The sequence below is a fragment of the Diceros bicornis genome, chromosome 17 (assembly GCF_020826845.1).
Source record: "Diceros bicornis minor isolate mBicDic1 chromosome 17, mDicBic1.mat.cur, whole genome shotgun sequence".
Classification (NCBI taxonomy): Eukaryota; Metazoa; Chordata; class Mammalia; order Perissodactyla; family Rhinocerotidae; genus Diceros; species Diceros bicornis.
In genome coordinates this window covers 53805283-53877371 of record NC_080756.1, presented here as the reverse complement: position 1 = coordinate 53877371, position 72089 = coordinate 53805283, and the positions used below count along the sequence as shown (strand labels likewise).

The 72089-nt window shown below is 39.4% G+C and overlaps 3 protein-coding genes across 3 annotated transcripts; 1 reads left to right on the top strand and 2 right to left on the bottom strand.

Annotated features, from left to right (window-relative positions):
- Positions 1 to 14461: 14461 nt before the first annotated feature.
- NECAP1 (NECAP endocytosis associated 1) lies at positions 14462 to 25823 on the bottom strand. The gene is made up of 8 exons (XM_058558866.1): positions 25714 to 25823; positions 20764 to 20864; positions 20499 to 20603; positions 19721 to 19802; positions 18780 to 18888; positions 18494 to 18677; positions 16831 to 16933; positions 14462 to 16179 (listed from the first exon to the last, which is right to left on the bottom strand). Exons 1-8 carry the CDS (start codon positions 25806 to 25808, stop codon positions 16131 to 16133), a joined length of 828 nt encoding a protein of 275 aa, XP_058414849.1. The 5' UTR covers positions 25809 to 25823; the 3' UTR covers positions 14462 to 16130.
- Positions 25824 to 44372: 18549 nt separating this feature from the next.
- On the top strand, positions 44373 to 51251 carry C3AR1 (complement C3a receptor 1). The gene is made up of 2 exons (XM_058558853.1): positions 44373 to 44503; positions 48804 to 51251. Exon 2 carries the CDS (start codon positions 48814 to 48816, stop codon positions 50266 to 50268), a length of 1455 nt encoding a protein of 484 aa, XP_058414836.1. The 5' UTR covers positions 44373 to 44503; positions 48804 to 48813; the 3' UTR covers positions 50269 to 51251.
- A 3215-nt stretch (positions 51252 to 54466) lies between these two features.
- On the bottom strand, positions 54467 to 71340 carry FOXJ2 (forkhead box J2). Its single transcript, XM_058558850.1, has 11 exons — positions 70224 to 71340; positions 63991 to 64337; positions 62665 to 62739; positions 61868 to 61936; positions 61548 to 61688; positions 60898 to 61096; positions 58856 to 59257; positions 58345 to 58446; positions 57569 to 57778; positions 56843 to 56941; positions 54467 to 55919 (listed from the first exon to the last, which is right to left on the bottom strand). Exons 2-11 carry the CDS (start codon positions 64321 to 64323, stop codon positions 55831 to 55833), a joined length of 1719 nt encoding a protein of 572 aa, XP_058414833.1. The 5' UTR covers positions 64324 to 64337; positions 70224 to 71340; the 3' UTR covers positions 54467 to 55830.
- Between the last annotated feature and the right edge of the window lie 749 nt (positions 71341 to 72089).

Below are 72089 nucleotides of genomic sequence, written 5' to 3'. Positions count from 1 at the left end.
AAAGGAAGGCAACAAGAGAAGAAGAAAGGAACAAGAGAACTACAAAACAGAAAGAAAATAATTAAAAAGATGGCATTAGGAAATCCTTACCTACCAATAATTACTCTAAATGTAAATGGATTAAATTCTCCAGTGAAAAGACATAGAGGATGGATTGGCTGGATGGATTAAAAAACAAGGCCCAACTATATACAGTCTACAAGAAACTCACTTCAGCTTTAAGGACACACATAGGCTAAAAGTGAAGGGATAGAAAAAGATATTCCACACAAATGGAAACCAAAAAAGAGTGAGAGTAGCTATACATATATTAGACAAAATAGACTTTAAGCCAAAAATGGTAACAAGTAACAAAGATATAATTATATATGAAGATCATTATATAATGATCAAGAAGATATAAGAATCATAAATATATATGTGCCCAACATCAAAGCACCTAAGAAAATAAGCAAATACTAACAGTTCTGAAGGGAGAAATAGACAACAATACAATAATACTAGACTTTAATATCCCACTTTCAACAATGGATAGATCAACCAGACAGAAAATCAACAAGGATATGTTGGAATTCAACCATAATTTAGACCAAGTGGAACTAACAGTCATATACAGAACATTCATGAAACAAAAGAGAATATACATTCTTCTCAAGCACAGACAGAATATTCTGCAGAATAGATCATATGTTAGATCAAAAACAGTTCTTAGCAAATTTAAGAAGAGTGAAATCATACCAAGTATCTTCTCCAACCAGAATAGTATGAAACTAGAAATAAATAACAGGAGGAAAGCTGGAAAATTCACAAATATATGAAAATTAAACAACACACTCCTGAACAACCAATAGATCAAAGAAGAAGTCAAGAGAAATCAAAAAGTATCTTGAAACAGACAAAAATGGAAACATAGCATACCAAAATGTATGTGAGGTTGTAAAATAAGTTCTAAAAGAAAAGTTTACAGTGATAAGTGCCTAGATTAAGAAAAAATAAAGATCTCAAATAAACAACCTCAGTTTACACCTCAAGGAACTGGAAAAAGAAAAATAAACTAAGCCCAAAGTTAGTAGAAGGAATGAAATAACAAAGGGCAGAGTGGAAACAAATAAAATAGACACCAGAAAAACAACAAAAAGGATCAATGAACCTAAGAGCTGGTGTTTTGAAAAGATAAACAAAATTGACAAACCTTTAGCAAGACTAAGAAAAAAAACGAGCAGACTCCAATAAATAAAATCAGAAATGAAAGAGAGGATATTACAACTAGTACTACAGAAATACAAAGAATTATAAGAGACTACTATGGACAATTATATGCACGGAATTGGATAATCTAGAAAAATGGAAAAATTCCTAGAAACATACAGTCTACCAAGACTGAATATGGAAGGAATAGAAAATCTGAACAGACCAATAACAAGTAAGGATATTGAATCAGTAATCAAAAACCTCCCAACAAAGAAAAGCCCAGGACCAGATGGTTTCACTGGAGAATTCTACCAAACATTTTTAAAAAATTAACACCAATCCTTCTCAAGCTCTTCCAAAACATTTAAGAGGAGATAACACTCCCAAACCCACTTTATGAGACTAGCATTACTTTGACATCAAACCCAGATAAGAATACTACAAGAAAAGAAAACTACAAGCCAATATCCCTGATGAACATAGATACAAAAATTCTCCACAAAATATTAGCAAACCAAATTCAACAGCACATTAAAAAGATTATACACTGTGATCAAGTGGACTCACCCCTGGGATGCAAGGATGACTCAACATATGCAAATCATTAACTGTGTTACGCCACATTAATAAAATGAAAGACAAAAATCAAATGATCATCTCAATGGTTGCAGAAAAAGCATTTGACAAAATACAACATCCTTTCATGATAAAAACTCTCAACAAATTGGGTATAAAAGAACATACCTCACATGATAAAGGCCATGTATGACAAGTCCACAGCTAACATCATACTCAATGGTGAAAAGTTGAAAGTTTTTCCTCTAAGATCAGGAACAAGACAAAGGGGCCCACTCTCACCACTTTTATTCAACATAGTACTGGAAGTCCTAGCTAGAGCAATCAAGCAAGAAAAAGAGATAAAAGTCATCCAAATCAGAAAGGAAGAAGTAAAATTGTCTCTGTTTGCAGACGATATAATCTTATATATAGAAAATTCTAAAGACTCCACCAAAAAAACTGTTAGAACTAATAAACCAATTCAGTAAAGTTGCAGGTTACAAAATAAACACACAAAAGTCAGTTGCATTTCTATATACTAACAATAAAACAACTGAAAAAGAAATAAAGAAAAAAATCCCACATACAATAGACTCAAAAATAATAAAAATACTTAGCAATAAATTCAACCAAAAATTTGTACACTAAACACTACAACTTTATGAAAGAAACTAAAGACAAAAAAATGGAAAGATATCTTGTGTTCATGGATTGGAAGAATTAATATTGTTAAAATGTCTATACTGCCCAAGCTATCTATTGATTCAATGCAATCTATATGAAAATTCCAATGGTATTTTTCACAGAAATTGAAAAAACAATCCTAAAATTTGTATGGAACCACAAAAGACTCCTCCAAATCAATAGCCAAAGTGATCATCAGAAAAAAAGAATGCAGCCAGAGGCATCACACTTCCTCCTTTCAAATTATACTACAAAGACATACTAATTAAAACGGTATAGTACTGGCAGAAAAATAGACACATAGACCAATGGAACAGATTAGACAGCCTAGAAATAAGCCCCCACATTTACAGTCAACTAATATTTGACAAGGGAGCCAAGACAATGAGGAAAGGATAGTCTCTTCAGCAAATAGTATTGAGAAAACTGGATAACTACATGCAGAAAAATGAAATTGGAGCCTTATCTTACCCCACTCCCAAAAATTAAGTCAAAATAGATTACTAACTTAAACATAAGACCTAATACAGTAAAACTCCTAAAAGAAAACACAGAGGAAGCTCATTAACATTGGTCTTGGCAACAATTGTTTACATATGACACTAAAAGCCCAAGCAACAAAAGTAAAAATCAGTAAGTGGGACTACATCAAACTAAAAAGCTCCTACACAGCAAAAGAAACCATCAAAAAAATGAAAGGACAGCCTACAGAATGGGAGAAAATATTTGCAAATGATACATTTGATAAGGAGTTAATATCCAAAATAGATAAAGAACTCATACAACTCAACAACAAAAAAACAAACAATCCAATTAAAAAATCGGCAGAGGAGCTAAACAGACATTTTTCCAAAGAAGACATGGCCACTAGGTCATTTTTTTTCATTTACCAAAAGTAGGCTATGTTTTTTTGCGTGTGAGGAAGATCAGCCCAGAGCTATGCTAATCCTCCTCTTTTTGCTGAGGAAGACCGGCTCTGAGCTAACATCTATTGCCAATCCTCCTCGTTTTTTTTCCCCCAAAGCCCCAGTAGATAGTTGTATGTCATAGCTGCACATCCTTCTAGTTGCTGTCTGTGGGATGCAGCCTCAGCATGGCCAGAGAAGCGGTGCGTCGGTGAGCGCCCGGGATCCAAACCTGGGCCGCCAGTAGCGGAGCGCGCGCACTCAACCGCCAAGCCACGGGGCAGGTTCTTTAGAGTCGCAAGCAGTTGACTGACTCACTGTGACTCAAGACCACAAAGAAACCACTTCTACTTCACTCCATTCTGAGTCCTAGGATTCGGGCCCAGACTGGCAGAAGTGATACTTGGGGCCCATTCACATGAAAAGATGCTCAACATCAGTACTCATTAGGGAAATGCAAATCAAAAGCACAATGAGCTATCACTTCACACCTCTTAGAATGGCTATAATCAAGAAGACAGCTACAATCAATAAGTGTTGGTGAGGATATGGAGAAAAAGGAACCCTTGTACACTGTTGGTGGGAAATGCAAATTGGTGCAGCTACTATGAAAAATTGTATGGAGGCTCCCCCAAATATTAAAAATAGAACTACCATATGATCCATCAATTCCACACTTTGTATATATACAAAGGAAATGAAAACAGGATGTCAAAGAGATATATGCACTCCTATGTTTATTGCAGCATTATTCACAATAGCCAAGATACAGAAACAACGTAAGTGTCCATTTACAATAAATGGATAAAGAAGATGTGGTATATACATACAACAGAATATTATTCAGCCATGAGAAAGAAGGAAATCCTGCCATTTACGACAATATGGATGGACCATGAGGGCATTATGCTAAGTGAGATAAATCAGACAGAGAAAGACAAATACTATATGATATCACTGATATGTCAAATCTAAAAAAGCCAAACTCATAGAAACAGAAAGTAGATTGGTGGTTACCAGGGGCTGGGAGGTGGAAGAATTAGAGAAATTTGGTTTAAGGGTACAAACTTGCAACCAGTAGATAAATAAGTTCTGGAGATCTAGTGAACAGCATAGTCATTACAGACAACAATACTGTATTATAAACTTCAACGTTGCCAAGAAACTAGATCTTAATTGTTTCCACCACAAAAAAGAAATGATAATTATGTGACATGATAGAAGTGTTAGCTAACACTACAGTGGTAATCATATTGCAATATATAAATATACCAAATCAACATGTACATCTAAACGTATACAATGTTACATGTCAATTATATCTCAACAAAAATTCATTTAAAAAAAAAAAAAGGAAAGGAACTCCCATAATTTTGCCCTTAAAATTATGACCTTATTGCACATCCCGACAGCCAGAATTAGAATAGCCAGTTCAGCAGCAGCAGTAGTAGTAGTAGCACTAATATAGAGCTTACCAGACGCCAGGCCCTGTTCTAAGCACTTGAAATTTTTTTTTTTTTTTTTTAAGATTCTATTCCAAGAGGAAGCTATGGGAAGATTTTGTATTATTTTCATGTTGGAATTGGAAGAATGAAAGCTTTTAGGGGAAAAGAGAATCTTTTTTTTTTCCCTCCCCAAAACCCCAGAGCCTAGTTGTATGTATGTCCTAGTTTTAAGCCCTTCTAGTTCTTCTATATGAGCTGCCACCACAGCATGGCAACTGACAGACGGGCGGTGTGGTTCCATGACCGGGAAACAAACCCGGGCCACGAAAGCAGTGAGAACGCCGAACTTTAACCACTAGGCCATCAGAGCTGGCATGAAATTTTTAATGCTATAATAACCCTATAAAGTAGGAACTTTTATACTCATTTTTCATGTAAGGAAACTGAGGCAAAGGTTAAGTAACTTGTCCAAGGTCAAAAGACCAATAGGGAGTAGAGCAAAATTTTGTACCAAGACAACCTGTCTCCTCCCAAATCCATGCTTATAACCATTACTGTTTACTACCCATTAATCATCTATTTTGGTGTGGCTGGGTGTAGGGGGTCATTAAAATTAATAAGCGTATTCACCATTCAAATATTTACTTAAGTTTTAAAGCCTGAAAAAAGCATTATTTTGTACTTCATTTTCTGCCTACCTAAAGAGCTATTTTCCTACATTCCCAACAACCTTTGAATTGGGCACACTTTTGAACTCCATAGAAGAAATGTCCTTGACAGTCTTCATTTTTGTCTTTTTAAATGCTTCTCCCGTCACCAGGAAGTCTGAGCAGTATTTCCTACAGTTGGGCTCGAGTTGCTAGAGGAAGCACACCCTCTAGTGACCCCATGCTGATATGCAGCCAGATAAAGCATTCACAGAAAGTGTTTCGATGACATTTCTTTCCTATTATAGGTTCAGCAGCAGAGCACACACAACAAGAAAAAAAATATGAAAAAACAAACAAAAATCCATAATGGGTCTTAAGGCATTATTGTGCTTAATTGAGGGGATGACCGAATCCTTAGATTTGATAGGGCAGAACATGAGGTCACAATAGACAATTATTTTATTCCTGGCTCAGATGTAGGCAACTCAACTATATCAGAGCTTTGTTAAAAACATACTATCCTTATCTATTGATATCTTTCAAAAGGGAACTGAAAATGACAATTCTTGCAAAATTTGAAATAAATGCCAGACCATAAAATTGCTATAAAAGTAATCATAAGCATATACAACCCCCAGGCTTATGAGCTCTGCAAGTAAAGATAACTCTCTTCCTTTCTCCTTTCTTTCTCAAGAGAATATGTGATTGATTAAGAGTTCTTGAATATGAGTTCTATAGTCACAAACCAAATGTATTTTCTTCATGCATGGTTAAGAGGCAATAACAGAAATGGCTAAAAAAAAAAATCTAGAAAATAACTAAAACATAACCAAAGGGCAATGTAATCTTAGCCAGTTATGATAAATAAAATGAGACACTAAGCTACTGAATTTAACAGCAACTGTGCTACACAGTACCCAGTTTTCCTTTGTCCAGGCCATAGGACCTATATGTAAAACTGTCTTTACTACTGCTTTCTTGATCACTAATATTGACTGACTTGAGCACATAAATGAGATCCTCTGCAACTATGACAAAACATATAAGGAATACTTATGTCATGTAGGTAGGAACAACCCAAATAAGAATGAGTAGATTCAAGAGTTTGAAAGATGGCAGTGTAGAAGGATCTTGAACTCGCCCCCTCCAACAGACACAATAAACCTACAATTACCTGTGGAACAATTTCCTCTGAGAGCGATCTGGAAAATGGATAAAAAGAACCTCCACAAAAGGGACAACACTGACAGGGGTGGAAGCAGCAGAAATGCAGCCCTGCTGAGGAAAAGACCACACCCTAGCCACGGTGCTTCAGGGCCAGGAGCCACTTCAAAGGTACAGAGCTTTTCCTGAAGGAGCGGGGGTTTTGAGCTCCACATTAGGCACCCAAGCCCTTAGATCCAGCACAAGAGAGAAGAGATCCCATAATATCTGGCTTTGCTGGCTTTGAAAACCAATGGAGAATATGCCCAGGAAAACTACAGAACTTCAGAGAAAGAAAAATCTTCCCTTAAGGAGCGCATGCACAGACTCATCCGACCTAGAAACCAACGCAAAAACACCAGAAAAAGTGCACAGCCCATTGGTAAAAGAGATTCACTTACTGGGCTCGAAGTGCATCTTGAAGAGGCAGGAGGCAGCTGGGCCCACACACCCAGGGACCAAGACACTGGTGGCAGTGATTATCGTGACCTAGTTCAGTCGTTCTGACACAGACAGTGGCAGGCACTATATATATATTCCTCCCTCTAGCCTGTTAGCGCAGGGTTCTGCCCAGCCCACTAGAACACCTGAGGTAATGGAACACAGCCAGACGGCAGGCAGACCACCCCAGGGACTGGCCCTGCCCACCAGCAAGCCTACAGCAAACTTGTGGGCCCGCATTGTAGGGCATGTGAGCCTGTGACGGCAGAGTACATGTGGGCCTGTGGGCAACAGGGTGTCTGGACCTGCAGCAAACTTGTGCTGCTGGCCATCACAAACAACCACACAGGGGATCTGCCCTGCCTTCCAATGCCTGAAGTGCCTGGAGCCAGCTCCACCCACCTGTGTTTCTGAGGCAGCTGTGTACCACAGGAGAGCATAGCCAGATCTGGCCAGAGGCTTACCCTGCCCAAAAGAGAGCTGACAACAGCCATACACCACAAGAAGCTGCAGCAATTGTGAGCCCCTCAGCCTAGCAACCAGCCACACAGGAGGCCTCACTCACTTAACAGCAAAACAGCAGTAGTTGTGTGCTGTTAGATCTCACAGCTAGCCATGCCAGGGCTTCCCTGCCCAATAAAGTAACCATAGCAGCCACATGCAGCCAAGCTTTACAACCAGCCAGCCCAGGGGCCAGCCTAGCCTACCCATGCACCCACAGCAATAGTAACCCTGCCACAGAAGAAGGGCACACACAGCCCACACAAGGGACACTCCTGAAGCATTTAGCATGGGTGATGAGAGGGGAGGATGTTGCTGGCCTCATAAGGCATCTCTTACATAAGACCACATTTCCAAGATCAGGAGACACAGCTGATCTACCTAATAGACAGATATAAGCAAAGAGAAGTAGGCAAAATGAGGAGGAAAAAGGGTATGTTCCAAATAAGAGAACAGGACAAGTCTTCAGAAAAAGAAATAAACAAAACAGAAATAAACAATCTACCTGATAAAGAGTACAAACTAAAAGTCATAAGGACGCTCACTGATCTTAGGAGAAGAAGAAATGAACACAGTGAGCACTGCAACAAACAATAGGAATATATAAAAAAGAACCAATCAGAGCTGAAGAATACAACAATGAAAATGAAAAATTCACTGGAGGGAATCAGCAGAACAGGTGACACAGAAGAATGGATCAGTGATCTGGATGAAACAGTAGAGGAAGCTGAAGCTGAACAGAAAAAAGAAAAAAAAATTAAAAAGAATGAGGACAGTCTAAGGGACCTCTGGGAGAACATCAAGCGTACTAACATCTGTATTATAGGTGTCCCAGAAGGAGAAGAGAGAGAAAGGGGCAGAGAACTTATTTAAAGAAATAATAGCTGAACTTATTTGAAGAAATAATAGCTAAAAAATCCCCTAACCTGGGGAAGGAGACAGACATCCAGGTACAGGAAACACAGGGAGCACAAAACGAGATGAACCCAAAGAGGCCCATACCAAAACACATTATAATTAAAATGTCAAAAGTTAAAAATAGTGAGCCCTAAAAGTTGCAAGAGAAAAGCAACAAGTTACATACAAAGGAAACCTCATAAGGCTATTAGCTGACTTTTCAGCAGAAACCTTACAGGCTAAAAGGGAGTGGCATGATATACTCAAAGTGCTGAAAGGAAAAACCTACAACCAAGAATACTCCACCTGGCAAGGTTATCATTAGATGATATAAGGGATACAAGAGATAAAGAGCTTTCTGAATAGGCAAAAACTAAAGGAGTTCATCACCACTGAACCAGCCTTACAACAAATGTTAAAGGGACTTTCTTAAGTGGAAAAGAAAAGGCCACAAATAGGAATAAGAAAATTATCAAAGAAAAAATATCACTAGTAAAGTCAAATATACAGGTAAGGTGGTGGATCAACCACCTATAAAGCTAGTATAAAGGTCAAAAGACAAAAGTACTAAAATCATCTATATCTATGACAAGAGGTTAAGGGATATGCAAAAATGTTTAGGCAACATATGATATAAAAACATAAAATGTGGGAGGAGGAGAGTAAAAGTTTAAGGCTTTTAGTAAGAAGTCAAACCTAACAGACCATCAACTTAATATATATTACTATTTACATAGATTATTATATATGAACCTCATGATAACCACAATCTAAAAACCTATAATCAAAACACAAAAAAATAAAGAGAAAGGAACTCAAACATAAAACTAAAGATAGTCGTCAAATCACAAGGAAAGAAAGCAAGAGAAGAAAGGAACAGAGAAGAACTACAAAAATATCCATTAAAAAAATAACAAAATGGCAAAAAGTGCATACTAATCAGTAGTCACCATAAATGTAAACAGAATAAATGCTCCGATCAAAAGATATAGAGTGGCTGAAAGGATAGGAAAAACAAGGCCCATATATATGCTGCCTAAAAGAGACGCACTTCAGACCTAAAGACACTCAGAAACTGAAAGTGAAGGGATGGAAAAAGATACTTCATGCAAATGGAAATGAAAAGACAGCTGAGGTAGCAATACTTATGTCAGACAAAATAGACTTTAAAAACAAAAACTATAACAAGAGACAAAAGCATTACATAATAGCAAAAGGGACAATCCAACAAGAGAATATAACACTTATAAATATCTATGTGCCCAAGATAGGAGCACCTGAATACATAAAGCAAATATTAACAAACATAAAAGGAGAAATTGACAGTAACACAATAATAGGGGACTTTAACACTCCATTTACATCAACGGATAGATCATCTAGACAGAAAGTCAATAAAGAAACAGTGGCATTAAATGAAACACTAGACCAGATGGACTGAATAGATTTATAGACAACATTCCATCCAAAAGCAGCAGAATACACATTCTTCTCAAATGCACATGGAACATTCTCAAAGATAGACCATATGTTGGGAAACAAAACAGGCCTCAAGAAATTTAAGAAGATTGAAGTCATATCAAGCATCTGTTCCAACCACAATGGTATGAAACTAGAAATCAATCACAAGAAGGAAACTGGAAAAGTCACAAATATGTTCAGACTAAACAACACGCTACTAAACTATTGGATCAATGAAGAAATCAAAGGAGAAATCAAACACCTGGAAACAAATGAAAATGAAAAGACAACATACCAAAAAGAAAAATCTCAAATAATCTAACAATACACCTAAAGGAACTAGAAAAAGAAGAACAAACGAAGGCCAAAATCAGTAGAAAGAAAAAAATAATAAAAATCAGAATGGAAATAAATGGAGACTAGAAAGACAATAAAAAAGATCAATGAAACTAAGAACTAGTTCTTTGAAAAGATAAATAAAATTGACAAACCTTTAGCTAGATTAACCAAGAAAAAAAGAGATAAGGCTCAAATAAACAAAATCAGAAATGAAGGAGAAATTATAACAGATACCACAGAAATACAAATGATTATAAAAGAATACTACGAAAAGCTATATGCTAACAAATTGAATAATCTAGAAGAAATGGGTAAATTCTAAGAATGAAACAATCCTCCAAAACTGAATCAAGAAGAAATAGAGAATCTGAAAAGATCAATCACTAGTAAGAAGATCAAAACAGTAATCAAAAACCTCCCAAAAAACAAAAGTCCAAGACCAGATGGCTTCCTCAGTGAATTCTACCAAACATTCAAAGAAAATTTAATACCTATCCTTCTCAAACTCCTCCAAAAAAACGAAGAGGAAAGGACACTTCCTAACTTATTTTACAGGGCCAACAATACCTTGATACCAAAACCAGACAAGGACGACACAAAAAAAGAAAATTACAGGCCAATATTGCTAATGAACATCGATGCAAAAATCCTCAACAAAATATCAGCAAGTCAAATACAATAATACAGTGAAAGGATCATATACCATGATCAAGTGGAGTTTATACCAGGGATGCAAAGATGTTTCAACATCCACATATCAATCAATGTGATACACCACATTAACAAAATGAAGAAGAAAAATCACATGATCATCTCAATAGATGCAAAGAAAGCATTTGACAAGATACAGCATCCATTTATGACAAAAACTTCGAATAAAATGGGTATAGATGGAAAATTCCTCAACATAGGAAAGGCCATATATGACAAACCCACAGATAAAATCATACTCAGTGGTGAAAAACTGAAAGCTATCCCTCTAAGAGCAGGAACCAGGCAAGGATGCCCACTTTCACCACTTTTATTTAACATCGTATTAGAAGTCCTAGCCAGAGCAATCAGGCAAGAAAAAGAAAGGGATACAAATTGGAAAAGAAGAAGTAAAGCTGTCACTATTTGCAGATGACATGATTTTATATAGAAAACCCTAAAGAATCCAATAAAAAACTATTAGAAATAACAAATGAATACAGTAAAGTTGCAGGGTACAAAACAACATAGAAAAATCAGTTGCATTTCTATACACTAACAACAAAACAGAAAGAGAAATCAAGAATACAATCCTATTTACAATTGCAGCAAAAAGAATAAAATATCTAGGAATAAATTTAACCAAAGAGGTGAAAGACCTGTACACTGAAAACTATAAAACATTGTTGAAAAAATCGAAGAAGGCACAAAGAAATGGAAAGATAGTCCGAACTCATGGATTGGAAGAATTAACATAGTTAAAACATCCATACTTCTAAAGCAATCTATACATTTCAATGCAATCCCTATCAAAGTTCCAACTACATTTTTCATGGAAACAGAACACAGAATCCTAAAATATATATGGAACAACAAAAGACCCCAAACAGCCAAAGCAATCCTGAGTTAAAAAAACAAAGCTGGAAGTATCACACTCCCGGATTTCAAAATATACTACAAAGCTATAATAATCAAAACAGCACAGTACTGGCACAAAAACACACAGAGCTATGGAACAGAATTCAGAGCCCAGAAATAAACCCACACATCTATGGATAGCTAATGTTTGACAAAAGAGCTGAGAACATACAATGGAGAAAGGAAAGTCTCTTCAATAAATGGTGCTGGGAAAACTGGAGAGCGACATGCAAAAGAATGAAAGTAGACCATCATCTTACACCATACACAAAAATTAACTCAAAATGGATTCAAGACTTGAATGTAAGACCTGAAACCATAAAACTCCTAGAAGAAAACATAGGTGGTATGCTCTTAGACATGGTCTTAGCAGTATCTTCTCGAATATCATGTTTCCCCAGGCAAGGGAAATATCCAAAATATACAAAGAACTCATAAAACTCAACAACAAAAAACAAACAACCCAATTAAAAAATGGACAAAGGATCCAAACACACATTTTTCCAAAGAAGATATACAGATGGCCAAGAGGCCATGAAAAGATGAAACATGAAAAGATGTTCAACATCACTAATAATTAGGGAAATGCAATTCAAAACTAAAACGAGATGTCACCTCATGCCCATCAGAATGGTTATTATTAAAAAGATAAGAAATAATAAGTGTTGGAGAGGACGTGGAGAAAAGAGAACACTCATACACTGCTGGTGGGAACATAAACTGGTGCAGCCACTAAGGAAAGCAGTATGGAGATTCCTCAAAAAATTGAAAATAGAACTACTGTGTGATTCAGCTATTCTACTTCTGGGTATTTATCCAAAGAACACAAAAACACTAATTCAAAGATATTTGCACCCCTATGTTCATTGCAGCATTATTCACAACAGCCAAGACTTGTGAACAACCTAAGTGCCCATCAACAGATGGATGGATAAATAAGATGTGTATATACATGCAATGGAACACTACTCAGCCACAAAAAAAGATGAAATCTTGGCATTTGTGACAACATGGATGGACCCTGAGGGTAAAATGCTAAGCGAAATAAGTCAGATGGAGAAAGCCAAATACCACGATTTCACTCATATGTAGAATATAAAACAAAACAACAAACAAATACATAGATACAGAGATTAGAATGGTGGTTACCAGGAGGGAGAGGGGAGGCAGGAGGGTGAAAGGAGTAAGAGGGCACATGTGTACAGTGATGGATAATTAGACTTTGGGTGGTGAACACGATGTAGTCTACACAGAAATCAAAATATAATGATGTACACCTGAAATTATATAATATTATAAACCAATTTTACCTCAATAAATGAATAGAACAAGTATTTAATGAGCCTCTACTACCTATAAAGGTATACGGGAAGTAGTGAGTAGATAAAAATGAAGACATGGTCCTCATATTCAAAGAGCTTAAAAACTAATAAGAAAGAGAGTTTCAACAGCAACCCAAACAAAACAAGGGAGATCATCCTTCAGACTGAGTGAATAGGTAACATTTCATGAAGTAGTATTTGAGCTAGCTTTATAGGATGGGAAGGATTTCAATAGAAGGGAAGGTATTCTAGGCAGAAGGAATTTTAGCAAGCATTCAATGCTCATGGTGCTGATGGCATTTGAAGAATAACTAGTACCCTGGTTTGCTGGAGCACATCATGAGTGAAAGGGAAAACTGAGTGTTGAGGATTAAACGTTTACTTTGGACTTTATTCTGTAAGCAAAGGAAAATCATTAAAGGTAATGAATAGGGGAGGAAAGGGCATGAGCAGGGCTTGGTTTTAGAAATATTATTCTGGTGGCAACACATAAACTGAATTGGAGCTACGAAAGCTAGATGCAAGCCGACCACCTAGAAGGTTATCAGAATGGAAAAAGTGAGGAGTAATAAAGCTTCCCATTCAACTGTGAATGCTGATCAATGTATAACTGAGGGGCTGAGCTAAAAAATGATTGTCCACATTCTTCCTCAAACAAAACTTAATGGTTTAAGATACATTTCGATAGCGCCTCACCACCTCAGTAATGTTAAGAAAGGCCACAGCTGGGGAAGAAATCTACACCCTGCCTAGGAGGGCAAACAGGGGAGGCACATCAGAATCTCTGCAGAGAGCAATACGTGTTACTTTAAAAAAAAAAAACAAAAAAGCAAGCTCCCACATCATTCTGATTTATCTCCTGATGACGATCACTGAAAGAGAACTCCAAGATCTTTCTGGTTTCCAAAGTCTGTGACTCTGACTTCAGTTCTCTCTCTCATACTGATTCCCTTCATTTATACTGATTATAGATCTGGGATGTGCGAGGTGGCCTAGATCATGAAGATAATTTGAAGCAAATGAAATTAACTGCATCAGCAAATAAATAATGAATATCAATGATCTCTATAAGGAGTGCTCTGTGGGTTTAGAACCATGAGCACAGAGGTCTAGCTTCAAATTCTTAAAAGCTCTATTTCTTGAAAAAGAGTGATAGATATAAAATGTCCTTTTATTACCTACTGGCCCATTTATATTAGGTCAATTAAATTTAAAAAGTAATGAAATAGGCAAATTAAAAGATAAAAGAGACACTACCTTTTTCCATATTTTTAATTACCATTATTGCACCAATACACCATACGCTTTATATACATATATCTTAAACTTCCATTTTCAATTTTTCAGCAATTCAAATACATAATATATTATCATCTTGAGAATACAAAGAACACAACATGGAGGAAGATTGAGAAAATAGGTTCCCAGTAATTAGTCACTAGTGATTCCATAGACTTTCCTTTTAGTGTTTTCTATTGGAATTTTAAAATGTCCTGCCATGGCTCTGTAAGAATAGAGCTGCACAGAACAAGAGGCAATGAAAAAAAATGGACCCAAAGTTAAAAAGAGTCAAGAAGGAAATCCAGGAGAGAGAACATATTCTGAAACGAAATACAAGGATTTCCTTCAGCCAGAGTGTACACAACCAAATAGGTGCTAAGGGAAGAAACGATATCCACCCATTTCACCCTCAAAATTGCCCATTTAACAAACAAAATAGATAGTGCCCATTCATCTAAGAAAGGGAGCTCTTCACAGTATTGTAAAAGGAATGGTGGGGCAAAAGGAAACGTGGTGGGAGAACAAGTTGCTTTTGAGATACCCTGGGTGATGGGTATCAAAGCCGTCACTTGGGCAAAACCTATCACAGCTAAAGCTGTGACTCTCTAGCTTCCTTCATAAATGACAACACATGTAATAGCAGCTTTCTACTGAAGAGCTAGATGGATTGAAAAATATGTTTACAGAAAGGGGCCAGATACCCAGGCAGCAAGGCAATATGGGTACTGAACAAGAGTTAAATGCTTTCAACCTCTCTGCTCTACAAATCAGGTTAAAAACTCTAAATCCTTCAACTTTAGGTCAAATAATGGGGCAAATACAAAGTAATGCCATGCTTCAAACACAGCAACTAGATGAAGCTGCAAGAAAGTAAACGCTTCTCTAGAATATAACTTGGAAAACACAGCCCCTTGAACCTTCTTCATCCAAGAGACACTCATTGATCAAAGATGTTGTACTATTCAACAAACAAAAGAATAGTGGAGGTGCCACCAACACAACTCTCTTATCATAGGAAGAGACATGTAAACACGAGGCTGCTGGAGCTACACCCAGCACTGGATGTTCACACAAAAGGATAAGACTGAAGGAAGATATGTAGCAGAGACCCAGGAAACAGGTCTTTCTTCATACCTATCCCTATCAAAATTCTGAATTTGTAAACGCTAAGGTCACTCTGTCCATTTTTAGAGTCTTGGGTTAATGGAAAAAGAAGTTCCAAGGTTTTTATCTCCCCTGAAATTGCTAAATAGGGCTTCACAAAGAGGCACACAAGGGTCATGAGATGATTCTGAAATAAGTTAAAGAATTTAAAAGCTTGAAAAAAATTTTAGAGATCATTTCCTCCTCAAAGAGACCCTGGCCTTTTGAGCCCTGCACAGTCAGCCACAAGTATGATAAGACCCACTATTCCTCTGCCTTGACAGTGAACAGGAGATAAGAAATTCTTTCTTGGCTGTACAGCATGTAACAACATAGGGGAGTGACATAAACCAGCTTGAACGCAATGGAGAAACTATGAAAAAGATTGTCCAGTAATTGTGGTTCTGGGGAGGGAAGGGGTTCCCAACTTCCCTCACAGATTGGTGCCCTCAAGGTCATTTTTATTCTTCAAGTCTGTCCTTAATGTCCTGTCAATGCTATTCAGAACTGGACCCAGTTGGATGGCTGTGGTGCCTGGTTTGGAACAGAGCTGCAAGACAGGAGAACGGAGAGAAAGTCAACAGCATAATATTAGGATAGCTACTCCCTTCTTTACTGAATAGTTTCCAAGAAATCACTGCCCAGAATTTCTGAAACTACACTTCACAGCAATTCTACTTAGCAAGGCCTGAAATATTGCACTCAAACTTCATCCTATGGCTTTCTTATCCCACCATCCCCAGCACTCCTATACTTCCTTACCTAGAATTCCTGCCAAAGACTATGTGACCTGCAAATGCCCTGTTTTCCCAGATCAAAGATCTCCTTTGACTGTACATATCATCTATACAGGCATACCTTGGAGATATTGCAGGTTCAGTTCCAGACCACTGCAATAAAGCAAATATCGCAATAAAGCAAGTCACAGGAATTGTTTCGTTTCCCAAATAAAAATTATGTGTTTATTAAGTATGCAATAGCATTATGTCTAAAAAAAACAATGTACATATCTTAATCTAAAAATACTTTATTGTTAAAAAATGTTAACCATCATCTGAGCCTTCATCAAGTCATAATCTTTTTGCTGGTGGAGGGTCTTGTAAAAAATGCAGTATCTGTGAAGCGCAATAAAGTGAAGCACAATAACAGGAGGTGTGCCTGTAGTCTGAGTGAGAATATGCTGGTTTCACTATGCTCATACCTAGATGCAGTGCTAAAGTCTCCCCACAAGTCACTGCTTGCAGAAACTGGAGCTGGTGCTGGCGTCGTGACAGGAGCAGGAGAATCCAAATCTAAAAGGATATCTGAATATAAGGTATGAGAAGAAAAAAGAAAAGGGGAAACATAAGCAAAATCTTAGAAATGAAAACTTATGTTCACACAAAAATCTATACACAAATGTTCACAGCAGCTTTATTTGTAATAGCCAAAAACTGGAAACAACTCAGAAGTCTTTCCATGGGTACATCCATACCATGGAATACTACTCAACAATAAATAGAAACAAACTACTGATATACACAACAACTTAAATGAATCTCAGGGAATTATGCTGAGTAAAAAAAGTCAATCCCAAAAGGTTATATACTATATGATTCCATTTATATAACATTCCTGAAGTGACAAAATAAAAGAGATGGAGAACAGATTAGTGATTGCCAAGAGTTAGGGACCCAGAGGGGTGAAGTAGTGGGGGGGACGGGAAGAGGCTGGGGTGGGGAGGGAGCTGTGATTATAAAAGGGTGGCACGAGAGATCCTTGTAGTGATGGAACTGTTCTGTATCCTGATCATGGTGGCAGATCCAGGAATCTACACACAAGAAACTGCACTGAACTAAATACACATATACACACAAATGAGAATATGTAAACCTGGTAAGATCGGTAGATGGTATCCATGTCCATTTGCTGGTTGTGATATTTGACTATAGTTTTGCAAAATGTTACCATTGAGGGAAACTGGACAAAGGGTACATGGGATTTCTTTGTATTATTTTTTACAACTGCATGTGAATCTATAACTATCTCAAAATAAAAAATAAATGTTAGATATTATCTCCAGTGGCTTCTGGCGACATTTACCAAAAGAAGCAGGCTTTAACCATTTTTACCTCAAAAATTCCAGAAAGTTTACTCTTAGCAATCAATTATACGAATGATCTACATCATCCAATGCACTAAGTTAAAACTCCCAGATTCCAATATCTGGTACTCTGATCTTAGGAAAGTTCCTTTCCAAGTTCTAATGTTCTCATTATTTCCATTAAATGGAAATAACTATTATCTATTCTTTTTCCCACCAGATAGTACGGAAGAACAAAAATACATTCACAAATGAGATGTTGTCTCATTTTCTCCCAATCACCCTTGTGAAGAAATGGAAAGGATTAGGAAATAACATTTACTGAATGGCTACTATTTTCCAAGTACTGTCCTTCGTGGCATAGCATCATTTAACCTTCACAATCCTGGGGTATTTTTACATCTCTATTTTGCAGATAAGGATATTGAAACTCAAAGAACTTACATAATGTTACCAAGCACATTCAGATACAATGTAACAGAGCCATGACTGAAATCTTGGTCCATCTGACTCTCAGGCATTCTAGCATCTAACCAAGGTACAATGAAGGAAATAGTCTTTTTTAACATCCACCCATCTTCTGCCAAAGAACCTACCAGATACCATGACTCTTGGTTCACTAGAAGAGCTTTGATCCTTGCTAGAGGCTGCCAGAATCACCTTGTCAGTACCAAGTCCCATTTAATAGCAAAAATATCAGGAGTCTCCTTGGCAAATAGGTGTTACCCAATTAAAACCTAAGATATGATTTCTCAAAGTTAAAAGTACTAGAGAGATTTACCTGCATCACTACCTCCATGGTTAGATTTTGGAATGGGTGGTGGAGTGACATGATTGCTGATGGCAACTGAGGAGGACGGTGGGGGAATAGTGATTTTGCCTCCAGGTGGAGGTGGGAGTAAGCTTAGGCCCCCAGCCCCTGCAGTCTTGGGCTTAGAAGCAGCTCCCTTCTTGGTTGTAATGTTCTACAAAAGAAAAAAGAGAGAGTGAGAGAAAAAGAGAAGTCACAGGCTTATGGAAATACAGGGTGGGTGGAGGATGGGGCGGGGGAAGAAAACCATACTCACCCCAATACTCAACGTGATGGTCTGTCCTTCCTTGAAGCCGAGATCCAACTTGGGACGAGTATCCATTTCCTGAGATTCTTTGGAAATCTCAGATTCCTGCTTTACCCACCTTCAGTAAAAAAGTAAGTTATCTTAATTTGAGATTCCCTGAAAGCAGAATCTGACACACATATTTGAGTATAGCTAATTTATGTGAAACAGAATTCCAGAAAGCAGAGTGAGGGAACATGAAGAGTGAGAAAGAAAAGGAAGAAAAGCCAAGAAAGAGGGCAACTGGGGTTCAATACCACTGAGGAACCACACAGAATGTGTTTTAAACTTGTCCCTCCAAAAAGGGCATTTAGCTACCAACTTTCATCCCCCATGGTTGAGGGCTGCCCCTGAGGGGGGTGTTAGCTCCTCAGTCCTTTAAGGCTGCACCCCTGTGCTGAGTGGCCTTCCATAATTTTTACAGTCCTGAGGCAAAAAAGCAGAGGTATGTCTGCCCTTGAGGTAGGAAGCTGACAGTGTGCATGATCCTGTCCACCACAGCTGCGCCAAAATCAGATGGGCTGAAGAAATGTGGCAGTAAGCACAAAATATGTCAGCTACATGAAGTAACAAAATTGGCACAAAACTCCCCACATACTTCACATACCATCCTGCTGTTACTATATGCCTCCCTCAGCCACCTAAAAGGACGAATTCCCCAGAGGCATAAACAAAAGCATCATCTCAAACCACTGCACAAGGGATCTAAAACATATGCCAGGGTACAAGGAAAGGACAGAATAGATACAAAGATAATGTAAGGCAACAGAATGAATGGGAAGATTTATATTGATAGTAAACTAGTTTACCAAATAAAGAAAACAGGAGGTAAAAGAGAGAGTGCCCACTCAACTGAGAAGCAGCACTCCCAAAACCATGTAACCTGGTAACTAAGAACAAGCTTCACTCACTTGAAGTGATCTTGCAAGGAGACATTGAAGTCAAAGGCATCACCCCGATCTGTGAAGCCAATGCCAATGAAAGCACTACGCCCTGCGAAAAAGATAAGAATACTCAGAATAGGAAGTATCCTTTAGGAAAAATTCTACCCAATGAAAACCCAACAGGTACCCTAACTAGGTAGTGAACCATTTTCTCACAGACAAGGGGTCCGCAAACTACATACAGTTGGCCCATACGTGGGCCTAATGCTGCCATAGCTTGTTTTTGTAAATACAATTTTACTAGAACACAACCACACCAATTTGTTTACATATTATCTATGGCTGCTTTCACACTACAATAGCAGAAGTGAGTAGTTGCAATAGAGACCACTTGGCCTGCAAAACCTGAAATATTTACTATCTGTGTCTCTACAGAAAAAGTTTGCCAACCTCCGATACAGACTATGGAGAAAAGCTAGAGAATGACTGCCCTAGACATAGATGATTTAAGACAGTCCCACCAAAACCACCACAAACAATGAATAGGCAATATGTGTTAATTCTTTTGTTAGATATGCATTTTGATTTATTTATGTCTACCTATTAATCACCATGTCTTGAACTTGTGTTCGTATCTATTATAACTAACATGTTAATCCTTCTCCTTTAGCAACTATATTAACTTTTGTAAAAGGGGAGGAAAAATTTAGTAAACTAAAGTAAGATAAAGGCAACTGGGACACACTTTCATTGAAGTGCATTACCTATTTCCCTATTCTCATCCTCAAAATCCCAGATCCCTTACCAGTACCATCCTGAATCCGGATTACAAAGTAGCGGCTGGAATCTGTCACTGTCTCCACAGCAATACCAGGATATTGTTCTACTGGTGCCTGAGCAAAGAGCTCCCCTGACAAGTAAAAAAAGACTTTTTGAGCAAAGGAAGCAAAAATCTAAAACTCTAATTAACAAATATTTCCATTCCAGTCACTTTAAGTACTTGAAGGTACTTAAAAAAGCACATCAAACCAATATACTTAATATGTTAGAGCGTCATGAGCACAGATTACCTGAAACTTTATCCTCGAGTTTGATATAAGCAATTTTCCCTTTTGAAGTGATTCGGAGACGACCAGTCCAATCAGGCTGATCTAATTTCCAGTCAGATGCCCTAGGATAGGAAAACGGGAAGCCTCAGGCCTCGAGTCCATGTCTTTAATATACTAAAAACCTACGCAAAATCATTTGCCATATTTCTATTTCCCTGTCCTGGATTGCTTATTCTTTCTACCTGTTAAATAATCAACAAGAATAACTCATGATCCCTTCAATATGGATGCCTCATGCTACACACAGTCCAAAGCAAACAGAAGACAATGTTACTACTTCAGGATTTTAGAGTCTAATAAGCATCAATAAAGACATGTAAAAGTACAAACAAAAGCAGTAAAAAAAATTTCTCATAATGATACTATTTCCATACTATAGATAATATTTTATATAATAGTGTTTCACTGATCAGGTAACAATAAATCTATTAAATGAAATATACTGGGTAAATGAAATATACTGGGTAACAGAAGCCTTTCCAAATCCCTAAACATATTATTATCTTTCATTGAATTCAACCAATATTTACAGAGTGTGTATGAAGTCACAGGCACTACTCTAGGTGCTTGGGATACAACAGCGAACAAAATAAAGACTCCTGCCTTCATGAGGCTTACATTCTAAAAGAAGATAGACAATAAAAAAGAAACAATAAATAACTAAAATAACTACTATCTCAGAAGGTGATTAAGTGCTAAGGTTAAAAGAAAAGGCAGAAGCAGAAAAGGGAGACTGGGGAGGCAGCAGGACAGTGAACAGGCTGCAGCATTCAAGAGGGTGGTCCCCTTATTAAGGAGGTAAAATAACAGCAAAAATGTCAAGGAAGTGAGAGAGTTATCCATGCAGATGTCTGAGGGAAAAGCATTCCAGGCCTAGGGAACAGCCAGCAAAAAGGTGCTAAGGTAGGCAAATGCCTGGCATGTTTGCCCTCAAGAAAGGAAGCCACTAGGAAGAATAACGGAAGAGATAAGGTGGGAGAGGTAACAGAAGGTCAGATCACGTAGGGCCTTGTAGGCCATTGTAAGAATTTTGGCTTTTACTCTGAGTGAAAGAGAAGCCATTACAGGTTTTAAGCAGAGATGTGACATGATCTCCCTTTCATTTTAAAAGGATTATTTTGTCTGCTGTGTGTAGAAGAGATGTAGGGATATGAGCGCTGAAGCAGGGGGATTAGCTAAGAGACTACGGCAGTAATCTAGAAGAGTCATGATGACGACTAGGAAGAGATAGTAGCAGAAGTGGCTAGATTCTGATATTTAAAGTGAAGGCAGCAGGATTATCTAATGGACTGGATGTGAGGTGGAAGAGAAAGAAAGAAGTCAAGGATGACTTCAAGGTTTCTAGCCTGAGCAAAGGAGTCGCCAATAATTGAGATGAGGAAGGCTACAAGTAGAGAATGTCTGGGAAGAAAGATCATGAGTTCAGTTTTGGATATGCTGAGTTTGAGATGTCTAGCAGATTTTCAAGAGAAGATATAGAGTAGATAGTTGAATATATGAGTCTAGGGGTCAGGAAAGACATGTGGGCTTGAGATACAAATGTCCATGGAAGCATTAAAATACACTGAGTATTTATAATCTGTATTATAAATGAATTTGAATGAAATCTAAGACATTATTTAAATATGACCAATTTTACAAAACATCACATTTGTGATTTTGTCTTGCCAGGAGTGTGGAAAACGGAGTGCAAAGTAAAAGTTATTAACAACTTATCCTTTAGGAACCTCACAACTAATTTTGCAGATTAGAAAGGTAGCAATAAAGTTTATCTGAACAAGAATGAATTTAACAAGAGGGTAAGCAAAAGGTGGAAAGGAAGAAAGTGAAAATTAAAATCAGCACAGATTTTGAACAGCATTTGTAAGATAAATCCTTGTCATGCCCTTTCTTGATGCCATGCCCTTAAAGACTCTCAAATACCTGAATGTGATCCAGATTAAAGCGTCTAGAGGTCCCCTGCCTATTAAATTTTTTAAAATGAGTCATTACTTATTCTACCATACCATCAAGAGCTAGACATAGCATAAACGGTCATTGAAAATATTAACAACAAGCCTAAGAGGTGTGTTTCTTTGGACAGGTTCCTTATCTTATTATCATGTGTGTCTAGTGGCCAATATTGAACAAATTCACAGTAAGTGAATGGATATTCATGGGCCATCAGCCTTAGTTCCTCTCCCACTCCCAAAACTTAGCCTAAAGAACTCGTGGTTTTGCTGATCTTCTGACAATAGTCTAAACTGACCTCATAAATTTTCATTTACCTTAGCAATAAATCCTTACAGCAGCTATATGGAATAGACATGAAAAGCCTATCACCTCTCTCTCTCTAAATGAAGGAAAGGACAATGATATGGTAACTAATAACGCCTAACTTCAATGTCCAGCATTCTTTTCATCACATTAAAACACACTATACAGTTTAATATTAATTTAGCTGGGGAGGAGGGTAGTGATGAATAAAAAAAACAGTTTTATAGGTCGGGAAACCATTTTCTCATCATATTTAATTTTCTCATCAACCTAAATTTTCCTTCCATAAGTCTGGTCAGTGAAAGTCTACGAAGAAACAGCTTGCACTAGGTGAATCACAGTCATTTATTCCCTCTGATCTTACTAGCCACTCAAAGAAAGGATTTCTCCTGCTTCCTAAAAAGCCCAGTTTTTCCTTAAATGGCAGCCTAGAGAATAAATCATGCTCATAATGTAAAATGGGTTCTGGTAAATAACAAGAAAGATTATTCAGACAAAAAGACAGAAAAGGAATATTTATCAAGCATCTATTATGTGCCAGGCATTATGCCCATTCTTGTGAAAATTAAGTGAAGGGATCTTGCAAGGTAAGTAGTAGTATACCCATTTTTATAGATGAGGAAACCTAAAGTTCAAAAGAGTTAAGTGACTTGCTAAAGGTAACCCAGCAAATAAATGAAAAGCACAATTCAAACTTAGTTCTGTTCTCTTCACTCATACCAAGAGAAGAGTGGTTGATGATAAAATGCCTCTTGGAGAATAAGAAATGTCAATAATAAGCATAGAAAACAGAAGGATAATGAGAAAAAGAATAAAAGAGGAAAATTAAGAAATTGCTTTGATGGCTCAGTGCAGTTAACTGACATAAGAATAAAAGCTGTGGATAAACTAGGAAGCGAAGGGAGAGAATGCAGATGGGTGAGAGAAGGAAGGTCTTTAAAAAAGTTTAAAGTAGAAGAAAAAGAATAGAATCCCACTTCAATGTATATCATATCCTTTAGGAAGTCTTAACTCCTAAAGTTGAAAGTCATGAGCTATTTTACCTTATTTAACAGTTTAATCAATGCTGATTTATGCGGTTAAGTGTAATCTACTTATTTCTTCTTTGAGTCAACATTTACAGAGTGCCCACTATGTGCCAGTCACTGTGCTAGACTCTGGGAATATAAAGTTAAAAAAGAGCTCAAGTTGTTCATAGTCCAGTCTGGAGAAACAGGAGACCAAACAATCAATTACAACACAGAAGGAGAGCACTGTGATAGAGACAAGCATAGGTGCTACGAAAGCACACAGAGAGCACACCTAAGCCAGACTGGAAGGGTCAAGGAGGGCTTCCCAAAAAAGGTGATGTCTCAGATGAGTCACACACATTACTACCTGTCACTACCATCAAAAACCGTGCAGATTCCCATTCATGGTCAATTTGGGGTCTGACTGAAAGCTTGAAATTAGGACTATCTCTTTGCCAAAAGGCACAACCCACAGGGTCTAGTGCACAGGTCAGCAAGCACCAAGATACTGATTCATGATGAATGAAACTGCAGTAAGGAGGCAAAATCACCGGCATAGGGAGAGGATAACTTTTCAGCCAAGGTAATAACAAATGCCAAGAGGAAAATTATGATGGTGATGTGGGTCAGAGAGAGGAATAAGCACAGTATCATATATTTATATATTGCTTTACTGTTTCCTAAATTCTTTCACATTTATTATATGATTTCATTTAACCCTCCAAAAATAGAGCAGATTTTATTATCACTAACTTTTTTTTTCTATTTTACAGATGAGAACACTGAGGCTTGGAGAGGTTAAGAGATGTGTCCCAAATCATACAGCTGTTAAGTTGCCAGGGCACATACTCATATTTTTCAACATGTAACCCAGTGAGTTACATGTTAACTCTTTCGACTACATGACTTCATCACCTCCTACAGCATTCTCAGATTCTCACAGTCATTACATTACAACCTGGTTTGGTAGCCCTACAGAGAAAATGCTGCATTAACTCTGTAGGGAAAAGCTATAGGGGAGGTCAAGAGAGGAGAAGGACAGAAGGAAGATAGAAAATACTATATAATCAACAAGAAAATATATAACAGACACAGACTGGACAACCATTGGAAAACTTATGATCACAATCTTTGCCCACTGGCAAAAGAGCTGAAGAGAAAACCAAATGGATGATATTTGGTGGCAAGGCTGAAAACAGCACAAAAGATAAATTAGCTCATCCATAGAGTGGCCAACAACACAAGGATTACCCACAAATGTGCACGGAGTATTAGAAATGTGGAGGGGGGGGATGAGGGTGACAATCTGAAGGACGCAAGGAAGAGCAAAAGAAAGGTGACTGGCGATGGAGCAGGCACGACAGGATGTGTACAATGGGGAGCAGATGGATAACGCAGAGGGGTCCGGGGGAGGAAGTGGGGGAGGATGCAGGATGGTAATTTTTTTAAAGCAGCGGAAACAAGGCTAATGGCAGTTCAGAGTGGAGGAAGAGCAGGAGAGCAGGGCGATAACAAGCCAGGTGGGGAGGCTAGCAAGGTGACAACCCAGAAGTGACAGCGGCAGGGACGGGCAGCGTGCTACCTGAGGAAGAAACTGTCATCCCCCACCAGGTACGCGTGCGCTGCAGTGCCTCGGGCTCAGTACCTGTAACCGCGGTTGGAGGCCCGGGGCGGAATCCGGTAGACGCTGACGTCGGGCTTCACACACAGGACCGACTCGTACTCCAACTCGGCCGCCATCTTGGCTCTGCTCTCCGCGCCACCGGGGGCGGGACGTAGGAACGGCGCCGGACACAGGAGTGGGGAGTTGCGATGCGCGGCAACTTCCGCTTACGCTACTTCCGTGTGAGTTTAGCTTGATTCCAGAGGTTAACCTCGGATGGCGCGGATTGCGGAAGCCATGTTGAAACCTGGAAACATGAGGCTGCTCGGGTCGCCATCTTGGGTAATGGCAAAGATGCCCTCCAAGTGCTTGCTTCACGTTATGGAAATCTACATCCCCAGTGGTGATGAGGGTGTGCGCCATCTTGCTCCCGGCAGGTGCCCGTCGTTCTCTCGGAGGACCAGGACAAGGATCATTTGGTGCATTTGTTTCTTCTAGGAGTCACTTCTTAACCGTACTTTCCACGCAGAAAAGGGGTATCTGCCCGTCGGTAATCTCAAACTTGGTACCTACAGGAAATGTATGATCCAGTAGTAGACATGGTGGATTTTAACCCTCCAGAGTCTAAATCTTAATAATACCCAGCCTGAGTTAATTGCCTAACAGCACCCTTTTATCTCGGATTTTTGACAGTGGCACCTGTTGAAGTAGTCTGTCGCACTTTCAGCGTTTATTCTAGTTATGTTTTTGGAAACTTTGACCCTGTTAAACTGTTAAGTGGGATCGACTCAATTCCTGACAAATTCCGGAAACATAATGAACTATTTAATGACTGCTGTTTGTTCCCAGTCCCATTATTATGATAAATCTTACTGAACTCTCTCCATAAATATGTTCCTTGTACACTCAAGTATAAACTTGTCACACTTAAACTATCATTTAAAAATGATTTAATTAGTACAGTTAGCAAAGGCAAAACTGAGATACGAACTCAAGTCTGTCTGACTACAATAGCAGTGGTTTTCATAACTTCATTATATTGACTGGTTGAAAACCTGTCTCTCATTTTCTTTACATTTGTGTAGCAAAGTCATGTCTTAAAATTCAAGAAGAAGTATAATATCCATCCTTGGCAAGGAGGAGCTACTCTCATACACTGTTGGCAGGAATGTAAATTAGCATTTTCTTTTTTGTGTGTGAGGAAGATTAGCCCTGAGCTAACATCTGTTGCCAATCTTCCTCTCTTTGCTGAGGAAGATTGGCCCTGGGCTAACATCCCTGCCCATCTTTCTCTGCTTTATATGTGGGATGCCTGCCACAGCATGGCTTGATAAGCAGTGTGTGGGTCTGTGCCCAGGATCTGAACCTGTGAAACCCCTGCCCCGGAGGCAGAGGGCATGAACTTAACTACTATGCCTCTGGGCTGGCCCGTAAATTAGCATTTTTGAAGGAAAATTTAGTAGAACTGATCAAATATTGTACATGACCTTCAATTTAGCAAATACACTAGTATTTTAGAGAAATTCTTACATGCACAAAAGAAGTGTGTACAAAGATGTTTATCACAGCATTGTTTGTAATAGTGAAAAAATGGAAACAACATGAATGTCTACCAATAGAAAATGATTAATGGCATCTCCATTACTACCAGATGGCTTAATATATATAAATATATATATTAAGGCCATAGAAAGAGATCCAAGATTAAAAAAAAAACAGCAAATTTTCACTTAAAATTTCAGTAATCTTCAACTACTTATGGTTCCCTGAATTGTCTGTGTCCTTCATATCCTTCATACCTTTACATTCATTAAACATTGTTTGTGTTATACCTTTTCATTGTACCTAATGTGTTAACTATACTTCCACTATCTCCTGCTAAACCATAAGCTCCGTAAAGGCAAGAACTTTGCTTTTTCAGCAGTCAGCACAATACCCTTCACATAGTAGGCAATAACACTTGTTGAATAATACAAGATTTCTATTTAAGTCTAATCATTTAACTTAATTTGGCCATTTCCCAAAATTCCCCAATGTCAGGACTCTATATATACTTTGCAAAAAATTCAAAGAGTCTAAAATGAAAAGTAAAAGTCCACATCTCTACATTATTAACAAATTTATACCAACAAATTCAATAACTTAAATGGTCACTGATGTATACAATTTACCAAAATAATTCAAGAAGAGATAGAAAATTTGAATAGCCCTATATCTATTAAAGAAATTGAATTCATAACTGAAAATCTTCCCACAAAGGAAGCTCCAGGCCCAGATGGCTTCATTGTTGATAAAACATTTTAGGAAGAAATAATGTAAGTCCTATACAAACTCTCTTAAAAAACAGAAGAGAAAAAAAACACATCCCAACTAGTTTTTATGAGACAATCATTACCTTGATACCAAAACCAAAGATATTATAAGAAAACTATAGAAAAACATTTCCTCATGAGCAAAAGTTCTTAATAAAATAACAATAAGTTAAATCCAATAATGTGTAAAAAGGGTAATACACCATGACCAATTGAGATTTACCCCAGGAATTTAAGGTTAGTTTAACATTCAAAAATCAATAAATATAATACACCATATTAACAGTATAAAGAAAAAGCAATAATTATCCCAATAGAAGGAGAAAAAAGAATATGAAAAAAATCGGTACTCACTCATGATAAAAACTCTCAGCAAACTAGGAATAAAAGGGGAATTCCTCAATTTGATAAAGGACATCTATGAAGAACCTACAGCTAGCATCACGTTTAATGGTTAAAGATTGGATGCTTTTCTGCTAAGATCAAGAACAAGTAAAGAACAAGGGAAGTGTTACACTCTCACCACTTCTGTTAATTATCATCCTAGAAGTCCTGGCCAATACAATAGGGCAGGAAAAAGAAATAAAAAATATACAGATTGGAAAGGAAGAAAAATAACTGCCTTGATTTCTTTAAGTATGTAGAAAATCCTAAGGGATCTACAAAAAAACCCCACAGATCTGAGTTTACCAAAGTTGCAAGATACAAAGTCAGTATACTAAAATCAATTTCATTTCCATATGCTAGCAATAATCAGAAATTGAAATAAAAAACCATTTAAAACATTTACAATAGCATCAAAAACCATGACACACTTTGAGATAAATTTAACAGTGCTGAGAGAAATTAAAGTAGACCTTAATAAAAAGAGAGATATGCCATGTTTATATGTTGAAAATTTAATATTGTTAAAATGTCAGTTCTGTGAAATTGATCCATACATCCATGCAATCTCAATCAAAATCTGAGCAGCCTTTTTTGTAGAAATCAACAGCCTGATTTATAACTGCATATGGAAATACAAAGGCCCTAGAAGAACCAAAACAACTCTGAAAGTTAAGAACTTAGGTGGAGAATTTATACTAACATTTCAAGAATCAAGATACAAGAATCAAGACAGTGTCGTATTGGCATAAGGGTAAACATGTAGATCACGTAGATCAGTGTAACAGGATAGAGAATCCAGAATAGGCCTACATCTATATGGTCAAATGATTTTTGACAAAGATGCCAAAGTAATTCTATGGAGAAAAATAAACTTTTCAACAAATGGTGCTGGAACAACTGGAAAAAAAATGAATGTCAACCCACACCTCACACCATAAACAAAAATTAATTCAAATGAATCATAGACGTAAAAGCTAAAACTTCTAGGAAAAAAAGAAATCTGTACAAACTTAGGGTTGGCAACGATTTTTTAGATAAAACACAAAAACAACAAACTATAAAATATTTGATAAATTGAGCTTCATCAAAATTAAAAATCCCTAATCTTCAAAAGATACCATTACCACTAAGAAAATGAAAAGGCAAGTGACAGACTGAGAGAAAATATTCACGATACGTGTATATCTGACAAAGGACTTGTATTCAGAATATATCCACAATGAGATAACACTACACACCTAATAGAAGGGCTTAGAAAGAAAACTTCACAACAGCAAAGTGCTGGCAAGAATATGGAGCAACTTTCATATAGTGCAAGTGGGGAGTTAAAATGGTGCAACCATTTTGGAAAACAAAGTGTAGTATTTTCTTAAAAGTTAAACATACATTTATCATATGACCCAGCATTCCACTCCAAGGTATTTACCCAAGAGAAATTAAAACGCATGTTCACAAAAAGACGTATATGCTAATGTTCATAACAGCTTTGTTTACAATAGTCAAAAACCGAAAACATAGGGGCTGGCCCAGTGGTGTAGTGGTTAAGCTCACATGCGCCACTTTGGTGGCCTGGGGTTCATGGGTTCAGATCCCAGACACGAACCTATGCACTGCTTATCAAGCTATGCTGTGGCAAGCGTCCCACACATAAAGTAGAGAAAGATGGGCACAGATGTTAGCCAGGGCCAATCTTCCACAGCTAAAGAGGAGGATTGGCTCAGGGCTAATCTTCCTCACCAAAAAAAAAAAAACAAAAAACATGAAAACAACACAAACATCTATCAGTGGGTGGATGGATAAACAAATTGTGGTATATCCATATAATAGAATACTATCAAATTGATATTCAATAATAATAAAATAAATAGGATAGCAATATAGAGGACCAAACTACTAATACTCAGTGGTAGCAATAAAAAGATTTGAATTACTAATACCCACAATGACATGGGTAGATCTCAAAAACATTATACTGAATGGAAGAAGCCAGGCCCAAAAGAGTACAAACTGTACAACTCCACTTATACGAAATTCTGAAAAAAGACTAGTCTATCGTAACAGAAATTAGACAACTGGTTGCCTGGTACCAAGGGTGATGAAGGATTAAATAGGAAAAGGAACAAGGCTATTTGGGGTGGCGGGGTGTGATGTAAATGTCCTATATCTTGACTGTGGTGTTGGTTACACACAGTGTATATACTAGTCAACACTCAAGAAACTGTATACTTAAAATGCATGCATTTTTATTGTATATAAATTATAACTAAAAATATATTTAAAAAATTTTAAAGTCCACTTCCCTGCTCCTCAGGATCCATTCTCCTTTCATTCTCCATTGAATTAACTATTGTAAACAATTTTTTGTATATTCTTTCCTGGTATTTTCTATGCATTATGCATTTACAAGTATGTGTGTGAGTATATGAATTTACACAAATGGAATCATACTATACATACTGTCCACATTTTGCTTTTTACTTAATACATCAAGACACCTTTTTATGTCAGTACATATAGGCAGACCTCAAACTTGAATGTTTCATACATTTCATTGAAAGACTATCTATAGAATCTTTTCAAACTACCTATAAATTAAATTAATAAAATTTACTTTCAAAGAATCAGCCAATCTTTAGAAGGTAGTAGAAGTATAGGAACTTTGAATTAGGAGAGATCTTTAAACATTATTTAATAGTCTTTTCCAAGTCTTTTTTTTTTCACTGTGACCCACCATAAGAATACATTTTATATTAGAACCCAATGCACCCATATATAGTAGCATATATATAACTGAAACAAAGGTTTCCCAAAATGTTACCCTTGCTAAGCATGATGGCAGTTTATAGTTTTTATTGTGTTTTATTCTATTCTGTTCTTTTTTATGTTTCTCTCCACCCACAAAATAGATTTCAATACCCACTAGTACATCTTGACCCACAGTGAAAAACTAAAGAGGGATCTAACACTGCCCACCATTTCACAGGTTAAAAAAAAATAATGAAGGAGGACCAAGAGTATTTCTAATGATTAGATCATGTACTAAGATCGTTATGCACATTGTACTCTGTTTTCGGAGTCATCTTATAGACTCTCCACTTGCTGTACAATAAAGTCTAATCTCCTTAGCTAGATGATTCTTCATAATCTTGCCCCAACTTTTCCTTCCAGCCTGACCTACAGATATTTTTCTCACACCGTCTTCCTCGCTCTGCAACTTATGGAGCAACTTTCATATAGTGCAAGTGGGGAGTTAAAATGGTGCAACCATTTTGGAAAACAAAGTGTAGTATTTTCTTAAAAGTTAAACATACATTTATCATATGACCCAGCATTCCACTCCAAGGTATTTACCCAAGAGAAATTAAAACGCATGTTCACAAAAAGACGTATATGCTAATGTTCATAACAGCTTTGTTTGATATGGGAGTCCATAGAGAGGACTCCCAATGTCCTTTGTATGATATGGGAGCTTTGTATGATATGGGAGTCCATAGAGAGGACTCCCAATGTCCTCTCTAGCTTAACTGATCACATTACTGTAATTTTCCAAACACACCATCTTCATTCATACTGAGCATATTTGCTCAGGCTGAAATGCCCTTCCCATTCGTTCCTTGGTAAAATGCCTTCAGATATGATTTAAATATCAATTTCCCTGAGAATATTTCCTCAACTTCCCTAAATAGAACTAATAACTCTCTCCTCTATGCTCCCACAACATTTTTTATACTTCAGTTTTAGTTCTTATCACGTTGCATTCAACTGCTTACAGGTATGTCTATTTTCCAAGAGCAAGAAACACCTTTGTATTTTCCCAGCATCTATCACAGTTTCCAGAATATAATGAGAACTCTGTACATTTTTTTGTTGAATGAATGATCATTTCTGTCCATATTTACAGGGATAATTTGTTCTTTCCCAATTAAGAAAATTTTAAATGTCTTGGCTGGAATTCACCTCTGCCCACCACTAGGGGGAAGTAGAAACACAATTCAAAAGTTTTAGACTGGAAAATAGATTGTCCCAGAAATTAAGCAAATTTTCACATATGTATGACTTTCCAAGTTTATGTGATTTAACCAAAAACCACTTTTGTTGGAAATGATGGAGGCCTCATCTATCTCAAATCTTGATTACTTTTAGATATAATTTAACATGAAAGTAAAAGTCATGGTTTTCTTGACATCTCCAGCAGTAACATATTTCTCAGCTCTTTCTTCTTTGCCACAAACAAAAAGTTATTTATCACAGATTTTTAAATTCTGATTTACCTTTGCTCAGGGTACTGTTGTCTATTATGAAATGGTTCTTGTTAAAGTATAATTTTCCTGAATCCTGGGGTTGCTACACATACAGTGATAAAAATTGTAATGAGATTTAAATCATAATTTACAGATCTTTCTTACTTAGACTGGACCTTAGTGACCTTGTAGTTGAAATCCCACATTTTACATATGAAAGACTTGGGAATCCCGGACTTACTAAATCATTTGTCCAAAGACACAGTTGGTGCTGCATTCGGAATTGAAACTTGATATCTCATGATTTACAAACACTCTCTTACCACACTGCACTATCTAATACAAGAAACACCCAAGATGTTAGTTCAAAAATAGTACACTTGTGCAGTTTTGTATGCACATCTATACTTTTCAATTAATACTGTAAAGATAGCTTCACAAGTACACAAAGTTATATGGGATATTTATTGCAGTGTTTTTATAATTAAAAAAACGGAAATAATCTAAATGTCCATCAATCTGAAATCGATTGATTCTGTAAATAAATAAATTATGATACTTCGATCAATAAAGTACTATGTGTCTGTTAAAAATTGAGATTGATCTATAAGTTGATATAAAAAGGTAAATTGATAAGTGAAAACTGCAAGGTACAGAAGAAAAAGTATACTAATAGGTCATTTGTATAAAAAAAGAATATAAAATATTTAGGTTTGATAGGCATAAAGTAATTATGGAACTATGGCAGAGACACTTAACAGGTGCTGTTATTTCTGGGGAATGCAAAGGGGAAAGGAAGGGAAACTTTTTCATTTTATACTCTTCTTTATGTTACTCTTATAATAGCAATAACTTGTAAAAGTAAATTAAGAACTTTTCATATAAAATTTTAAATCATGAAAATAAAACTACATATTGCTTATGGAGTCATATATATGTAAAATAAAAGCATAAAAGTATATTAAGACCTTAATAAAGCAGACTAGTTACAACTTAATAAAGCTGATGTTAATTATATTTTTTGTATACTTATTTATCTGTTTTAAATATTCCATAATAATAAAATGGAGAATGGGAGTCCAAAAAATAAAAACTAAAAATTAAATAATGAAGAAATAGCCTGATAAATTACTGAGTGGTGTAAGTTGCAGAATTATATGTATAGTTTAAAATGAGTATGTGCAATGTTCAAAAACACACAACACACACCTATGCTTACATGTACATAGCAAATTTTTGAAAAGATATACACCTACGTTTAACAGCAGTCACCTCCTGGGAAATGGACTTGGGAAGAGAAGTAGAGAAAGAATTTTAATTTTTTTACTTTATACGTGTCTGCATTTGATTTTTACAATGAGCAAGTATTATTTTTGTAATTCAAAAGGTGAACATTTTTAAAAGTTAGAAACACTATACTAGTCTTAGGATAAGTTCATGATGTTTTAATTAAGTAGTAAATGAAGTCAGCCATTGACCTAAATCTAGCTCTTCCTACTCCTTGCTTCCCAATGATGTGCTGCAGCCACTGCGTCAGGTTAAACTGGCCCAGCTTGTGAATCTGACAATCTCTAAATCTGAGGGGTAATAAATTCTTACTTTGTCTGGCTGATTCACAACTGTATCCCCAACACATAAAACAGTGCCTGACACATGGTGTGTTCAATCAATATCTGTAGTCTGAAAGATAATGACCTACAGGCCGAGAGAGAGGAAAAAAAAAAAAAAATATTTAGAGAGTCCTAGAACTACAGAACTTAGGATCAAAGTCACCTTAGCATCTGTGGAGAAAACTCTATCGGGTCCTACAACCCTGAAAAGCAAAGGGTATGTCTCACTTGGAGACGCTCACTTGAAGTTCAAGATGAGAACTCTTGAGGTAGGATTCTTTTTCCTGATTTGAAAAAATACGTTTCTTCTTAGGTGTCCTAGCCTTAACAGCTACAGAACATGGATAATGATCTGGACCCAGGGATGTTTGCAGCCATAGCTCATCCTTTGAGAATCTCCACTCCATCCCAAGGACGTAAAGCATTCGCAGGTGCTGGATGTAATTAGAAGGGTCAGATACTAAAGCTAAAGATGTCTGCTTTTCCTCCCAATTCTGTCATGCCCTACTACACCACCAAATGCAAATCCACAAGAAACAATGTCTACTCCCTACTATAGTTACTAGAGTCTGCAGATAATTTATTAAGGAAATACTTGATTTCCAGAGTAATCTCGTTATTCAGAAGAGAGTCTTAGAGGACACGTCTCACACCTGAGCTTGTCAAAAAATTTTAAATTAGTCAATACCCAGTGTTGACCAGAATGTAGAGCAATGGGAACTGGCGGGAGTTTGGCAGTACCTAGGAAAGCTGAACACGCTCATACTTGATCACAGGAGTTAAGAAGAGCCACTCCTGCAAATACACTAGATACAAACATACATCCGGGGGCTGGATTTAATTAGGAAAAATGCACAAGAATTTCATTACCGCATTGTTTATCATTTATAAAAGCAAGACATTGCAAATAAATGTCCATCATTAGAGCAAATCAATTGTGGTATATTCATATAATAGGATAGTATAAACAGTGAACAGGAATGAACTACTCGCTATGTGCATCAACAGTGATAGATCACAAAAACATCATGTTGAGTGGGGGGAAAAGCAAGTTAACAAAAGAAAAAACAAAATTGTCTATTTGCACGATGTTCAAAAACAGACAAATCTAAAATTGTATAATTTGGGGAAATACACTTAGGTGGTAAAGCCATTTTTAAAATGTAAGGAAATGATAAACACAAAATTCCCAGTTGTGGATACTTGGAGGGGGAGGGTTGAGGGTGGAGAGCAGGCTGGGCACAGAGGGTGCTTGAGAACACTGGTGGCATTCTACTTCTCAAACTGAATGGTAAGCTCATGCATGGTCATTTTATTGTTATTTAAAATGTACATGCTCATTATAGACACTCTCAAATGTATTGTGTACCTCCCAATAAAATTTAAAAGGTGATACATGAAGCAACTAAGTTATCAGTCGTTGATTTCAACCATAAACATTCTGTATAACAATAATGATAATATTACCTAATATTTATACAGCACTTTTAGGATTACAAAATGCTTTCACATACACTATCTCATTTATTTCTTACCACAATCTTACCTGGTAGGTAGCATTACCCCCATTTTCGTAAAAAAAATATGCTGAGATACAGAAAGGTCACTAACTTATTCATCTAATATTTAAGTATCAGGAAAGGAAAACACTAAATTTCTGATATCAACATTACAGCTGCCTATACCTTATATTTAAATGTTTGCATGTATTAATAGTGTTACTGTGCCTATGGTTGAATTATAGTAATGACTAACGTTTGTTAAGTACTGAGTACTGTTCTACATGGTTATGTGCAGTATATCATTAATCCCCACAAGAAATGGGTACTATTATTATCCTGCCTATTTTACAAGTGAAAAAACTGATACAGTGTGATTAAGTAATTTGTCCACTGTCACAAGTGGCAGACATAGATCTAAGTGTCTTCGAGCCCAGGTCCTTAACCAATATGCAGTTCTGCCTCAGTAATTTGTTCCTTCTCCCTCCAACTTCTTCATCTAGAAAATGGACAGAATATTCAAGAGTTTTAGCAATTACAGTAGATGTTCATTATTCGTGGATTTTCTATTTGCAAATACGCCTACTCACTAAAATTTATTTGTAACCTCCAAATCAATATTCACTGAAGTTTCACAGTTATTCTTGGACATGCACAGAGTGACAAAATACTTGAGTCACTAGACATGTGCATGCACAGCAGAGGTCAAACAAGTTGGCGCTCTGCCTTCTTGTTTCAGCTCTCATACTGGAAGCAAGTGTCCTTTTCACAGTCTATTTATGTCAAGATTGTCACATTTTTATGCTTTTTGTTGGTGATTTTGCTGTTTAAAAAGGCCCCCAAGCATAGTGCTGAAGTGCTGTGTACTGTCCTAAGTGCAAGAGGCCTATGATGTGACTTATGGAGAAAATATGTGTTAGATAAATCTTATTCAGGCAGGAGTTATAGTACTGTTGGTGGAGAGGTTAATGCAAATTAATCAACAATATATATTAAATAAAGTGTTTTTAAATAGAAACACACATAAAACAAGGTTATGTACTGATCAGTTGACCAAAATGCTGTGACCAGAGGCTGGCAGGAACCTATCCTTGTATTTCCCCTAGGAGCAATGGCTCCATATCTGCTAATTTAGTGTTCTTGGTGACTTTACAAGCATAACTATCACAAATATGAAGAGAATCTGTATTAGCATTCACAGGGAGCATAGTGGCTAAGAAGAACATAGGCTCTGGATGCCAACTGTCTGGTTCTAATTCTTCCATTTACATAGTGGGCTGAACTTGGATAATTCATTAGCCTCTTTGCATCTCAGTGTCCTTTTTAACAATGAGGTACTAATATTAGTGTCCATCTCATCATTGGAGGGGTTTGAGAGTTAAATAACACACAGTCAATGAAGTACTTAGCACAGTGTCTGGTAGATAAGCCCTCAATGTGTAAGATATTACTAAAATTAATAATAATTTACTTCTGAACTAAGAAATATGTTTGTTTAGGTAAATATAAACATTGATACATTCATTTTTAATATTTCCAAAGCTATACAACAGAGAACATAATAACTGAAATGGAGTTACCATTCTAACACCATTTTCCCCTAAATGGCTGACAAATGTGACCAATGTAGTATGATTTGAAGAGATTTAAAAGGAGCATTTCATCTGAAATGGATATGTGTGAAACTGTGATTTATAATAAGAAATATATATGTTGGTCTCTGCCCCCGGTTCCTGACACAGAGCTCCTAAAACCATTGTAAATTCCTAAGTGATAAGAGACCTAGCTGCTCTTAGGAGCACTAGGAGCTCTTTTGTCCTAATATTTGGTCTTTGACCCTAGTTCCTGACACAGGGCTCCTGAAACCCTTGTAATTTCCTGGGTGATAGGAGTGTCTTTTGTTCTAATGAGGAGACTTTGGATGGGCTCCTGAAGGGCTCCAGGATGAGGGCTAATCACTGGAAAGACCAAGCCATGATTAGAAGCTTGGAATTTTCAGCTCCCAACCCCTATTCTCTTGAGAAGGGAGAATAACTGAAAATGGAGTTAACGATACATCATGCTTTTGTGGAGAAGTCTCCATAAAAATCCCAGAAGTGTGAGGTTCAGAGAGCTTCCAGGTTGGTGAACACATCCACATATGGGACCCTCCGACACCTCACTCTGTGTATCTCTTCATCTGGCTATTCATCCGTATCCTTTATCCTATCCTTTAATAAACTGGTAAACGTGTTTCCCTGTGTTCTGTGAGCCACTCTAGCAAACAATCAAATCCAAGGGGGAGGAGGTCATGGGAACCTCGGATTTGTAGCCAAGTCAGACAGAAGTTGTGGGTAAACTGGGGACATACCACTTGTGATAAGCATCTGAAATGGGTAGCAGTCTTGTGGGACTTAGCTCTCAATCTGTGGGATCTAATGCTATGTTCAGGTAGATAGTGTCAGAATTAAGTTAAATTGTAAGACACTCAACTGGTGTCACAGAATTGTTTGATGTGGGGAAAAAAAACTCACGCATTTGGTAACGAGAAGTGTCAGAAGTGGTCAGCTGTGTGAAAGTAAAGGAGACACACAGGAGATGAAGAACTGTGTTTTTCCCTACACAGAGGGGAAAAGTGGGTGATTTTCCAACTCAGTATGTTTATGTCTGCACTTTCTTTTGTCTGCATTCTAGTGGAGATGAAATGGAGGAAAAAGGCAAAGGAGAAAGGAAATGGAGAAGACATTATCTAAGTAATGCACAAATAGGATAGCTAACCTAAAAAATCCGTAAAAATTTTCTCAAAAATTTATCTAGACCTACATTAATGAGAGCCATCCACCCCTCAATAGTCCTGAATCCTGTCCCCACAAAAAAACGGTCCTATGGCTTCTCATTATTTAGATGAACACTAAATTTTGTCCCATTGTCCACTTTCATTTCCATGAAACTAAAGTCACAAAGGGTGTTAATGAAACTTAATTTACTTCCCCTTCGGTCTCCTTTCCTTGGCTGTCCTAGATACATACTATAACAGAAAATCAATAACCAACAAATCAATAGAAGAAACAAAGTTTGCTAAATTTTCTTTAAACCACTCAGATTTGAATGATTCATCATGCCAAATTTGCCTCATTTCTTCAAGATCCAAGCATAAGTGTGTCAGACATTTGTTATTAAGGTGGGATTAAGAGTTTTTTGGTTTGGTTTATTTACTTTTCAACTGAATCACTTTACTTTCTGAGTGACTTTGTTCTTCAAGTCGTGTTCCTACTTGGTTTTACTATAACTATGTGCATAATTAGGGAGTTACGTTGTAGGGAGAAGAGAGTATGTCTAATCGACATCATTGAGGGTCGTGGGTTGGGATTTGATTTGAAAAAATGGATGTGACTGAACACTAGGAAAGGAACATTCTGTAAATTATTGCCTAGATGGGAGAATGGTTTTGATCTAATAGGCAACTGGAAGCCACCTTAGTTTTTTGACATAATAATTGCTGCCATTTATTGAGTGCTTATGTGCCAGCACTGTTTTAAGTGTTTTGCATGTATTAATTCATTTTTTGCTAAAAATCCTATAGAGTAGGTACAGCAAATATTCCCCATCACAGTCATTGCCCAGACAGGAAAATAGAAACCATTGTAGGTACTTGAAACAGGATATTTAATACAAGCATTTGGTTATGAAAGTATTGGAAGGACTAGAGGAATAGATGAGGAGATGACGATATAACTGCAAGAGGCTGCTTCCCTAGAACTAGAAGAGAAAAATGGAAAAGGGTGTTAACTAGAACAGGCAAGTGTGTACTTATCTTGAAGGTTGGGGGTTCTTGCTGCTGCTTAGCAAGAATCAAGGAACTCACAGACTTGTGGCTGCTGCTGAAAGCAGTAATCCTGCTAGAGCCCATAGTCGCCAGCAGCTGCCATAGTCACACCTGCCATCTCCATTGCAGGAGCCCGCCAGAGTTGTCTGCTTCTGCAGGAGCCAGAAGCTAAGGGATTCCCCTTTCAATCTCTCTCTCTCTCTTTTATTTTAATAGTTTTAATGTTTATTCTATTTTATAGTTTTTGTTCTTTTACTTTTAAAACAGATTTGCAATCTCTGTGCACAAACTAAGTTCTAGAATCAAATGTAATGATTCCTTTTTCTCTTCACTTTCCAATAGCACATGAATATGCCCCTTTGGCAGAACCTAATCAGAACCCCAATGGAGAGAAAGTCCAGGCATTGTAGTATCCAGGCTTCCAATAGAGCGGTAATAAGGAAGAGTGGGAATGGCTTGAGTATCAATAGATAATATCTGACACAATCCCCATTTTACAGGTGAGGAAATGAAAACACGGAGTTTGACTATCTTCTGTATAGTCACACAATTAATAAAGGGCAGAGCTGGGATCCAAACTCAGGCTCTCTACTTACCTTCCATTACTCCTTAGTATGTTCTTTTTACTCCAGCCAAACCAATTTACTTGTGTCATTCATTCACACGTTGGGTTCATCTCCACCTTAATACATGCTCATGCTTCCCTCCTTCCTGAAAGTCCCTTTCAGCTTCTCTCTCCCTGCCCAAATAGGAGAATTATAGATTGTGAGACGTAAAAGAAACCTTAAGGATCATTCAATACAACTCTTTAATTTTACACCTAAAAAAAAAAATTTCTAGGTCAAGCCTCCAGCCCAAAGTCAAGTTGTTATTACTAAAACTGGAACCCAAATTCCTAATTTAGTGCTTTTTTCTTCTCAAAAATCTTCTTCCATTAAATTTTTCTAGTTAATTCTAACTACCATCAGTCTTGCCTTTTGCTGGCTAGCCATAGCATTTGTCTGTGCCATCCGGTTTTTGGCCTTTGGTTATATTTAGTGTAGAATAGTGTTGGTTACATACAGTCTATGTATGTATAACCGATCTAGTCATTTTTCATCAAAATCTTTAAGGACAGAAACTTTGTCATATATTTGCTTTTAATTCTCTCATACAAAACAGGCTAGAGATTCCATGATTCTAAAATTTTTTGTTTTGGTCAAATGAATACAGATCACCATCACTGAAAATGTAGAATTAATCAGTGACTCATAAAAGGTTTTAATATGACTGCCTTTGTAATATATATTCAAACTTTCATTCTCTCCAAAGCATCTGATCTTTGATAGAAATTTATAATTAGATATTAAAAAGGAACAAAACAGAGATGAACCACATAAATTCCCCCAAATTTTACACATTACACCAAAAAAACAATTAGCACTTTATAAGAAAGAATAGAAGTCATCCAGAAAAGGAGCACTATTCACAAGATGTTGTCAATAATTTCCTTCCTGATCTGAAAATCCAAGGAATGCAGCTGTAAGTTCTCCAGTTGGTTTTAATTGCTTTATAATCTTTAGAGAGAGAAGAATCAGTAAAACTGAATCTACACTAGAAACAACTTTAAAGACTCAAATTAACTCTTTGAATTATATTCAAAAGCTAACATCCTTTTCAACCAAATATTCATTCATTCATTCATGCCCCAAACATGTATTATACCAGGCATGATAGGAGGCACTGGAGATAGAAACAAATTCATGGTCTAGTAGGGCAAAGAGATAGATAAATTATTATTTTACAGCACTGTTAGTGCCTGTCAAATTTCTACCCATCCTTAAAGCCCAGCTCAAGTGCTACCTCTTCCATGCATTATCCTCCTGTTTGCTTCAATGAGAATTAGTCTTTCCCTCTTCCGTGTTCCCAGAGTATATTGAGCCTCCTAGCAGCCCTTACTGTGTTATAATTACGTACATCTCTCATTATTCTGCATTTCCTCCAGTGCAAAGCATGGTGTCTCTAGTAGGAGCAGAGTACATGTTTATGGTATTGAACTTAATGGTAAAGATGTTACCTTTTACAAGTGGAAAAGATACTCTCACCACTGCTGGTGGGAGTGTAAATTGGTGGAGTCACTTTACTGGGAAATCCCATCTTTTGAAAATTTAAATGCACATGCTCTTACATTTAGCAATTACAATTCTAGGAACTTACTCTACAGAAATATTTATAGATGTTTAAAATACAAGAGTGCTCATTGAAGCATTGTTTATAACTGCTGCAAAGGATTCCTGGACCGAACTTCTAACTCGGGTGGGGGAGAGGGGTGGTAGTGGACACCAGCAGGCTGTTTGAAAATTCAACTCATTTCTGACACTGTCTACCCAGAGATAGCATCAGATTCCACGGGTTGAGGGCTCAGTCCTACAAGAGTGTCCCCCCACCCCCCTACTTCAGATGGCAGGCATAAGCCCAGTTTGTTACCTGTACTTTTGACCAACTGGCTATAAATTAGAGGTTCTCACAGCTTCCTCCCTGGATTTGATTAATTTACTAGAGCGGCTCGCAGAACTCAGAAAACCATTTTACTTACTAGATTACTGATTTATTATAAAATGATATAACTCAGGAACAATCAGATAGAAGAGATGCATAGGGCAAGACATGGGGAAAGGGCGCAGAGCTTCCATATCCTCTCCAGGCATGCCACTCTCCCACATCTCCACGTGTTCACCAATTCGGAAGCTCTCCAAACCCTGTCCTTTTGGGGTTTTATGGAGGCTTGGTTACATAGGTTGATTAAATCATTGGCCACTGGTGATTGATTCAGCCTCCAGCCCCTCTCCCCTCCCTGGAGATGTTGGGGCGTGGGGACTGAAAGTTCCAACCCTCTAATCATATGGTTGGTTTTCCTGGCAACCAGCCCCCATCCTTAGGTGCTTCCAAAAGTTACCTTATTCACAAAACAAAAGACACCTTTATCACTCTCAACACTTCCGAAATTCCAAGGGTTTTGAGAGCTGTGAGCCAGGAACTGTGAATGAAGACCAAATATGTATGAAAAATATATTTTGGTCATCTGAATGATCAAATATATATTTCTTATAAATCATAATATCGCAAGTCTATAAAAACTCGATTAAAAACAGACTATTCATCAACAGGGGAATAATTGATTAAATGGAATAACATGGAGCATTTAAAAAAGTGTGATGTGGGCCACTATGTCCTGATCTGAAAAGAAAGTGGAAAAAGCAGAATAAAACGTGTTTAATGGAATTACATTTGTATTTGTGAAAGAGACTACCTCCTGGGAGTACAACTAGGATAGCTGGATGCTCAGGAAATTTTAGTTTTTACTTTAATCGCTCTATATTTAAATCTTTTACCATGGAAATAAATTACTTTATATAAAGTGTGTGTGTGTGTAATAAAGGAAATATATATATATATATAAAATTGATGGTAACACTGTCTATCTTTCGTATGCTTGATATCTCTGCTTTCTGAATACCTTCATTATTCAATGTTTCCAAATACTGGATTAAAAAAACAGAATGTAATTAATACAATTACATGCACTACATGAAAATATGTCCTGATATATTAAGTAAAATAAAGTTTAAAAATCACATGTAAATTATAATCCCATTTTTGTTTGAAACTACTTTTTTAAAAAATGTGTGTTGTATTTAGAAATAGTTCACGAAGAATGTATACTAACCTACTAAAAATAGTTACATCTAGGCAGTGGAATTGGAAATGAAAACATTCATTCTTTTACCCCTTGTACTTCTGTATTCTTTTAAATTATCTTTTTTAGTATGTACTACTCTTGTAATTAGATAATAACAAGGGACATATATAAATAAAACAATAAAACTCAACTCGGCATTTTTCTTGGGTCTTTCTGCCTCAAAAATATTACAAGGTTATTTGACTGCAAACAAGAGGAGAAGCAGCTATTATTGTTTGGACAATAAGTTGATTAATACCGACTGAAGCCTTACCATGGGTGACAGTGTTCAAATACATTTGACCCAAATAAACTTTATTTCATATGCATAAATGTAAAAGAATAATGTGAGTGAGAATTCTTTACAATGTACACTTTAAGCAGGAATCATTGCTCAAGGTCACTCTCCATCTTCTGCACTCCTTCCAGATGAAAGAGTCTGATTGACTAGATTTCTGCCCATTCCCCAATGCCTGACACACTCTCCCCTGACCTGCCTCTGATATGCTCCACTTACACTGTAAACAGCTTTCCACCATTTTCTTCCTGTAGAAGTCCTGTAGTTCTTTAAAGACCTGCTCAGATCTTATTTCTACATTAAGACTTTCGTAGATTGCCACAGGCTAAATATATCCCTACCTATGACATCTATTGTTACATCTATTATAGTCTGTGTTGTATTACAGTTTTTTGTATATAGGTGCATATTCTCACTAGATTATGAATCTCTAGAGACTAGAACACAGTTTAATTCATCTGATTTGGGCATGGCACATTTCTTCACACATATTAAGCATTTAAAAGAGATGTGATTTGAGACTCTATCCATGGGGTTATGCAGTCATTCCTCCCAACTGCTCTCCATCCTCACCCTCACACTTTTTTTTCCTTTTGCATTTCTAAAACAAAAGAAGAAGCCTATAAAGTGAGAAGCTTGTGCAGAGAAGTACTCTCTCTCTAACCACACGCTGTTCCCTGCAGAAAACATCTGAGAATCATGCCCTCTCACTTCTGTTTTTTGACTTTTCCTATCTAAGACATTTAGAAATGACTCATTTTGAAACTCTTCCTGTGAAGTCAGATAGTAGTCAAAAGTGTGAAGTTTACCATCGGAAATGAGAGAGAAAGGAAGAAAGACAAGCTCAGCAAATTTCCTAAACATACTTCATGACTTGACTGCAGTTAAGTGTGGGGACCAGACAGGACTTGTGGGCACTCCATATTGGTTCTGAAGCCTTCACTTACTGTCTCAGGTTTTTGGTAAGAAAACCTAGATCCATTTGATGACTTGTGCTTTGCTTTTTTTGCTTATCATAGAAAATGGTTTGAGGGTCGTTATCTTCTATTTCCCCCTATTCCTTCCCTAACTTTTATTTCTTTTGTTTTATCCCTATGCATACCTTTTTTTCCCTAAATATTCCACATTCTATTTACTTTGCTTTTCATATTTTCATTCTTGAACTAATAGTGAATTTTTATGTCATTTTTCCCTCTCTTAAATTGGCTATGTATCTCCTTCGGACCTTTGATTCTAGCTTTCCCCTGTTAGATTTGTTTTTCAAATCACTGATTGTCTCTCTTTTCATTACATATATATTTTTCTCATTCCATTTCCCTATTTTTTTCTTTTATTCTTTTGCTCATTCCTTATTGCTAATGATTCTGTCATCTTATCATTAGTATTTGACTCTGGAATCTAAATTTATTTCCTATCATAGTTGAATTTTAGTTTCAGAATTTTATTTATCTTTTTAATTACTATCGGCTAATTCAATATAGAAAACTAAAAGAAAAGTCCTCTACTAATCTTAAAAATAGAGGTATCTTTCAGCCAAACACTTGGAGAAATGTAAAAAGTAATCTTGTTCTGAAAGACTTCTAAGACTCTAATTCATATATACTTTCATTTCAAGACAGATGATATGTGATATTTAAAATATAGATCACACCACATGACTCAATTTCTTTATACTGGAATTTTGCTCTCTTCAGTCTTTATTACTTCAATTTGTGCAGCTCTCAGTAGCTTTTCCTTTATTAGCAATACCAAAGGCTTTTCAGTTATGCAATGCTTTGTAGTAAAAAGAGTATTGGTGCCATCCCGATGGCGTAGGGGTTAAGTTCGTGCATTCTGCTTTGGCAGCCGAGGTTTGCCGGATCGGATCCTGGGCACGGACCTACTCACCGCTGATCAAGCCATGCTGAGGCGGCATCCCATACAGAAGAGCTACAACTCTACAACTGTGATACACCACTATTTACTGGGGCTTTGGGGAGAAAAAAGAAAAAAAGGAAGATTGGCAATAGATGTTAGCACAGAGCCAATCTTCCTCAGAAAAGAAAAAAAAGAATATTGGTCTGACAGTCATTGGACCCAGGATCTGAGAACTCTCCGAGTTGTGAATATGTGAAAGTCACCTAATTTGCTGAGTTTCAGTGTTAAAACTGCAAAATAAAAGTAAAGACAAGGAGAGATGATTGCTAAATTTCCTTTCAGTCCTGGCATTCTAGGACTCTATTCTTCTTTCAATATTTTACAGATCTGTGCATGAGTGTGTGTGTTGGAGTAGAATGGTTGATCGGTTTAGCTGCCATGCACAACAGGGAAGGAAGGGATCCTGACAGGATTTGAATGTTTGAGTAGGTATGGTTACAGAAAGGGGAATGAGAATCACTTCTTTTTTACTATTTTGTTGACTCAGTTATTTTAATGTCTGCTGATTATATAAGACTCTATGACAACATTTGGTTAACTCGGCAGAACTGCTTCCAAGTCACAAAATTATTTTGGGACTCTATAAAATGCTGTTATAGACAGGAAGAATTGGGAACTGGAAAACAAAAAGGAAGTTAGAAGAGATAGCATCCTTACTGGATTAAATGGATAAGAATAAGAATTTTAAATTTAGTTGAGAAAGGAAAAAAAAGATAAACTCCCCCAAATAAGCATGCACCCATTCAAGTAATCTTTATCTTTATGTCATACAAGGCATTGTGCTAAATTCTGTGGAACAAGAATTTAGGAACTGGACTCCTTTCACCACCATGAAATTTAAGGCCAGGATGATGGATAAGACAGCCACAACAATAATTATAATACAAGACAAAATGCATCATTGCATAGAGAATACGAAAAGAGGTTCAAACCACACACACACAAAAAAATTAAGAGGCTGAAGAACTAATTTCTGATTGGTATTAGAAGGTTTCAAGGAAGATATAATATTTGAGCTTGATCTTGAAGAATGACTAGGATTTCAACAAGTAGAGATTAAAGATGGAGGAAAGAGGACATTAAGGTGAAGGACTTAATTCCAGATAGAAGTAAACAGTATTAGCCAAGAAATAGAAAATGGCATTAACTTGGAATAGTGAGTTGGTCAGGAAAGCTATAAAGTAGGGTAGGTTTACGGGAATGTTCAGAATCAGGAGAGGGTAATGTTACAGAGGCCAAGAGAAGACAGTGTTAAGGAGTAAATGTATAAAATGACACATTATATTGTGGAGGATGAAGACAGAAAAAGATGCTTTGATTTGTTATTTAGAGGTCATTTTAGCAGAGTGATGGGGCAGAAGACAAATTACAAAGGGTTAAGAAGTGAGTGGTGAGAACAACAGACCTCAAAACAAGCCAGCATCCTTGAAAAAGAGAAACTATGCTAAATTAAGAGACTTAAGAAACATAACATCTGATGCAAAGTGTGATCTTAGATTGGATATAATTGTGGACAACTCAACTATAAAGGATGTTTTTGGAACAGTTGGAAAAAAATTGGATAAAGAGTATTCCGTAAGGTACAATCATACTGTATAATGTGGAGACTGCAAACTAAAAAAAGAAAGCAGTTTATAAAACAACACGCATTTATAAGCATGTTCATAGCAGCATTCTTCACAATAGCTAAAGGGTGGAAGTAAATCAAATGTCCATCAACAGGTGAATAGATAAACAAAATGTGGTAGAGCCAAACAATGAAATATTATTCACCCTTAAAAAGGACGGAAATTCTGACACATGCTATGACATGCATAAACCTTGGGGACATTATGCTAAGTGAAATAAGACAGTCACAAAAAGACAAATGCTGTATGATTCCACTTCTATGAGGTATCTAGAGTAGTCAAATGCATAAGAACAGAAAGTAGAATGGTGGCTGACAGAGGCTGGAAGGAAAGGGAAGTGGGCAGTTGTTCTCTAATAGATACAGAGTTTCAGTTTTACAAGATGAAAAAGTTCTGGAGATTGGTTGCACAATAATATGACTATACTTAGCACTACTGAACTGTACACTTAAAAATGATTAAGATGGTAAATTTTATATTGCATGTATTTTACCACTATTAAAAATTTTTAAAAACCTATATGCATAGTATGATCTAATTTTGTTAAATTTTGCTTAACAAAAAATATACACATATATGTATATGAGAAAAGATTCAGAAGGATGTAAATTAAGGTAATCACTAGCTGGTGGTATATGACATTTTTATTTTATTTTTGCTTGTCTATATTTTCCAATTTTCTTCATGCATGTTTCTGCTTCTGCAATAATAAAGCTATTTTTCCCAAGTTATTTTCATAAAAAACAAGTAAGTAAGGAAGAAATAGGGCCAGCCTTGTGGCTTAGCGGTTAAGTGCGCGCGCTCCACTACTGGCGGCCCGGGTTGGGATCCCGGGCGCGCACCTGACGCACCGCTTCTCTGGCCATGCTGAGGCCGCGTCCCACATACAGCAACTAGAAGGATGTGCAACTATGACATACAAATATCCACTGGGGCTTTGGGGAAAAAAAGGAGGAGGATTGGCAATAGATGTTAGCTCAGAGCCAGTCTTCCTCAGCAAAAAGAGGAGGATTAGCATGGATGTTAGCTCAGGGCTGATCTTCCCCACAAAAAAAAAAAAAGAAAGAAAGAAAGAAATGATGAGTAGTGAGGAAATTAATACAAAGAGGGTAAACAACTCTTTAGAAATTTGACAGCAAAAGGAAAAGATGAGGTTGTACCTAAAAGACATAACTGGGTCTAAAGCACCTTTTTCCATAATGGTGAGTCCTTTGAAAATCTGGTGGAAGGAACGGATGGACCTTCTGCCCTCAAAGAAATAAAAAACATGCAAAGTTAAAATTTTACATATTATTTGAGGTGGTGACAGAGATTCCTAAAGCCCTTTCATGGATCTCAAGTTGAGAATCTCTGATCTAGAAGTTATTATTTGCCCATTTACCCTATTTGTTTGTTTTGAATAGGGGACACTAGGTGAGGAAAGGAACCAGTGGACAACGAGAGATTAAAGGTGCAAGAAAGAGGAGAAATTCACATTGATATAGACTTCCAAATGAGGTTATTATTTTGATACACATTTAAATTTATACTGTAGATTTTAGATTGTCTATCAGAGAATGTTTTTGTGTAGTCCAATGCTAAGTCAAGAGTTATAAATTAAAACAGTCTGAGAGCCTTTGTGGGTCTACATCATTATGTGAGAAGGTTAGAATTCTAAGAATACCCATTTTTTTAAAAGACACTCTTAGTTTGAACATTTTTGTTCATCTTTTTACAGGAATTTAGCAATGGAGTCTTTCTCTGCTGAGACCAATTCAACTGACTTACTCCCACAGCTCCGGAATCAATTTCAAGTAGTTGTCTCCATGGTCATTCTCAGCGTCACTTTCTTATTGGGATTGCCAGGCAACGGGCTGGTGCTGTGGGTGGCTGGTCTAAAGATGCAGCGAACAGTGAACACAGTTTGGTTTATCCATCTCACGCTAGCAGACTTTCTCTGCTGCCTCTCCTTGCCCTTCTCCCTAGCTCACTTGGCTCTCCAAGGACACTGGCCCTATGGCTGGCTCCTATGCAAAGTCATCCCCTCCATCATTATCCTCAACATGTTTGCCAGCGTCTTCCTGCTGACTGCCATTAGCCTGGACCGCTGTCTTTTGATCCTCAAGCCAATCTGGTGCCAGAATCATCGCAATGTGAGGACAGCCTTCACTATCTGTGGATGTATCTGGGTGCTAGCTTTTGTAATGTGTATACCTGTGTTCATATACCGGGAAACGTTCAGTGTAGACAACCATAATATGTGTGGCTACAATTTTGATCCCTACAGATCATTAGATTATTCCGACTTCACCTTTGATCTACTGGAAAATGGATCTCTTGACAACTCCATTGTTCAACTGCCTGGAGAAATGAATAATAGATTAGACTCTTTCTCTTTACAAACAAATGATCATCCTTGGACAGCCACCACTGTTCTCCATTCTCAAACATTTCAAAGACCTTCTGGAGATTCACTCCCTATGGATTCTCCTAGATTATCTAATAAACATCCATATTATAATTTATTTAAACCTGCTGATGAGGTCTCACCTACAATCCCCAGCGAGTTTCCCATTGAAGATGACAGAACTAACCCACTGGATAACTCCGATGCTTCTTTCTCTACTGATTTAGAGCTTTTATCTAATGCTTACAGCAATCCATTAGACCCTGATGAGCCATCACAAGATTTCCTGGATGATAATTTAGGCCAATTTGCATATGGCAATCAAATGTCAACACCCATGGTGGCAATAACCATCACCAGGCTAGTGGTGGGTTTCCTGATGCCCTTTATTGTCATGGTGGCCTGTTATAGCCTTATTATCTTCCGAATGCGACGGGGCCGCCTTACCAAGTCTCGGAGCAAAACCTTGCAAGTGGCCATGATGGTGGTAGCTGTCTTCTTTGTCTGCTGGGCTCCATACCACATTGTTGGAGTCCTGTCATTGTTTATTGACTCAGAAACTCCCCTTGGGGAAGCTCTGCTCTCCTGGGACCACGTGTCCATTGCTCTAGCATCTGCCAATAGTTGCTTCAATCCCTTCCTCTATGCCCTCCTGGGGAAAGATTTTAGGAAGAAAGCAAGGCAGTCCATGAAGGGCATTCTGGAGGCAGCTTTCAGTGAGGAGCTCACACACTCTACCAGCTGTACCCCAAACAAAGTCTTTTTGGAAAAAAACAGTATCAGTACAGCTGTGTGAAAATACAGAGCAACTGACAGAAGCAGAGGTTCTTAGGTATTCATCCAGTGCAACATGTTTCTAAAGGGACAAGGAATATGGTGAGCAGGGGATTTCAGAAAACATCAAAGAATCCATCAGTCCAGAGGTTCTCAAAGTGTGGTCCCACACTAGTGACACCTGGAAACTTGTTAGAAATGAATTCTGGAACCCCAGCCCAGACCTGCTGAATCAGAAACTCTGGGGGTGGGGCCCAGCAAGTGTTTTAACAAGCTCTCTTGTTGCTGATGAATGCTCAATTTGAGAATCATTGTTAACATTAGTCTATTTCTATCCCAAACTAAGCCACGTGAGATGAATTGAGAATCTAGTCTGTTTTAAAATGACGTTACTATCATTAAATTTTTTCTTTAGTATTATCTAAATCCCCTCCCAGATTCCATTTAAAACCATTTCTTCTAATCCTACCTAAGTGAAAGATGATTATTTATTCTATGGCTTTGTTGTGGTGGTGGTGGTGGTGGTGGTGATGGTAGTGGTGGTGGCTTTAAATGAAAAGCAAGTGCAAACAGAAAAAGTCTTTGAAAACAAGGAGTTATAAGACTGAGTCTGAAGCAGAACACAATGCCAGATGCCCGCTACTTGGAATACGCCTGGAGAGAGGACACAGGAATTTCAAGTTTCCATTATTACAACTAAATAAGCATCTATTGTGTAAAGACAGACTACTAAAACATGTAAAGACTTACTCATGAAATGGTACATAAGCTGTGGTTTGGGGAGTTCTCTATTTTTCACTCTGTCTGCCTATTGATAGAGCTACCTATTTTCCATTCCTTTTCTTAAGCTCCTTAATTCCTTTATTATTCCCATCTCTAAATCTTCTTCCACATTAGACTTTGTGCCTCTAATAAACTAATTTCATAAGATTCAAATTACTCTCCTCCTCTTGCTCCAAATTAATATTTCCCAAGAAACTCATTTTGAATGAAAAGAGAAAGAGGGTGAAGAAAGAGGGTGAAGGTACAAAATGACTGAGTACCCTTGGCAATACTAGCAAACTTTTAAAAACATAACTATAGGTATGTATCTTTTATGCCAAAATTACAAAGTGTATCTTTGGGTTTTTTAAATTAATCTTTTTCTTTACCAAAGTAATACATGCACATAGTTGAAAGAGAATTCAAGGCTTATAATGAAATATAAGAAATTTCCTGCCCCACTCTGCCCAACCACTCCCTCCTCCCACGCCCATTTCCCAGAGATAACTCTTGCAACAATTTTAGATGTTTCTTCAGATACCTACCATATTTCTAAATCATATGCTTATGCTGCTAGTTTCTGTAGACATGATAAAATGACTTCTTGTTTTGAAAGATGAAGAATTTTATCCAAACACATTAGTATTTTTTGTTTATCCAGCATCCCAATATTCATTAACCATCATACTTTAATTTGTTCATGATCACACATATCACACGTTTTCTTTTTTTTTCTTTTTTTTTTTGGTGAGGAAGATTGGCCCTGAGCTAATATCTGTTGCCAGTCTTCCTCTATTTTTTGCCACGACAGCATGACTTCATGGGCGGTGTGTAGGTTCATCTGAACCTGCAAACTCCAGGCCGCTGAAGCAGAGTGCCCGAACTTAACCACTATGCCACCGGGCAGGCCCCCACACAGTTTCTTCTACTTTGTCTAATCATTCCAACCATCTATATAGATTTTCTCCTATCCTTCTTTCATTTTTTAAAGATATTCAACTCCCTATCACCTTCTCCTTTTTCTCTGTATATAAACTTTTATGTGTTAAATCTCTAAAATTTCAAGTTTGTTTGTACTACACATAGCTTCATCTAAGCTGAATATAATGATTTCATCTGAAAAATAGAAAATGAGATGTTTTAGACTTGCAAGGCATTATTATTTGTTCAATGGTTGAGGTGAGGGTCTAGGACTACAAATTTGTTATAAAGTACTACGCAAAAAAATTTCAAATCACTAGGAATTCTTTCAGTTGTGAGGTAATAATGTCTGACGATGCAAGATTTGCAATGCTACCTTCCAATTTAATCTGCTTATATATTTGATGTGAATAAATGCTTTCTTTCTCATGGTTCCTTGCAAGGCTCAGAGATTCATGGATCTTTTTAATTGTCTGACACTCAGAATATATCATAATCTCTAAATATACAACAGTTAAATCTCATAGGCTTGCTATATTGGCAAGTAGCTAGCCTTCTGAAAATCCCAACACATCTCACAAGACCCTGAGTATAAGTTCCAGACTCCTGAGGCTAGTGTATAGGATATTAGGGTGAATGATCTTGGCATAGTTATAAAGATTCAATAGTTGGCTTTTCTGGACTCCTTTTGAGAATTCCATTTACCTTGGAAATGTATTTTGAAGAAATTCCTACAATTTGAATTTCATAATTTCTGATGAAAAACTCTGGTGAGTACCTGTAAGTACTCACAGTAAGTCCCAGATGGGGACCCAACTTCTCCACAAACTGTAATATTTTTAATCTTTAAAATATCCCGGGATGCAAATGCAAGCAAAGTGGCCTAGTCCATACACCAAGCTGCAAGGGGTGACTGCCTCTCCCAACAATATTTCACTATATTTAATAGCATTTGAAAAAAGGAATGTTAAAGGCATGCTTTTAACTATTCTTTTCCACGAATCTTACAAAAAATTTCAGGGTCAACTAATCACACCCTGGGGTAGAAGGTGGGGGAGAGGCTAAAGGCCAACTGAAAACAAATGTTGTCACATTTCTCCCTTCCTAGCCTGGCAAGAAGAAACATGAGACCAGCACCGGTAAGACAAACCCATAAACATTCATCTTTTTTTTTTTTTATTAAGAAAGCATGCAAAAAACAACAACAACTTGTGAGACCACACACCCCCTTCCCAGCCTGCACCAATGCAAAGCATTATGGGTGGTATGAAGGACTCACCAAACCAGAAACATGGGGGTTGAAGAGAGGAAGGCAGGGATGGGTAGATCTATACCAAATAATTGCTCCTTCTGTCCCTCTTCTCCACTTTCTCCCTATTTCCTCTTGTAGGCAGTGAGCTCCTGCAGTTTTGCACACATCACCCAATACAACAACAATGACTATACTTCAAGTCCAACAATGCTGGACCAACAAGAAAAAGTAGTATTCTTTCCATTTCACAGAGGGGAGGGGAAACTGAGGCCCAAAGAAAGTCAGGTTTGTGCTGTGCCATTTAGCAAGGCTGAGTTTAGTGGAGGGGAGCTAAAATCCCAGGAGGCCTGATGGACAATCTCCAGCTCTAGCCCCAAACTTCAGTTACTCTGGATCCCACCAAGGTTCTTAACGAGACTACTTTTCAGAAGACACGGATGAATTATAAAAAGGGACATTTACATGTATGATTTAGTCTACCTTTGCAAATCCTGTATGGATCTGAGTAGAAAAGGGGTTTAGAAAAGAGGAGTGATGATTCGCAACAGGGAAATCTTGGGGAGAACAGATGGGAAGTTGTGTGTAGGAGGCACCTTGATTGGAAGGAATAAGGAAGAGATGCCTAAAATCGGGACACAGGGCAAAGGCATTTTACCACCCTCTAAGAGAAATTACCCTTTCCCCAATGGGAAATATTATGTCATACTTCAACCCCACTAACTGCCCTCCAACACAATGGGGGATTCAAGCCACTCACACCCCCATTTCTTACCAAAAACTTCAAAGAAATAAAGTGCTCTTTAGTTAACCGCCCTTTCGTGCCCCTTTACTTCAGCCTTACTGGATTTCTTCAACAAACTCTCACATATAACCCCCTTACAAAGAAAGGAAGGGGTGCATGAGGGGAAAAAGCAGGAGAGCAAAAAGCTAGATCTCTTGGAAATCATGGGTAAATAAAACAGTACGAACAAAAAGCAGAAATCAGAGAGGGAGTGTCTTGTCCATTCCATACACTTTGTCCTGTAGCTTTCAGAAAGTGAACATTCAGTGAAATGAAAACAGAAGTAAAATTGTTCTTCCCTCTCATAACTAAAGGTCAACAATTAACATTAAATATACACTAAGTACTTTGCAGCAATAAATCATGGCCACTCCTTGTTAAAGGAGATAAATTATCCCTAGAGCTTTTTCTGGGGAAAAGCTGGGACCAAGGTTTTGGGAAAGAACCAAGGTTCTTAACGAGACTACTCGTTAGAAAACTAAGGTTTTCTGGGGAAAACCTTGGCCCTCACTGAACTCTTCTCTCTAGATTATTTACTCCCCTCTACCAATTTCCTTCACCCTCAAAAGCCTAATTGCAAAAGCCTCAGCCCCAATGATCTGGATTCCAAGAGGAGCATTTGGCTACAGAATTAAATAACTGAAATATTCCCTACCCATGTCTGGGCCAGCTCCCTTTTCCTTTCCCCATCCTCCTACCACCAATGCTAGAGATTTGGTTCTGCTATGATAGGTGGGAAAGAGATTCCTATCCTGTCTTAGGGCATGATGAAACCAGGAGTGATAATGGGTCACTTTTCTTTCTTGAGAATCTCAGAAAATGGGGGAAGAAAATAAGATGGGTAGAAGAGTCGAGCAAACAGCTAAAGGAGGACAAAATAATATTTGCTGAATGGGAAAAGGGGGTTGAAGGATTCGTAAATGCAAATAACAGCCACAGTTAATTTCCAGAGAAAATTATGTTTAAAAAGCCAATGGTTAAATCGGTACCATCTCCAAAAAGCTGACCCTATGCTGAATAGTTGTCCTCATCCCTACCACTGAAGCAGAGTTCTGACTAAGACCAAAACTGTCTCCTATAGAGAATGGGCTAGATAAGCCAAAGAAAGTTTATTTGACATACCAGTATATACCCAATTTCTGACTCTTTTATATTCCATCGCCCCTCTATAGTATTCTACTCAACCCAACCCAGGCCTAGGATTTTATTGTCACCTCCTGCACCACCACCATCACTCTTACCCTTGATGGGGAATGAGGATTGGCAGAAGTAAGGACTGAAGATATAAAAGGACAAGGAAGAGCTCCGAGGACAAAATTAGCACCATTGAGTAAAACCTGCAAATTCACGGCTGCCAAGCAGTGTTTTAGATCCCTTCTACTTGATAACGTGGCCTCTCCATTCCTTGACTGAACTGACAGGAATAGAAAAAAATTCAGGGCCGAAAGGTGGGATTAGCATTGAATTTCTCAAAGAGAAAAGTAAATCCAAGTTTGAAACCTTTCTCTGTAGCTATCATGGCCTCACCTTCCAGGCAGATGATTTTAAATTAGCAAAGAATGGACATGGTCCATGATGTAGGGACAGGAGACTGGGGACAGCATATAACCAACAATAATAATAATAATAATATAATAAGAATAATAATAAAAGAATTAGGAAAAAACAAGAAGAAAGAGGAAGAATGAGGCAGGAAAGAGGGGGTTATCTTCGGCAGCATCTTGCGGTGGCTTCTCTGACAGAGAAAGAACAAAGAGGATATATATCTATATACAGGCAAGTGGAGAAGGGACGGGCTGGGGCTGCTCTCTCCCCACTGCCAGACTTCACCACTCAGCCCTGGGCTGATGGCCACACTCTGTGAGGCACTAAGTGATCAAATCCCAGTCGAAGTCGTCAGGGATCTCCTCACTGGCACCAGGAGGTGGAACCGGCGGCCGAGGGACCATATGGTGTGCTGTCAGAAAAAGAGAAAGAGATTAAAAGGAGAGTGGATGGGAAGCTATTCTATCAATCTAGATGGGCAGTGCTCAGCCCCAAATAATACCATGAGGAAGGTCTGGTGAAACCATTGTCGTTGTCAGCCCAGAGTTTCTTTTGCTGTCAGCCACCACTTCAGTGAGGTCTCAAGAAATAAACTAGAGTAAACTAGGTCACACGGCAATATAATAGCACGCAGCCATTGAAAATTACACTTGTGAAAACTATGTAATAATGATAAAACAGACACAGAATGTACTATTATATGAAATAGCAGTAGAGAAATTTGTATATATATTACATGGATAAGGAATACAGGGACAAAGAGTCAGATGTCACCCAAAAAATTGAAAACACTTGTGGTTAGGCTGGATGATCATAGTGACTTATCTAAAATGTATTTAAAGGTGAAGGATCTATTAAATTTATACTACTTATGGCAACTTAGAGTCACTACCCCCACCCCCACCATCAGAGATAGTTCAGTCCCAGACCCGGATACTAGAGGTCAGGCAACAGGAAAGCAGACATGGGCACAAAGCAGTTATGTTTATAGAACACATTCATTTTATTTGCCTGAGTATAGCGCCCATCTAGATTCCAAAGCTAGATATGTGTTCCACATATCTATCTTTTGTTTATATTCATGCTTTTACTTCCTTTCATTATTGCAGACATAAGGTAATCTTAAAGTAAATTGGTCTTCTTTGGTCTCCCATGACATACCCCTCCCCAGCAGGTGGCCCACCCTTCAGCCTTGGGAATCATGAAGGCTCATCTCCTCCTGCCAGGTGCAGAAAAAAGAGCAGAGAATGCAGGCTCAGAGCCAGAGGAAAGAGAAACAACTCTTCAGGGTAGAGAGTGCTCAGCTGGTGGTGAAACCAGCTTCCTGGCTCTTACCTGGGCGATTGTATCCTGCTGAGTCCTGGGTGGGGATTGGGTACATCGGTGATGGGCCAGGATAGAGGTGAGGGGCTTGTGGGTGCCCATAAGAGTTCACTGCCAAAGCAAGACTAGAGTTACTTGAGTGGGATCATTATACTCAAAGAAGCAGGGTCCAATAGAGAGGGAAAAAAAGTACTCTTCCTCTCCTCATCTCTTCTCCCTTCCCTGCTCTGTTCTGTAGCTCCTGCAGGTATGAAGGCTTTCTGCAGAAGCTATGAGTCCTCACCACTAAGGGTAAAATGGGACTGGATACTAGCATTATGAAATATCAAAGATATTAAAAGGATAACAAATATAGAAACATGACCATCCAATCTCTCTCATTTCACTGGTTTGAAGATCATATAACTGTAGAGAATCATGCCTCCACCTGATACGATCCAGGTAGGGGTTACTGAGACACAAATTTGGAATGGGGACTTTCTCCTCCCTTTTCTTAAGTAATTCTGATCTCCCAAATCAAGGTCTAAAAAGAAATCATATGGTCTACTTCTCTGGCATTTTTCAGTATAGGACTTTACTGACACAATAGATTGCAGTCAATGTGGCAGACAAACTAGCCCCACTGATCAGTCCGGATCAGAGCCCTTAAGATGATTTTTCTCAATTCTCTTCTGCCCTTCTCCTCCCTCTCCCTTTTCATCAGTCTCCACCCCCTTGGCAACCTGCTTTGTTTGGTACCTTGGTTCATGGCTGGCTCTTGTTTGCCACTGGTGAGGGCGCAGGAGTCAGCAATGCGGGCAGGGGCTGGTGGTCGGTGGGAGCCCCCCTGGGGGGGCACGTGACCAGTCTGAGTAAGGAAGTGGTTGAGGGAGTCACACAGATTGGCAATGTGGTGCTGGTCAAGGCTCCAGTTCTTTTGCTCTGCCTGTCGCAGACTCTCCATCAGTTCTATAAGTAGAGAAGCAAGAAATGCCAACCTTCCACAGGCCCCAAAGCCCCTACCAGATCTATGCCATCTCACTCTTTCAACCACATCCTAAATCAACACCACTGATATGCATTACCAACAGTAATTGACATCTGTTAGAGCTTTATATTCTCAAACTTCCATTTTATTTGTTCCTTACTAAATTCTTATTATAATTTCCACCTTAGTAATGAATAAGAAAAAATTTCAAAGTGACTGAGTGAATTGGCCATGGTCACACTGTCAGTAAATGGTGACAAAACTACAAAGTAGCGGTCTAGAGTTTCTTAATTCTGGACAGCCTTCCTTCTCCCAGAGTATTAGCTAAGATAAGCCATTGTCATATGTTGAGTTCAGGCAAAACTAATTAAAATTAATTTGAAAATAATATCAATATTATCCACCTTGTGAAATACAGAGGGGAAATAATGAAATCCTCAATCCTCAAACTTCACTTAAACATTCCCTTCTGGTTTAGGCTTATATTGGGTTTTTCCACTTACAATATATCCCTCTTCCCTCCAATAATCATCCTTTGATCACTAACCTGACAACTGTGACTGCTCAATGCTGGCCCAGTTGAGCCGATTCACCATCTTGAAGCTTTCCTTTAAGGAGTCAATACTGGAGCACCAGTCAGGAGAAAAGGCTGTAAAGAGGAGGAGAAAGTGGGTAATAAGAGTGAGGGACGTGTAAGACAGCAGCCAACTGATAGCAGACTGACTGCACTCAAGATTCCAGGTTACCAACTTCATTACCAAGATAATTTTGGAATCTCCCTCCCTGGAGATTTAAGACTAGTAAAGCTGTCTATGCTTTAGGTATAGATAGCCCAGCTCATAAGCAGGAGAATATGTAAAAATATCCCAATTTGTCCAAGAATTCTATACTACAAAGCTCTAAGTAGCAACTTCTGTTTGCTCAGATGAGCCCTCATGGGGGAGCAAGGCTAAAAGACCCACTATTAACTTCCTAACCAATTGCACCCCCTTGTCAGAGTCAGAACGAGGGGGTCATTCCCCCCTCCTCTAGGATCTCCCTGCACCCTTCTTACTCACCAAAGCCAGTGCTGTTGATAGGAGCCTGGCCTTGTGCCTGTTGCTGTGGTGGTGGCGGCTGCTGGGCAGGGTGGGAGTGGGGATGGTGCTGATGTGGGTGGTAGCCTCCATGCTGCAGTGGGGGTGGATGCATAGCCATCACAGCGGGAGGCCCATAGCCTTCAGCCCCAGCTTGCTTCCCCCCTGGTGGGGTACAACCATCTGGGCTTGGGGTGTGCAGTGGAGGAGCACCCCCTACAGTTGAGGGGCCCTGGGCTGATGCCTGCTGCTGCTGTGGCTGTGATTGTTGGGGCGGTGGCTGTGGTGGTGGCTGCTGCTGCTGCTGTTGAGGCGGCGGCTGCTGCTGCTGGTACATGTAGTAGTTGTTAGAGGGAGGCATGTCCCCCAGGAGAGACGAAAAGCCTGCAGGGTGGGAGGAAGTAGGCAAGTGACTTGGGCAATGCATTTCTCACTAAACAGGATTTCCACTGGGTTGAGATGGGAGGCCTCAGACAGAACCACAGACTCCAAAGTGTAAGGGTGTTCTAGAACAGCAAGGATCCCCTTGGCTTCCCCCGTCCCCTGGCAGGTATAACAGACAGAGGGAGGGCCTTGACAGTGTGGTGACCACTGAAATTTTAGCAAAAAGGTCAGCATGTACCTTTTTATGCTATTTTTCAAGGATTTTGGGGTGGGCTTGGAATCACAGTTTCAAAAGAAATCAGACATCAGGTAAAGTTTAAAAAGCAAATTATAAATAAAACAAAGCTTTTGTATAGCTATTATCTCCTCTTCTTATTCTCTCTACAATCTCCTACTGTACCTCCTTCTTGTATTCACTACCAACAAATGGGGCTTGGGTGAGAAGGGGAGTAGGATGGATGCCTTTCTCAAACAGACTGGGCAGGGGAGAACTAGAGGTTGTCTTTGCTGTCCTCGCTCAACTTAATATTTTACTTTGTTTCTAACAGTCCCTCCATGTTCCCCACTTCCAATCAACCAATCACCTGAGTTGGACTCATTTCTCAAGTAAATGCTACAGTCTTGGAACACAACTCTGGCTATGAATCCTCTGGGATATAAAAGAAGAAATTCATAACAATTAATATAGATTTTCCACAAAGTGACTTCTAACTGCTTTTTATCATTCCATTCGTCTTCTACTGCCTATATAAGGCCACTGTACAGAACAAGGTCTGATGACTCACCTGAAGTCTTGACTCACCCCTACCTCTAATTTCTTTAAAAAGAAGAAAATGAAAAAAAAGCAAAACAGGAATTGCAGAGGGCTGCACCAGACAATCTCTCAAGGAGCTTCCTAATAAGGACTTAAAATAGTTCTCACATGATAATTCAGGAAATTTGAGTATGGACAAGATATAAACCGATATTAAGGAAGCATTACCAATTATGTTAGGAGTGATAATAGCAATGGATAACTAAAAGAAAAGTCTTAATCATTAAGGATGCATAGTGAAATAGTATCTACAGGTAGAATGATATGTCTAGGAATTGCATTAAATTATTCCAATTAAAAAAAAACTTGATGGTAAATTAAACAAGCTTAACAAAATATTAGTAACTATTAAAGTTGGGCGATAGAAACATGAGGGTTTACTATACTATTTTCTCTACTTTTGCATCTGTTTGAAATTTTTCCTAATAAAAATTAACATAAATATGCTAAAACATAAAATTAAATTGTTCTCACAATGAAACTCAGGGATTCTTAGGGAAAAGGAACTATGTACTGCTGTCCCCTAGTGGTCATCCTCTAAATGACTTGCTTGCAGCCATAAAACCATTGCCCTTAGTTCTAGAAGGGGGATTCCTCCAACTCAAATTCTCAAGCTAATAACCCAGCCCGTCTCCCAAAACAGCTGTCCTTCAGAACTAAGCCAGGAGAGCTGGACTCCAAACAGTTTTGGTTCATGACATGCTTCCCCTGAGTAGTGATCGAACTCTCCTTGTGTTAAAAATAAGAAAGAAGGGAGAGAAGAGAATGTCACCATCTGTTCAAAAATAGAAGGATGTCCATGCTTCCATCCCAACTCCAGACTCACCATGCTGAGAGGAGGAAGAGGATTTCTCCAGCATGGATTTGTAGAGGTTGCGGAAGGACCAACTTAGATCCTGAAAATTGATCTCTGAGTAGGAGAATTTGAAGTCATGGTTGGTGTTATACAGGGGAGGGGGACCCTCAGCACTTTCTCGGCCTGGAGCCCCTGGTGCCACTGCTCCGCCATCCACAGATCCTGTGCCCTGAAAAAAGAGGTAAGAAAGACTTGATCCATGTCTTAAATGAAGGACCAATACAACCCTTCAATGGTTACCCTGCTCTCCTGCCTGTCCTCTTCATCCTTTCCCAACTTTTCAATGAATGAGCATCACTTTCTCTCTTCTCATTCATTCTTATCTTGATGTAGCCTCTTGCCCTTTTCCTATGCTACATCCATGCCCATCTTTCCTTTTTCATAAGCTTTTTGGCTCCCTTTCTTCTCTTCTCATCACTTTTTTTTTTCCGATCTTCCTCAAAGTTCTATTTTGTCTCTCTCTTTCAGCTTCCCTCTTTTGCTTTCCCCTTCTTTCTCAATGTATCCGCCTACTACATCACAGATAACCAATACATAATTTTGAACCAACAGATACATGAATCTATTCAATCACTCATCCATCTGTCCACCCCTCTGCCCCTGCTACCTCTACTTCCTACCTGGCTGTAGCTGGTGAGGGTTGTGGGGCTCTGAAGTGACATCTGAGGATTCCCCTCTGGAGGCAGTGAGGCTTCTCCACTCCCTGGAACGCCTCCCCGTGGGCTCTTGCTTGCTTCCTGTTCTGGTGAGTCTTGGGATAGCTGAGGGTTGTGAAAGAGTAGAAATCTTTAAGCAGAAGCTAAATATCTTCCCAAGACCCACGGTTTCACCTTTGCTGGTATTCGTCCTTTGCCCCAAATATAAGAAGGGACTGAAAATACAGGAAAGAATGTGGAAGGAGCAGCTGGCTCAGAAACGGCATCTCCCCACGAGGACTTACATCATCATCTGGAGGGTGTCTTCTCTTTCGGGAGATGTCAGGGCAGGTGTCGATTGTCCAATAAGAGCCCTACAAGGAGAATCCATCCCCATAGAGAACAAAATCATTATAAATGGAAATTCCCACCTTCGGAAAAGTAGATATTTGGGAGGATTTTCACATAAAATAACAGCTATATTAAGAAAAATGACCGGAGATTCTCAGAGAATCCTGAGGGTACCAGCTATTTTTGAGGAGTAAATTTGTCCTAAAAGCTCAGAGTATATCAGAGGTACTCCCTGTTGTCCAAACACAGGCCTGGAGGGGCAGAACAATGGTACCTAGTTCAAAGAGCTGGAAATGCCCAGACACAACCCTTCCCTTCCATGTGACGGGAGGCAAGACTCTCTTGAACTTTAGCATCCACATCTGTCAAATGAAGAGAATAACCTCTCCCTTCTCCCCTTTGAAGATAAAAATCACGGGATTTCTGTATAGAAAATTTCCCACAAAGGTTATTAAGTCCACCTTTTACATCTAGAAAGAGTGCCACACACAGAAAAAGGAGGTATCAAAGTCAACTTTATCACAGATATTTCTATTAAAAAAAAAGATTTCACAATCTTCCTTAGCCAGTCATTCTAGTGCGGGCCCACAAGCTTGATAACCAAGCTTTTCCTATGAGAAAAAATAAAGCTGCTTCTCTAATTAACATGATTTCCTCTTCTGAGTAATTAAAACAGCCACAGGACTCTGGGCTGTCAGCTATTTCTCTCTCTTTCCTGCTCCTCCCTTCAATGCTTACAGCAGTATCTCACCTTCCCAGGGTCATCCCGAGGTCTGGGCACCTTCCGGAAACACTTGTTGAGAGAAAGGTTGTGCCGAATTGAATTCTGGGGAAGCAGAGAAGCAAATTAGATTTGCGCATTGTGCAAAACAGAAAATTTTCCAATAGGACACACAGAGACATAAAAGGACATGGCAAACAATAAAGTTCAAGCATCAGGGTACTTAGCACCTCTTAACTACACTGATGGAGGAAATTACCTATCAGTAGCAAGAACAATGAGATAAGAAAAATGCAGAAATTAAATTGAGAGGTACTGGTTATAAATTTGACTACCAGGTGCTTCTGGAAAGCTGATTATAGTTTTTCAATTTTTCCACCCAACTGGCAACAGGCATATAAATGCCTCAAAATCACATCTGCCCAGTTCCTTAATTCATTCTATCTGTAGTAAAAGAACAATGTTTTAAAACTGTGTACATAAATGATAACAAAATATAAATTATGAGTGAAACAAAGGCACAGTTCACCTTTGTTTTCTCAACAGCCCATAGCATGGTCACATTTGGAGAAAAGAAATATTGTTTGCACGTGTGTTAGGAGGGGCTGGGGGTTGTGGTAGCCAGGAGGGACACATTTATAAAGGAAAAACTGAATGCTTTCAACAGTCTCCAGATCATCATCTGGTTTATAGGTCAACTGGTGATTTATAGAGTAAGAGAACTACATCAAATCCCCATTTCTGCTCAACAATTGGCAAATGAGTTGCTGCTCCAAAAGACTAAGAACATCAGCCTTCCTTCTTTGCTTGGCAGAGGAGTCCCCTTCTTCTTTTATCTCCAGCCAAACAACTTATCCTCTCATTACTTGCTTGGTGGATGAGCTGCTGGTGAAGGACCTAATTATATTATTTCTTTCTTGATATACAATTTTGTAAAAGATGATGACTGTGTACAGTGAGGCTTTGGAAATGTGATGAGATTCCTTCCTCTAGGTAGGAGGAAGCAATGCCATGTCTTGCACTCTGACTTGAACACAGTAGCGTGGCAATAAATATTTGTGAAATGAATGAATCTCTTTTTTGAAGAGTCAGGAGATAAGAAGGTATGATGAGCAACAGCATCCTGCCATCCCCATAAGTATAGTTACTGGCTTGGTATCACAGGAGTTTCCCTGATAAACCTTATGAAAGTTGTTCGACTCTGAAAAAAAGCAGGGGATGGGAGATGTGAGATTTTAAGTTCACACATCTCTGTAACAGGTCAGAGTGAACTGGACCAGGTTGTATAAGGAGCAAAAGTAGAGAAAAAGATTGTCGAAGGCTAAAAATAATCTCAGGTTATAGAAGCTGTCCCACCTTCCAACCAATGCCAGCATTCTTGTAATAGGGGAAGTTATCACAAATCCAGCGGTAAATCTCACTGAGGGTCATCTTCTTGGCTGGAGAGGAGTTGATGGCATAGGTGATGAGGGTGGCATAGCTGTATCGCGGTTTGCCATCCTGGTGGACTGCTGCCTCATCTTTGCTCAGGGTGGCATTAGGATCGGTGGGTGAGCCTGGTGGACACTTGCGGCTGCCCCCTGGAGGCCCAGTCTGGGAGGCACTCCCAAGCTTCTCAATGGTAGCTCGGAGGGTCAGTTGGGGGAGCCAGTCTATGGAAGTGAGGCTACTCTCTAGGTCAGAAGCCATGTTATTTCTGGGTTCTGCAGAGAAGAGGACAAAGGGGAGAGGAAAAGAGAACAGATGAGTGTTACCTCTGGTTACTGGGGGCAGGTAATACTCAATCCTAGAGCTTTAAGGGAAGTAGAGTTTCTTCCCACTATACTTCCCACAGGAGACTTCTCTCCGGGGCCAGTCCTCCATCAGGTGTTCCAGAACCGCAAATGGATATATCACCAATCATCTACCAGGTGACAGACTGGTCCTGATCCTACACCTTAATGCAGAACATGGCCAAGAGGCTTCTCCCTTCGTGCAGGACTAAGAAAGATCAAATCACCCACCAAATGGAGCTATTCCTTCAATTCTCCTTACTTATAAGCCCTATAACATAATATTTTTAAACTACATAGAAATAATTTTTCTAGAAAATATTTATATAGCAGGTAAAAATGGGCCAAGTCTATTCTCCAATTATGTGACACTTGTTATATTTACATACAACATCCACAGATAGATAGCATGAGTGAACATGGAAAGAAAAACAGTCTGAGTAAACGCAAATATATGTATACAAATGAAGCACACATCAACACTTTTCAAGATGTTTCCTATTACGTATATTTAAGCATTTGTCTTTTCATCCCACATACATGTGCACGTGAGGCATATGAGATATATCCCAAGCATAAATTACATATGACAACCAGCAAAGGACAGACGCAAGACAGACACATAAACAGTGGCCCACATACACGGAGATCACAATTAGATATACAGCATACATTACCAACAGAGCACAAAGTCACACACACAGGTAACAGATCCTGAGTACAGCTGCCCTCACACCTTTAAAGCTACCGCCTGCAAGCTCCCGCCCACAGACACCAATACCAGGAAGAAGTCATCCGCAAGGACCGCCCACCTCTCAGCCTGGCTCGGCTGAGCCAGGGAGACACCCAGCTGTGTGCACACCGGTAACAATCAGATAGCCTGGCTAAAAATAGCCACTCTGGGGCTAAGAGCTGGCTCCCCTTCTCCCGCCCTCCTCCTCTCTCCTTCCTTCCCAGCCAGGCACACAAGCTCACTGCACCTCCATGCAAACTCCTGGTGCTGCCAAACCACCCACGCCTGCTGTTTGCACACCCTGCTGCCACCCACACAGCCTGGGCGCTCTTGCTGGTGGAGAGGAGTAGCTAGAGTGACGTCTTGGTGGGGGAAGGTGAAAAACAATGAGTGACATCTGTATTTCAGGGTCTAAAAAGGCTGGCAGGAACCACTTGGTAGACATTTGGCACTCCACTAGAGCTGATGCCAGCAACCCCCTAAGCACTTGCTGCCTAACAGGTTTGTGCCTGCACTGCCACCAGATTCCAGCTAGTATTTCTTCCTCATACCCCTGCTGAAAGTCCCACCAGGGCATTTCTCTTGAGGAGCCAGGGCTAGCATGCCTCAGAGTTCAGAATCCTGGACAGAAGTGTATTATGTATATAATCTCTAAATCCACACCCAGATAATATGCACAAGCATACACATACAACGATACCCAAGTCCACACACTTTGCAGTTAAAAGCTTAATCCCAGATATGACTGCCTACCCCTTTCTCCTGACTCCAACACATCTTTCAGGCTCCCAGCTCACTCTTCCAGTTGGTGACTCTTCTCTCCTTGACACTTAGCCCTTTCTCCTAAGGGTCAGCATTCTCACTCACCTCCCTCTCCCAAGGTCCCCACCCACACAATCTTTGCATGTACACGCCAGTACCCTGCCCTGTGCTCCTCACCAGCAACACACCCACTCCACAAGGCTGAAGGGAACACCTTAGTGCCTCAGGGGCCTGGGCAGCAGGAGACCCAAGGGCAACCCAAGAATTGTTTGACAGGAGAAAGAAAAAAAAAAAAAGCCACGTGTATAAATAGCATCGATAGCATCATGAAGGGGTTTCCCCCTTTATCCTTAGCTCCTCTCCCCACCACCCTCCTTTTCATCCCACCACCACCATTTTGCTCTAAAGCCATGGAAAGTTGGAAACTAATAGGGAGTTGAATCATTCCAGGAAGCCTCAGACCTCCAAGCACTTTACTAAGTCAAAACACCACGGCCTCTGCAGTAAAGCAGGGCACTTTCGGCAGTAATCCGGTCCTGTAGCTGGGTTATCCCAGCTGGACACTGACATGACATTGAGCAGGTTCTCAATGACCAGGGGCCTCCTGGGTCCTCCCCAGAAGGGGACGTCTATATAGAAGTTTTACCCTATTCCCTATTATCTCCTGCTAAAGATCCCTAGGAAATCTCATCTTAAGAACACGGAAGCCTTCAGTGGATATCTCATTTGAGATCTGTCAACATCGGACAGGGCCATGAGAGCAGATTTAAAGTGGTTAGCAGAACCCATTTGGCCCGTGCCAATCACTGTGAATTCCGGAAAGGGAAGCACTCTCAGCCTTTTGTAGTTGTTCTATGCCCTCTCCTATCCTTACCCCAGCACCAGGTTAGGACACGGAGGTTAAATTTAACCTTCCTCCGGCACTCTCCCAGTCAGCCCTCCAGATACTGCCCCAGCACTCAAAATATATTCCAGTCTCACCAGCTACAAGAAGCTTACAGTAAAAGATCCTTCTGATCTTTCAGCACCATTCTCCCTTAACCCATCCCACTGCCTCACCCCGCCACTTCCCCATTCTTGAAGGGGAGCCCAGTGGGTAGAACCCCAGGGACTGAGGCTCCTCGGTTCTATTCCCAACATTGACACTGACTCACTAAATGTCCTTAACCACTCCTTGCCCCCTGAAGTCTTGATGCCTCAGTTTCCCCCTTCAACAAAAGGGATGAAGTCATAAACACAGCCAAAGCTTCCTCCCTGGAGGGAAGTGAATGAAGCTTAATGAGCTCGTGGCTGCCACACATTCCACACTCCCCAAAATAATGGCACGAGGCTAATGTTCAGGGCTATTATTAGAAAGGCAAACAAGAGGTACTTCCATTTCTCAGTCCAATCAACCTAGTTACCCAGACCTCTCTCTCCAGGTGGGCCTTGTGCCACTGGGCTTGGGCAGAATCTGAGTCAGGCCACATTCTTCTCTGCGTGCTGGAAGACTGAAAGGAAATACCCACAGAAACTGGGAAAGGCAGCCAAAGGGCAGGCTCCATCACATCCACAGGACGTCTAATGAAGACTACAGTACTGGGAGAAAGGCAGAGAAAAACAGAAAGACATTCTGTTGGAGTGGAAGACTGATCCTGGATGAGACGTATAAGATGCAAAATCATAGGCACAGTTTTCTTCCCATTTTATCTGACAGGCCAGTAATTGTTCTCTGTGTGCTGCCAATGTCAGGTATTAAGGAGTGATGACTTCCTGCTCTGGACATAATGCCTAAACTAAGAGAGCAGTGGCTAAGTTAACCACATTACCAATTACCAGTCAGGCTGCCTGGGTTTCAATGCTGGATCCACTACCTACTGGCTGTGCAACCTCAGGCAAGTTACTTAACCTCTCTGTTATAGTTTCTTCATCTATAAAATAGAGATGATAACTGTACCTACATAGAGTTGTTGTGAGGATTACCTTGAGTTAATATCTTTAAAGCACTTAGTAAGTGTTATGTAAACGTAGCTATTAATATTTTTGAATGGAGAAAAAGAGAATATTAGAAATTAAAAATTAGAAAACTGACAGATCATAGAGGTAAGACTGGAAGCAGCAAGCCTGCAATGGTTTACATTGCAAAGCCTGCACTGAGCTTGCAATAGTTTTCAGGATGTCAGAACCTTAAACTTCTTCTTTGGGGATAGTGTCACCCCAGTACTGACCAATGCCAGGACGGAGTAAACTCCAAGGCTGAAGGAATGGGGGAATAGCATGTCTTATTTTCCAGGGGGGCTAGGGCTAGTCATAAGACATGATCTGGAAAATAGCACTCTCTAAATCACAGTTAATCCAACCCAAAAGCCATCTGCTTCTAACTGATTCCACAGAGCAGGGAGAATTAGGGCAACTCAGTCCAAGCGGGGCCAGTTAAACGTGTGGCAGTGGTACCCCTGGAGGTGCTGTGATACAGTTCCCTCTGAGCCATTCTACAAGTTGCATTCCAGCATCTGGTGAAGTACTTTGTAAGAAACAGGCTGCTGCTACACCAGAGCTGTCTCTTTCCAAAAAGTGGGGAAGGGAGTTCTAGAGTTGGGAGCCAAGGATCCTCACCCCTTTGAGACCAGAGACATCAGAAATGAAGCTCTCTTATTAGTCCTAGAAGAAGCGGTCCCAGCCTGAGACTGGGCTGCCCCGCTGTGTGGGATGACTTTCATGTAGCCATTCACAAGGGCTTCCACTGGCCGGCGAAGCCAAACCTTTCCTCTCAGCTGGGCATCCTTACCAGCACCCTCTCCAGCTCCTTGCACAGGGGCACCTGCTTTTAGAGGCCTACTGGAAATATGCAATTCTAGGCAATTGAAAGCTTAGTCTGAAAAGTACACCTGTACCTGTCTCCACACACATACCCACTCGAAACACAGACAAAGACAGAGCCACAATCACCTGAATTAAGGAACATATGCACATCATGCCAAAGCACAGCCATGCAAACCTGGATTACAGCCCTGTCTTATACACTACTAATAGGTAGCCTCCAGGACCGAGTGGAGGTACTGAGGGACATAGGCAGCGCACTCATGAGGCAGACAGAGAAGGAGGAAACATAAAAACCCAAGTAAGATGAGCTTCTCACGGGGCCTTGCTATGAGGTATAACACCCCCTGCAGAAGATAAGGTATTTCCTTCTGGCAAGGCAGGAAGGCTGGCACCCAGCTAGTGATACCAGGTTGAAAGGCAGAGAGCTACTAAACACATAGCCCGGGCTCAGCTAGAAGGATTTTCTGGCAACTTTTTCCTGCCTTTTCTGAAGATTCTGGACTTTGATGATTCCTGCTCCTATGTTACGAAGGAAAACTTAAATACAAGGTTCCAGAGACCCAGAACTGAACAAGAAACAGGAAGGGAGATGATGAGACTACTAGGTGCTTTTCTAAAAGGAAACTCCTCAGAGGTCAAGTCCCCCTGGTGGTCAAGTTATTTAGAGGGAAGACTGGAAGGAGGCTGAGCAGCAACACTCCTCTCTTCCCATCCACGATCTGCTTTTTCCTGAGGAACTGTCAGCGAAGGACAGGAGTCCTGTAGGACACTGGGGCAGTGGTACAGGGCCAACATCAGGGAAGAACTTCAACCCAAGAGCTGGTATTCATTTATACCCTTCCTTCTTGCCTCGAAACATGTGGGATCCCCATTTTCCCTTTGGATCTTATTGGTAGAGGCATGCTTCCAGCCAGGAATGGGAATATCATGAGAGGAGGCCTTTTGGTGTCTGTGGTAGGGTGAGTGGGGACAGACTGCTTTTCTGCCAAGGGAGCAATAATCACAGGCGGTAGAGACAACAGCTCTGGTGGACATTAAGCTGACCAAGGGTTACAAATGAGAAAACATAATACTAATGGAAGCCTTAAACAAGGCCAGGCCACGAAATGCCACCATGACTTTAGTGAGGGCCCACTCTCAGGTGAAAGGGCCAAGGATGGAGGGTGGTATGGGAGTCTGATTGGGATATGTCCATCGTTATTACACAGCACAGATGGAGTTCTGAAAAAGCAGGTGTTTTCTGATATCCTTTTGCTGTCAGCATGAAAACACACACGTTCCTAGGGACCTCAAATGAATCCCATCCCTTTATTCCCCAAACACTAAGAAACCCATTTCTCAAAGCCTCTGCAGCAAGATGCGGGTTCAAATCCAGGAGCTTCCTCAGAACACATTTCCCAGAGGATTCTCTGAGTTATTACTCCACCTTCCCCAGTAATGAAACCCAAGAGCCACCATCTCAGACCCCACACCCACTAATGCCTAAAGATGACACAGAGAAGATGAAAGAAAGCACTAACCTGTCTCCAAGGTTCCCCCAGCAAAGGGAGGGAACCACCTGGTACTGGAGTTTGGGGTTGGAGGGACTCCCCTCTTCAAAGGTAGATGAACAGTCTCATCCTCAGTGGCTCTTCCTATATTTGGCTGAGCATCCCAAGCTGGGGAGGGGAACTGGGTCCCCTGAGAATGAGGAGCGGAAGGAGGAGGGGGAGGAGAAGGAGGCCCTACCTGGGGAAGGTGGCACACCCCCCACACCCTGCCTGTTACTCTGGGGAAGAGGGGAGGAGCCTCTCCCAACCAGGAGTTGTCTCCTCCCCCTTGGGGGAGTCCCCCTCCCCCCTCAACTGGATCTTTCGAGAGTGGAGGGCTCTTGCTGTGTGCCGAAGATTCGAGCGGAGGGGCTCTGCCCTGTTCCACTGTCTAGATACAAGGAAGTTGAGGGGGAAGTTCCTCCCCTCTCCTGAGAGGCTGAAAGCCGATTCCTCTTCTTGCTCTGGAGTGTCCTCCCTTCGGAACGTGAGGATTCCTCTCCCCTGTGAGTACTGGATAGGATGCAGGGTGCCTACTCCATAGGCATATCCCTCCTCCTCTCTGCCTCAAAAGTCCTGAAGTGCTGAGAGTGTGTGTCTGGAGGGTGGAGGCACGCTGGGCGGTCTCAGTCTGTCTGCTTCCTTTCGTAAGGATCACCCCTCTACTTCTGGAGGTCTATTCCCGGGCCAGGATGGGGATTTTCCTCGCCTCTAGGAAGGAGAGACTCGTCCCCTATAGGGGTCTCTTCTTTCCCTCCCCCGGGTGGTAAGGGTCTTCTCTCCAACAGGGAGAGGCTGCTCCCGTCCCCGCTCCCGCCTCCGCTCCCGGGGTGCCCCAGAGGGTGGGGTTTTCGTACTCCCCGCTCTCCGTCAGCTGGCCTGGGCAGAAGGGTCCGGGAGGCCGCGGTTCCCGACGCCCGTCACTGGCTACTGTGGCGGCAGCGCCTCCTCTAGTCCCGTCCCGTCCGGTCCGCTCCCTTCGGCGCGTGGGGCTCCCCGCGCTGCCACCTCTCGGGCTCCGGCCAGTCCGGGCTCCCGGGGAGCCAGAAGGCGGACGGACAGTGTCAGGGCTTGGCTCGGGCTCGGGCTCAGCTCGGCTCCGCTGCAGGCCCCGGCTCCTCCCCGGCCTCCGCGCCGCGCTCCGCGCCCCTCCCCCTCCCCCGCCCGCCGGCCGCCGCCGCCGCCGCCTCCCGGCGCGGGTTAAGGAGGAGCGGGCCGCGCCGCGCCGCCAGGGTGCGCCGTGCGGGGACCGCCCGCCGCCGCCGCCGCCACTCACCTCCAGCCGCCGGCAGGCCACTTCGCTCGGTGCAGCACGCCATCCACCGCGATGACAAGCCACTGCTCTCTATCGGGAGGCTCCCTCGTTCACACCCAACACTGTCAGTTCCAGTTGAACACTCTAATTCTGGTACACTGACCTTTTTTCATTCTGTTGTATTCTGTATAGAGATGAACATCTCCGGTTTTCTCAGGAATGTCTTTAATGGGCTTCTCTTTCTCCTGAGATAGTTTATAAAGAGTTATGGGGTTGGGGCGAAGTTAATATGTTACCGTGATATCATTCTAGAGTTCAATAAATGCTTATTGAATGAATGTATAAAGGGATAAATGATTTATAAATGCATAAAGGGATAAATGAAAGTGTAACAGAGAAAACTCTGGACCAAATATCAGAAAATCTAGATGTATAAAAACTTGTGCAAGGCCCTTGTTCAGTGGAATCTTGGTCAGCGAAGAGGGGACCTTGATACTCGCCTTGCCTACCCCATAAGGCTGTTGCAAAGATCGAATAAGATAATGTATGTGAAAATGCTTTTTCAACTATACAGTATGCAAAGGATACGAAATATGACTACT

Excerpts from the sequence above, each read along its gene's own strand:
- FOXJ2 (XM_058558850.1), bottom strand. The coding sequence starts at position 64,323 with ATGGCTTCTGACCTAGAGAGTAGCCTCACTTCCATAGACTGGCTCCCC. Across the intron at positions 62,740-63,990 it reads ATGCTGGCATTGGTTGGAAG|AATTCAATTCGGCACAACCT; the intron begins GTGGGACAGCTT and ends CTGCTTCCCCAG. Across the intron at positions 61,097-61,547 it reads CCCTCACCAGCTACAGCCAG|GGCACAGGATCTGTGGATGG; the intron begins GTAGGAAGTAGA and ends CTCTTTTTTCAG.
- NECAP1 (XM_058558866.1), bottom strand. The coding sequence starts at position 25,808 with ATGGCGGCCGAGTTGGAGTACGAGTCGGTCCTGTGTGTGAAGCCCGAC. Across the intron at positions 20,865-25,713 it reads GCCTCCAACCGCGGTTACAG|GGCATCTGACTGGAAATTAG; the intron begins GTACTGAGCCCG and ends TTCCTATCCTAG. Across the intron at positions 16,934-18,493 it reads CCATGGAGGTAGTGATGCAG|ATATCCTTTTAGATTTGGAT; the intron begins GTAAATCTCTCT and ends CCTTATATTCAG.
- C3AR1 (XM_058558853.1), top strand. The coding sequence starts at position 48,814 with ATGGAGTCTTTCTCTGCTGAGACCAATTCAACTGACTTACTCCCACAG.